We start from the raw sequence: 72089 nt of genomic DNA, 5'->3' as shown, positions 1-72089 counted from the left end.
CAGAATTGTTCAAGGTAAATCCTGAGTTAGTAGCATCTATCCTGGCCCCTCTATTTACATCGGTCTGGGAAAGGGAAAAAGTGCCAGATGAGTGGACCAATGGGATTATAGTGAAGATACCAAAGAAAGGAACTCTCAGTGATTGTAATAACCGGCATGGAATCACATTTTTATCTGTGCCAAGCCAAGTATTTGTGTAAGATCATAGTCCAGCGTATATCAGAGGCAGTTGATAGCATTCTCAGAAAAGAACAAGCCAGATTTCAGAAAGGGCATGGATGCACAGACCAGATCTTCACTCTATGAAACATAATAGAACAATGCTTAGAATGGCAACAGCAGCTCTACATAAACTTCACTTTAAGAAGGCTTTTGATAACATTCACAGGACCAGCCTATGGCGCACTCTGCAGGCATATAGAACCTCTCTCCGTATAATCAACATCATCTTAAGCTTTTATTTCAACTTTACATGCAGTGTTGATCACAGTGAGCTCAATTTTTAAATCAAAACAGAAGTACATCAAGTATGTCATGTCTGCAATCCTCTTCAACATTGTCTTTGACTGGGTAATGCAGTGTACAACAAAAGACATGCCAAGGGGCCATTTCTCGCTCTCCTATCACATATCCAACACAGTATACGAGTTAAAACAACTTGACTCAATGCATTCAGCCAGCAAATTGGACTGAAAATCAACCACAATAAGACAGATATCATGACCTTTAATATTGCCTCACCGTCACCAGTACGGATAGAGGATTATGTTCTCATCAATATAAAAACTTTCACATACTTGGATAGCACCATCAGCCAGGACAATGGAACAACCCAGGATATTTGGAACAAAATCAATAAAGCCAGGAACATCTTCAGGAGCTTAAATACATTCTGGAAATCACCAAAATACAACACCAAAACCAAACTCAAGATTTATCGGAGCTGCACACTTTCAACATTACTTTATAGTGCATAATGCTGGGGAATGAGAAAGTATGGCATGTCCAAACTGTCTTCATTCCATATAATCTGCCTCAGAAAAATCCTCCATATCTTTTGGCTCAGAACAATCTCAAACCAAGATCTATTGACACAGTGCAGCCAAGAAGATCTGAGCACCATCATTGCCAGAAGGCGATGGAGATGAATTGGCCATGTGCATTCCATCACCACAGTAGCATTAAGATGGACACTTGAAGGCAAGTGAAAATGGGGCTGCCTGAAAACAACATGGTGAAGACCTGTGGAAGCTGAGCTGAAAAACCTGGGGGCACAGCTGGGAAATCATTGACAGACTTGCCAGAAACAGAGAGGCGTCAAGGAGCTTTGTTGCTGCCCTAAATGCAAGAGGCATAAAGGGAACATGATGATGATGATGACTCTTCACTAAGTCAAGCCCCAAGCACAGTGAATGCTCCTCACACCTTGAAGTCTGGGTCTGCCTCCATGTTCCAGGGGAGCCTTGCCAAATTCCCGCACAGTGGGTACTGGTGGCTTCCAGGGCAGCAGTCAACTTCGTAGATGACTAAATGGCCCACGCCTTGGGTATTCCAGTAAAATCAAAGACAGTCCCTGACCTAGAGGAGACTGTAGGCTCATTCCAGTCATTGGGGCAAGTGACACAGGAGACGGTGCCTCTGGAAGTTGCTGTACAGGACCATTGGGAAGTCCTTTAGGTTGTGGGTGATCTGCTCACCACTCTTCCCCATAAACATGGGATACCAATGACTGCTCAGACTTTGGACCACATTCCGTCAGCCAAGTAATCAACCTAATGACCATGAGACTTCAGATACCCAGTGTTTCACATAGCCTTGTTAAAGCCTTATATTGACAACCCCTTTGCTCACCAGGCTCAACCACCATCCCGGCTGGTGTGGATCCAAGGACACGGTGAGTATGAGGTCCACAACATACTGGACTTGAAAGTCAAATGCAGCTCACTCTGGTACCTTGTAGACTGGGAGGGTTATGGCCCAGAAGAGCAATTTGGGGAGCTAGCATTCCCAGTCCATACCCCTGACCTTAAGCAGCTTCCATATGGCCCACACAGACAAACCCAGGCCAGCAGAGGGCATCCCTGGGGGCGGGTGAAATGTAAGGCCTACTGAGTCTCAAACTCAGGCCTGCAGAGCTTCCAGGCAGCAGACAGGTCATGTTGCTAGCCAGTGGCAGCTCTATCCAGCTTGTTCTCCACTACCCACAACCTGCTGTGGACAAAGACCATGCGAATTCCCACCTCAAAGGATCTGACAGGCAGCAGCCTCATGGCTCCTAATTGGTTCCCCACCCTACATAAACCCAAGGGGAGTTCCAGGAAGTACCCAGGCACCAGCACAGATGTCCTGTAGCTCCTATGGCCATTCCTACTCCCTGTTCTTGAATTCCTGGCACTGACCTTGGCTTAACTTGGACCTTGCCTCCTGACCCAGACACTGAAACCTCACTCAGACTCTGATCCTTGGTATCAACCCCAGCCTGGAACTCAACTATGAACTCCTCTGCTACTCTCAGCCTCGGGTTTGCCCCTGCATGGGCCTTTGGTCCCAACTGCCCTTATAAGGTTCCTGACATGTGTGCATTCTATATCTTTAAGACAAGACTGAAAATTTTTCATCCTCAAAAGGCAAGATACATAATAGAAATAGGATTTTCCATACCAGCTCATACTCAGAGAGGGAATGTCACTGTCATACTGTCAACCAAATCCCGCTGACACTAGCCAATTGCTGATGGTTAAAAGGATGACCAAACCCAAACAAAACCCACAATGTATTTAGCCAATTGTGCAGATATATGTGGGGGTGGGTGGTAATGGAGGAAGGGGAGGACTAGTAGGTCATTTGGAAAATTTATCTTTTTATTCATAAGTATGTATTAATTCTACCTTGAGAATTCCTTCAAGTACATTCGGGTCAGAAAAGAGACCCTACAAATGGCATCTTGGGGTTCCAAGTTTGTTTGGCTCTCACTGATTTACGTTGCAGGTAAAAAGCCATTTCTAACTGCCATCTTGACATATGCTGCCTGCTATCTGGGAGGATTTTGCATAGGCACGTCTGACTGGATTTTAGTACACAATTCTATTGCCAGTACACAAGTAGTTTCTTAGTTCTGTTGACTCTTCAGGACTAGCAGAAGTAAAAGGTACAGTAATAAAATACTTTTCTCTCTAACAAAAATCAGATAATCAGAGGGAGCAGATATGTTGAGTAAGGAAGTGTTATTTTTACTTAAACCACTTTGTAGTGAAAATTAATGAATTTGCTGCTGGAATGGTTCCATCCACAGAATTCTGGATTTAAATCTGCTTATTTTCAAGTTTTGGTCCAAAAGCAAAATCCACTGCGGGGGTCATTCTGGCCCAACCTTTGTTTGATGAACATTGAGGCTGACTTGGTTCCAGTTCCCGCAAGCTCCTTTCCCTCGTCCCATTAACATATTTAATTTTTCAATCTTTAGGGAAACATTTTGGGGCACACCAGTCTACAGTGAGACAGGCATGTAGGATTTCTTTTCTCTAACCATGGTGGTATGATATTTGGAATCACAATCTGCTTTGAACAGGAAGTGTTTATTAAAGAAAATTACTACAAGTCTGCTACAATACGGACATCTGCACAGCTTGAGTTCTGGCTTTGTCACCATTATTTACTAGGGACCACATCCTGTCTGGATTTCAATGAAGTACAGAAAGACATCTACCAGCTCACTAATCTACTGCAAGTAAATTTATTATACATTGGAATACTCAATAGCAGGAACAAATTGCCTGCCTGCTCACCCAGTCCACAACAGTCAGAGCAGGGCATGCATCTTTACTCTCACTGCCACCATTATTCAGAGCCTTTATGTTGCTCTGGGGCTGGAGTTGTTTCTACCATACTATATTGCAAGGGTAGTCCCTTCATGCACGGGAATACTAAGTCCCACACTAGCTCTCCAGAAATATAAAGCTCTGCTTAACAAACTGTTGCTGATGCGATCACAGGAACTGTGGCTGGGGCAATCCTAACAGAAATTAATGCATAGACTGGTGGTGGTGGTGTGTGCTCCCATGAGTTGTATTGACTCATGCTGTTCCCATTGTGATCAGTGTGGGTTATAGCATGAGGGCCTAGAAATATTTAAACAAATTCAGGCCCGGCCTGACCCTTATAATACTGGTCTGGTTGCCTATAGCGCCATAAAGAACAGGCCAAGGGAGAATTTCCTCAGCACAGGAGCAAAATGGGGTTCATGTAAGTGCCCTTACCCTGCACCTACATTGGCCCTGTTGAAGGGGACATGTCTGGGGAGGGGATGGGGCAGGAAGGGTATATTGGCAGTAGAAAGGGGTGTGCCCATACCACTCAATTCTGACTGTTGGTGTAGCCAATTGGTACCCAAGGGGAGGTTGCCATAAATTAGTGCAGACCATGTCTTGGAGCTGTCTTACCCTCCCTCCAGCATGCATTGTGGTTATACATTCTGCACCATACAGTAGATTGCTCCTCCTGGGATGCTGGCTCTGCTCCATCAGCTGGTCTCAGAGAGGGAATGTCACTGTCTTCTGTCAGCTCCCACCACTTCCGTCCTCTTTCAGGGTATTAGTTCACTGGGTGTGACCATTAATTGCTCACAGGGACTACTGTTACTCATGGGATCACCCCTGCTGAGACACCTATGCAGGGGCCAGTCACCTCCTGGCCCTAAGGAAGGAAAGGAATTATTTAGTGTAGTGAAAGGGAGGTATAATGAGGAGTAATGGGCAGGGGCGGCTCCAGGCACCAGCATGCCAAGCACGTGCCTGGGGCTGCAAGCCATGGGGGGCGCTCTGCCAGTCGCCGCGACAGCGGCAGGCAGGCTGCCTTTGGCAGCATGCCTGCGGAGGGTCCGCTGGTCCCATGGCTTCGGCGGACCTCCCGCAGGCATGCCACCGAATCCACGGGACCGGGGACGTCCCACAGGCAAGCCGCCAAAGGCAGCCTTCCTGCCGTGCTTAGGGCGGCAAAATACCTAAAGCTGCCCCTGGTAATGGGATGGCAGGAAGAAAAGAAAGGGAAAAAATCAGGCTACATATCAGGACAAATTCTGTAGAGTGAGATCTATTGAAATGTGGAAGTGTCCAAAGGCAGGTTATGGAAGCCCCATCCTTTGAGACAGGACTGGACAATAGAGAACAATACTGTGCTGGCAAGGGAAATAGACTAGCTGACTAGTACTAGGCCTTTTCCATCCCTGATGTCAATGATTCATAGCATTTCATATCCACATCCAAATTCAGGACTAACAATATAATCAAGTATGCTCTATGTGCAGCCCCATTAGTCATATCACGTAATCCAACAACATTATTATATTTTTCACACTGGGCTTTGCCTTTGGAATACATTGTCTCTACCCTCTCCTTTTTGATTAACTGCAGTAATAATGACAGCCAAGCTAGACTGGGTGGCTGAGTATTCAATTTGTTATGTGTTAGAAGCAATTAGTTATCTGATCCAGGGCTGGGAGAGTGCTTCCTGATATCACTGCAGTTAAGCTCATACAAACTCTTGCTATTTTGCACTAGTTTCATGCCTTTCCTCCAGGGATCTCAAAATGCTGTACAAATGCTTTATTTAATTAGGCCTTGCAATGCCAATCTATTTCAGAGAGATCGAATGAGCAACAGAGCCATTTGTGATTTGTTCAGGGTTACATTATAAATCAGTGGCAGATCTGGGAACAGAAATGGACTCCTGACTCCAAGGCCTCTCATTGTGTTCATGTCAATATTGGGGAATGACTGTTCTTTCTACAAACACTTGCGTTCACAAGAGTGTTCATATGTGTGAACAAGAGTATTAATGGACTATTGCCGACCATGCTCAACAATCATGATCAGGACCAAAAAAATGATGGGACTAGATTTAAAATTATGAGATTTCAATGAATATATTTTACGTTTTTACGCTTTTGCCTTTGGGATTTATCACCTTTGGTTACACTTAGGTCATGTTTTAAAGCTTCCCCCGACCCCCACCCCCGCAACCATCAGGGCTAGAAATTTACTTTTTTGTAAATGAAAGCGGAGACTCTCACAACTCCAGAAGTTGAGCCTTTAAGAAAAACACTAAATTGCACAAGACCTGAAATCAAAGAAACAGTGAAAGTTTGCAGAACCCTTCCTGGGTGAATGAATACTGCCAGTCACTATTTGCTTCAGAAGAACTTGCTTTTAGAAAATTGCAGTTATTCAGTCTGTCATGTAACGATAGCCCGGCATCCCAGAAAGAGTAATTACTTCTATAAGTCAACAAGGAACTCTATTAGAAAAAAGAAAATGAAACTCTGATTGCGTGCGTCTCTATCTCTGCTTGACTGTGGAGCTTCGGCCCAGAACCTCCTTCAGCCCCTATGGTGCCTGGTTCCTGCTACAAATTTAAAGAAAAAATGCACATATCCTCACACAAGCAACGAGCAGAAACAATACCTTGCAAGTTAAGTGAGCAGTAACCTGCCCACAAATAATCAGTAACAAATAGTTGATAACTTAGTGAAAGTAAGTATATTCACAAGCCACTGCAGGTTGAAATATGGTCACACAATATATGCATATGCATACTGAAAAGCAAAGAAAACAAAATCACACTAGACCCACCATTCCCCCACTTTGGAGATGGAGAGACAGAACCACATGTGACATGTTTTAGTCACATTGTTTAATGCACTACTGGAAGGTGCTCAGATACTTCAGTGATGCAGGCAGTACAATAACCTATATAGAATGGAATAGACAAAGTGCTATGAATAATACACTTGTAAAACTCTACAGGTTAGATTATTGAACCCTTTCCAGGAGTGAAAGTAATTTAAAGGACTTACTGGTACTCCGGAGTCTTGAGCAGGGGGCGTGGCCTCAACTGGAAGAGGTGGGGCCTTTAAATTCCCTGGGCCCTTTAAATCAAGATTTAAAGGCCCCAGGGCAGAGGCATCTGGGAGCCCTGGGGCTCAGGGGCGATTTAAAGGGCCTGGGGCTCCCGCCGCTACCACAGCAGAGGTCCGGGCCCTTTAAATCACCATGGGAGCCCTGGCAGCAGGGCTCGGGCGGCACTTTAAAGGGCCCAGGTCTCTGCCACTGCGGGGAGCCCAGGGCCCTTTAAAGTGCTGCCTGACTCCTGCTGCTGGAGCCCGGGGGCAGTGGCGGCAGGACTTGGGTGGGGATGTGAAGGGCCCAAGGCTCCCCGCAGAGGCTGGAGCCCTGGGCCCTTTAAATCACTGCCCCAGCCCTGCCACCACTACCCTGGGGCTCTGGCAGCACGACTCAGGAGACGATTTAAAGGGCCTGGGGCCCTGGCTGCTGCTGGGAGCCCCGGGCCCATTAAATCACCAGCCGGTCTGGTCTAGCACAGCATTCTGCCTCTTGCCAGTACACCATACCGGGCCATGTCGGCTTACTTTCACCTCTGACCGCTTACTTTCACCTCTGCACAGCATGAGTAAGTCCCCTCCTCATATGGGTACCAAACTACTAACAAGTTATAATGTCCGTGAAAGAGGAGACTTCCCCATTGACTGAAATGGAGTCTCTTAGATTAGATAGATGAGAGTAAAACATATTAAGGGCAGAAAGGACCAGTCTGACGATCTAATCTGACTTCTTACAAAATACAGACCATCTTGCTTCATAAAGCTTAGGCCCAGAGTCGTGCTACTTCCTCCTGGAATTTAAACATCCTCTTTGATTATGGATCTCAGATTCTATCTGGGAAGTCCTTTTTCATTAAAACTCATCAAATCTATATTTGTTGAAGCCAACTTTAATTTATTTTTCTCTAAGATGTAAAAACAAGCAAGCTATATATATATATATATATACACACACATATATACATAATTAATTTTGTATATATATTAATTCAAAGAATCGACAAAAGACATTTTTCATGCTTAAAAAATCATGTCCGTCGTTACTCTGTAGTATCCAATACAGCATTTAATCATGATGCCTTTGCTAATTCCTCTTCTTCCAGCTGTGTTTGCATTCATAAACTGATAAGAGCTAACATGTTAATTGTACGTGTGCTTTGGCATGTGTAGTTATGCTGGTAACAATCTACCAGTCACTTTGTATTGAGTAAAAAGCACAAATATTGCTCTTCAAAAAACACATTAAGATAAATATGATTAATATATAATTATTGTCAAACACAGCTATTAGAAATTAAAATCAGTGTTCTCCAAATATAGGGGGACATTATGACTGAAATACATTGTTTTGGATAGGGTGGGGTGGGGGGCCTAATCTTGGCCCCACTGAAGTCAGTGGGAAAACGCTTGTTGACTTTAGGGATGAAATCCTGGCTCCACTGAAGTACAGTATTTTATATACATGGTTTGCTTGGGTTTTAGGTTTTTTAATAGTGACTAAGAGCTTGATCCTGTACCTATTGAAGCTAATTGGAGAGATGACTTGATTTCAGTGGTGCAGAATCAGGTCCTAAATATTTTTGTGTCTAATTGAAGGAGGCATAAGATGAATGATAAATATTTTATACATCAGATAAGGAAAACATAATTGTAAAATTGTCCACATTCTCACTCTTCATTGCAACCCATACCCCTGGTTAACAATTAAAATTAGTGCTGAATGATTACAGCAAAAAGTCTCAGGACCCAGTCTATGAGGGCTGGATTAGGCTCTCACCTCCCAGCCCCAGTTGTGCAAAGAATTAAAAATGCTTAATTTTAAGAATGTGGTCAATCCCATTGACTTCACCCACTCCAGTGATTTACTGAATAGGGATGGACTTATTCACATGCTTAAAATTAAACATAGGTTTCAGTGACTTGAGGCCTTAATACAACAGTCTTTCAAATAAAAACCCAAATTCACTTTGCTGGTATTCATAACGCTCCTTATTTCATTTTGTAGGTGTGAGTTTTTGTTTATCCATTTGCAAGAATATCTGTGGAAAGTGAATGTAAATTCACAGGAGAACTTGTTCACATAGTTATTAAATCTCTGTGTACATCTGTGAGGTGAGGAATCATACAGTCGGTAGAAGAAACTATATCATGTGATTCATTTGGCCAATCTCACAGCATGGATAATATTCACACACATACTCAAAAAGAACAGTTGGCAACCAATCTCGGCCTGAAATTTGTTTGCACAAAAGATTAGCTGAAGAATTGAGAAGAGCAAACAAGTGGGCTTAGTAAAATTAGTCTGCACTCAATTGCCAATTTGCTAAACCAATCGTTTATTGAGGATTGTTTGCCAACCTCCCGTTGTGATTCTCTCCGAATTTGGATGGCTATCTTTATTTTTAGTAGTTTATTTGCATGGCTTTACAGAAATTGTATTTTTCCTCTACCAACAGTATAAGTCTTGGAAAAAACCAAAAACATTATTTATCCTTTTAGGTGTGGTACCACACACATTCTGCATGAATCCAGGGCTCTGCAATATATCACCTGATTAATTTATTTTCATGTAATTCAATGTTACTGATGCATGTGAATAAGTCAGCTAAATGCCATAAATTAATATGTTAATGGGGAAGAGGATTATGTATTTACAGTTTCTCCAGGGCACTGACTGAGGGGGTATGCCTGTACCAAGTATCCCTATGCTGGGAAAATTAATGCATGAGTTGGAGAGAAAATGGCCAGACTTGACAGAATACATAGTATTTATATTGGATACTCATGCTCCTTTATTTTAGTTGCTTTGGCTCCTATAAAATAAAAAGTAAATATACATCACAGTACTTTACAAATGTAGGGGCTTGGATCAGTGGGTTGAGGTCAAGAGTTATTTAGACCTATACAAGTAGGAGCTCACTTTATTGTAGCACCACAGAGGAATAGCATTCAGCAACAGGAAGATATCCTTACCTCCTGAAAAGACTTACACATGTGCTTAAACTTTACAGCCTGTGAGTATTGCCACTGAAGACAATATTCATGTTGTCAATATTGAAGTCAGTGGGACTACTCACAGTACATACAGTTAAGAATGGGCATAAATATCTTTGCAAGACCAGCATCAGGTTTGTTCTGGCTCCCTTGGGAACAAGGAACCAATACTGATCCAATAAGAATCAGGAACCTGCCCCAGAAACCTTCTTGTAGTTCCTCCTTTGGGAAGATGTTGGATTGCTAAGTACTTAAAGAAATGTAACCTTTATTTCCATGTTTATATACTTATGTTTTCAAGGTCAGAAGCAGAGTGAAAACTCAGATCATAAATAGCATAGCAGTTTCTCCATAAATATTCAACTGAGTTTTTAAGTGAACTTTGCTTCACTTGTATTCACACCTACAAATATTTCAATGAAGCAGTTTAATGGCTGCAACAGTCTTACAGAGCCAGTTTTAAGCAATTATTAGAGCATATTAGTGGCAAGCAAATGTTGGCCATGTAAATACATGACAGATACCTGGTTCTAAGGTTACATTTATATATGTCAGTGCTGTAATCTGAGATATGATTGAACTCAGATCAGCATATCTGTACTACTTTTACCCATGATAAAAATATCCGTGTAGATGCAGTGGCATGAGCTTCCGCCTGGGTTATACAAACACTTAAGATCCTCGGTACAGTCTCACATTGCTAGCCCATGCTGAAGCTTACACATGCATCTACACTGCTACTTTAACAATGCAGGTGTGGGTAAACCCAACCACAGATTGCAATGTATACATACCTCATGGAATCAGGTAACAGAAACACATTGTGTCACTGATGGGTCCTATTTAAACTACCCTACATGCTTGTAATTTCAAATGTCAAATACCACTACCAAGTTGCTCCCAGACAATTTACAGACCAAGAATTATTCACTGAAATTATTATAAAGTGAGTAAGTTAAAACATTTTTTTTATTTAAAAACTTGCTTGGGGAAAATTTACAGACAGAAAAAAAAGCTATTATTTGTCCTACATATTCTTAAGTGTACTATGCATATAAATCATCCTTGCCTACATCTACGGAGCTCCACCAATTCCTTACACTATGATGAAGAGTGTATTTCATTTTCTCTATCCACTCCATTGTTTCTAAGCTTCTTTGTCATCTCCCCCAAAATGACCTGCTTGAAATCTTGCTTCTGTTTCTGATTCGAAGCAGTTGTGATTTACACATAGCAACTTCTAATCTTATAGTAGTTGTTGGATCTTGTTGTGGTCACTAGAACATCCTGGCTCAATGATGCCTAATTTGATGCCTAATTTGTTCTGCATTAGTCACCATCTACCAGATGTAGCGTCATAAAATCATTTATGACAGGAAGCCATTTATCAGTACATTCATCACTTCTGTCTTCATTACACCATATTTTTCAATAAAGCTTTTTCTAAAAGGAGTACCAAGAAAGGAGAAATCACATCACTCATCTATATTTGCAGTAATGATGTCTGCATGTTTTGAGTGTAACTAAAGGGTGTTGAATAGTTCACAGCAAATGAATCCCTTTCTTTTTAGACATCATTCACCAACAGACTGAATTTTATAAATCTATTCACTCTTTGTAATTATCCAATGAAGAGTTTACATAAACAAATTCCAGCCTATAGGTTGTTCACAAGTTCAGTTATTCACTGTTAGTGGGGTGTGACTGATCGTCTAAGTCACATGACATTTTTCTACTTTGATGACTGAAACTTTTAAAACAAGAGAATAATGGGGAAAACATGCATGAATGTCCTTGTTCATATTAGAATATTGGTAATTTTATGAACAATGGTCATTCTCCAAACATTTGGGAGAACAAAAAACCTGTCTATGAAAATATTTGCAAATAGTGAACAAAGGACACAAACACAGTTGAAAAATATGCACCAAAAAGGTTCATGAATACAGTATCAGTCAACTTTAGTTATCACATAATTTAAAACATCTTGGATGAGATTCTCATTTACACATGGCCCCTGTAGACCTCTCTGGCAGTATAAAAAGGGCTGTAAAGTGTAAATGAGAATGAAGCCCTTTGTTTTTATTGCTTTGTAGGAGACCTATGTTCTTTAAGGATGAAGTTCACCCTGAGAGCCAGCATGAGATCTATACACAACTCAAGCACCACTTAGACCCTATTTTGTGGTGCTTATGTGGTACATCAGACTTGTGCTGATCCCTTTGCACAGGGGTGAACTTCAGTCTAACTCCCACAATTCACTTGCAAATCTGAGTTTTGTGATCCCAAATGTGATATCAACTCTTTTTATAAGGGTAGGTCTACATTGCAATTAGACACCTGTGAGTGGCCCATGCCAGTTGCGTTGGGCTCCTGGGGCTTGGGCTAAGGGGCTGTTTAATTCCCGAGTAGACATTCGGGCTCAGACTGCTGCCAGAGCTCTAGGGACCCTCCCATCTTGTAGGAGGGATACAACAAATCCATTCCATTTTTAAACAGTTACATTCAAATTATAAATATTTAGATTCAGTGACTCTTGATCCAAAAAGTAATAATGAACACTAGCCAATAAGAAAAATGTGTATGCTCTTTTAAAATACAGCAAACATAATGCATCAATTTATAAACGGACAGTTAAAACTTCAGTGTATACCCAAGCTGTCTAAACTTATTTAGGAATGTAAATGTATTTGGGGAAACAAGGTGAAGTAGCTAAACTTATGAAAATAATAATTTAAAGAAAGTTAAACTAAAACATCCTAACAATTGTTGCAAACACACACATATTATACACACATGCACACATAAGGCTGGTCTTCACTACTGGGGTAAGTTGACTTAAGTTACACTACTCCGGCTACGTGACTACATGGAGTCAACGTAGCTTAGGTTGACTTACCCTGGTGTCTTCACTGCACTGGTCAATGGGAGACAATCCCCTGTCGACTTACCTTACTCATCTCGGGGAGCTGGAGTACTGGAGAGCACTCTGTTGTTGATTTAGTGGGTCTAGTGAAGACCCGCTAAATCGACACCCACTGCATCGATTGCAACAGTGTTAATCTCCCCAGTAGTCAAGACAAGCCCATACTTAGCCAAACATATTACCTTTTTAAACAGTCTTTAAATGTAGTCATTTGGATGAAGTCCAAATCATTACTGTTACAATGAGATGCAATTGTGTTCATTTTATCTTCCTTGTTGATGAAAGCTTTTGGGTGGAATGGGGAGAGTGTAGGTGGGTTCCTAGAAGTTTTTTCCAATGAGACAGACATATGTGAGTCATCCAGCTCAAAAAAGAGACTGCCTAGAGACCAACAAGTGCATTGTAGAGTTCAAGATCAGAAGGAACCACTGTGATCAACTAGTCTGGCATTCTGCGGACTAAAGACCCTAGAATTTCACTCCATGGTTTCTGCATCAAGCTTGATGCCTTGTGGTTGGACTCAAGTATATCTTTTATAAATATGCAAACTGTGATCCCCTCCACTCCAATCTGTCATGAGTAGGATACAGTGAGTGTTTGTACCACCAAACTGGGTGCTGAGAGCAACTTATTCACTACTATGCTACCAGGTACTGTGACCAGTCACTGGTCAGGGAACCGGAAGTAGAAAAGTGGGAATCACAGCTCCTTTCATTACTCACTCTCTTCATCCCCTCTCCACCCACTTGCTTGCAGGCTGGAGTAGCAAGTCAGGTAGCCTTAGATCTCCTTCCCACAACAGGACTGAACAGGGGAGTAACATGGACCTGACTCCACTTCATTGTCTTCATGGCTGAGAAAGGGTTGCGACAATACACCCCAAAGTGATTTCCATGATCTGTTCTTTCCTAGTGCTGGCATTTCTTTCATTCCCATCTCAGATTGTGGTGGGGTGAGGATATGTGGAAACCTCTCCTTGAGAAGTCTTCTCAGTTGTGGTTTAGTTGTACTTGGGCTGGGACAGGGACTCTGGTCCTTAAGGCACCATCTGACTCCTCATGCTTCTTCATCCAGAGGCAGTGGAAAAGCCTGCAAAGTACAAAGGGGTCAGAATGTGCCAAATAATTGAGCTTTAAATTCTGCATCTTACCTTTATGTAAGCTAATTAAACATTGCCCAAGGCAAGAAGACATGTGCATTTCTTCCTTTCATCAGTACAATGGTAGAGTCATGTTGTGACCTCTACTTGGCAGATTGTGTATTCTCACACTCATCTTTGGATCAGACTTCTTTTTGTTTCTGAGCACTTTGAATAAAGTAGTTAGGTGTTTACTCCATGATGTATAACTAAACCCTGTTTTCTTAGCTGATAACTGGCTGAATCTTTGCTGCAGTCTGACATGCGGTTTGTTACTAGAAATTCCTTCTGTTTTCATCATCATTTGTCATCTGACAGCATCTGCAAACTGTACTTTTCATAGACATCATCTCTTTTGTGCAAGATTGCCTCCGTAATGAAAACACTTTCTGAAGTTGGGAAATTGAAACAGAACAGATTTTCCCTTCCAATTCTTTGATTTTATCCCTAACATCTCAGCAAACGAAAGCAAGCTCCTTACCAAAAGATACGCACATTTTTATTTCATGTGTGCCAGAGACACAGTAGTGAACTAACATAGACTGCTAGAAAAACTAAACACCCTGAAAGACTTAGGACAACATTTTCAAACATGATGGTCAAAGCTAGGCATAGAATCATAGGGTTAGAAGGGACTGCAAGGGTCAACTAGTCTCACCCCCTGCCAAGATGCAGGATTGTTGTTTCTAGGCCATCCAAGACAGATGGCTATCCAGCCTCCTTTTAAAACCTCCAGTGAAGGAGCTTCCACAGACTTCTGAGACAGTCTGTTCCATTGTCCTACTGTGCTTATAGTTAGGAAGTTTTTCCTGAGATTTAATCTAAATCTGCTATGCAGTAGTTTGAACCCATTAACTCTCGTCCTGTCCTTTGTGGTGAGAGAGAACAACTTTTCTCCATCTTTTTCATGGCAGCTTTTCAAGTATTTGAAGATTTAGACGCATCTAAGTTCTTATTTGGCCCCCTAAAAAGTGTCCGTATTTTTTACTCTTAGTCATTTCAAAGTGACATCAATGGCAGTGGGGGTGCTCAGCACCTCTAAAAACCAGGCCACTTATTTCATGCCTGAAGTTTGGCACCCACCTTACAAAATTATGGCCATAGTGGGTAATTCAGGGCAGTAAGAGACAAAGAAACAACCCTTGCACTCTTGGTTTCTTCCACTTTCCAAGCACAGCTAGAACATACAGAACACAGGCAGGGCTTGCAGTAACAGACACATTGTGGTACAGCAAAAATTGTGAGTACTTCTAAATACAAAGGCAAGTGAAATCATGGCTCCATTTAAGCAGGGGCGGGGCGTTGCCCCAGAGCGCGTGCGCTGCGCCGCCTTGCGCGCCGCTCGGGCCGCTCCGGCCCGGGAGCTCCCACGAGCGGTCCACCGGCGAGCGGGACGACGAGCGGCATGACTGCAGGCCCGACCGCGGCAGAGCCCAGGAACACGAACAGCCGGACCTCGGGCGCGGCGGGCGGCGCGCGGTGGCGCGGCGCGCGCGGCGCGCGCTGTCATGCCTGGGCGGCGGAGGCGGCCGAGCAGCCGGGCCGCCCCCTCCTCCGCGTGCCTGCGCGCCAGGTCCGTCGCCCGCGGCTCCGGTGGACCTCCACCTCTGGCGCGCATGTGCAGGTCCACCCCCCCAGCGCCCCTAGATTTTAGGGGCGCCTAGGGCAACAGCTTGGTTTGCTGGTGCCTAGAGCCGCCCCTGCATTTAAGTCAATGGGAGTTCGGTCATTGACATCAATGGCAACAGGATTTCATGCAATGACTCCGAGTAGCGATGGTATGATTCATTTCAACACACTGAACTTGAGTAAACCCTGTAAAAGTAGATGGGGTACACCTGATGAAAACCTATGACACTTGAAAAGCATTTTTGGCACTTTTTGTACAGACAGTGGTGCTTAACCCCAGAGCCTCGGGTGATTTTTCTGTGATGCGATCTCTTCCCTCCTGCTTTAGCTGAATACAATATTCTTCATGTCTTGGCCTTAAATTCTTGTGTTGCATTGCTAGGCACAAACAGCAGCTATGTTCCATGAGATGGCTGCGCTTCAGATATGGATTCAGTGATTCTTGTTTGCAGAAACTGTAAAGTTCTTTGGGATAAAAGATTATTGAAAGATTACAGAATAATGCCAAAAATATACAATTCCCACTGAACGGGTTATTGGCTGTTCTCAGCAAGAGCATAAACAAACTTTCATTGTATTTTCAGCCAAACTCCTCCTCTACAGTGATCATTTTTTCTGCCAATGGCATTCTTCTGCAATCTGAAACTAATGAAAATGGATCCTAACAAATAAATAAAGTATCAATTTTTCATTCATGTTATTCAAAGATAGGTTGCTGAAATGGAAAATATACCTGCTAAATCTGACTGAAAAGATTAAATAAAAAATTCTGAACATTCTTGTGAAAAATGTCGGTTTTTCATCTAAAGATTTTTAAATTTGATTTTCACCTGCTCTAGTCCCTACATTAAAAATAAATTTAAAATAACTCCTGATTAATCTAAATGAGGCTCAGTCCCCTTTGTATAAATGTCTGTAAAATAAGGTCCATTTTCATTTTATAAAGCAGAAAGAAACTGAAGCTACTCCAGGTGTTTGTAGGCTATGGATAGCTCAGGGGAGAGTAGGGCAACCCAGTGTAAGAATGTTTGCAAAAGAAGTAGCAACAGAGTGGGAGTGGATCAGTAAAGGATGCACTCACTGGGAACGGGAGCAAAAATAGTTTGTGGAGTCTGTTCAGGAGACAGATATCTGTGCTAGGAAGAATCAAATGAGAAGAATAATGATCTTATGTGCAAGGCATTAGACTGGGACTCAGAAGATCTGAGTTCAGTTTCAAGCTGTGTTGTGTATGGCCTGTGGCAGGTTACTTAGGCCTACATCGAAATCAACTGGAAGCTTGGCCCCTAAATACCTTTAAGGATCTGGACCTTAATCTTTATACCTCAATTCTGTAAAATGGGGACAATAATTTGTCTGTCTTGTCTAGTCAGACTCTAAGCTATTACTACAGATATATGAAATGCCTAGCACAATGGGCCCTTAACCTTGGTTGGGATCCTTTAATACTAATAAAACATAGTGAGTGAAGGTTGGATTAAGGTAGGACAGGGTTTTAATCATGATTAAAATCTGCAAGCAGAAAATCCTGCTTTAAATCTTTGATTTAATCTTATTTTGCATTTGTACTTTAGTTATTTTCCCAGAGAAAGCTTGATTCTTATTGGTTGCCAACAAGTAAAACATGTTACATTTAGTTACAAATCAACCTTTACACTAATTTATGTTTCTTTTTGCTTAACAAGGATACACAACATCTATACAAAATGTATGCAATTATATAGCTTAACATACATCTATTCATATTATTAATTTTTTACATATTCTTATGTTAGCAAATGGAATGATAGTTTTTTTTATTTACTAAATAATGATTATTTTTTTACTTGTGATTTGTATCAAGCTGCATTTGGATCAACATTGGAATTCAATTAAGTCACAAATACATCATTTCCAAATTGTTTTTATTAGTTAAATAAAACGACCTTAAATGTGCTGGATATATAATTAGATATTTATTAAGATATGTTTTGTATTTAAAGTGAACTGATTTATTAAACAAAGGAAATATTATCTGTAGTTAGTGAATTGAACTGATTGTTTTTGTACACCATAACCCTCAAGATTTCAGAACTAGTAGATCTCATCCTTTCACACATATTTTTATTCATAGATTGGAAGAGGAAAACAAGCTTTCCTGCTTTTTCAGCTCCCAATCAGTTTCTCAACTTTGAATGAAGTAGTCTTTCAACGGACCTAGTTAAATAAACTGAAATGAAGAAAATATTCATGTCAACAAACTCTGATTTCAGATATTTAGCCAGTGACTTCTACCTGTTCAGTGGTTTGATTTTCTTTAAAATTTCAGCAGCAAACATGTACTGTGATTCTTTTTTAAACATAGGCTGTCATAATTTCAATTTTAATTTTAAATATTTTATTTTTAAAAGTAAAAATAAATTTAATTTAAAAAAAATCTGATTTAAATAAAATATTTTTTAAATCATCATTTTTTATCCTTCCTGAGGTGGGGTAGAGGAGTATGTTCTCAATTTCATGAGGAAATTGCCAGTGTAAATGGGGAACCATAGCTATTAGCATAAACCTTCACACGAGTAACTAAAATTAACTTAAATTTTATTGTAAAAAAGAAAACCACAATGGACTTTTTATTTGTCCTGTGACTTCAAACTGACATTTGCTCAAAATATTACTCATTCTCTCCAAATGCCTTCCACAGGATGAAGCTAATGAGGTCAAATCCTGCTTGCTGGTCTTACACAAATAATCCTTTTGAGTCAGTAAGGTGAGTGGAATTTAGTCTATGCCATTTTGTACGCAAATTTGTTTATTCTTTGCCAGATATTTGTGCAGCCCTAAGTTAGCAATGCTTAAAAACAATCTGTTGTATTTTATTAGGGGTGAAACAAAGCATTTGATCAGGAATACTTTTTTATTGCTATATAATTAAAAAGGAATGGTTTCCCTTTCCTAGAATAGAGTGTGGGCTGAAAAAATAAACTTATTCCAGCGTCTACTTTACACAGCATGCCACATTTCGGTATGAACTGGCTTAAAAAATATGGTATTAAACTTCTAAAATCAGTATGGATAAATTACTATTACTATCCAAATACCAGCTGCTTTAGGGGATGGTGTAAGACACTTCACATTGGATACTTATGGAATAAGCTGCCCACAGGATAAATTTCTTCCTTATCCTAGGCAGTAAGAGGTTGGTTGATGTCTTGAAGCATGAGAGTGTATATGCTTTATACATTTGTTTAAGTTTTCACTGAGACTTCATTGTACTCCTCTGTGCTGTTGCAACTCTGTCTCTGATCTTCTACTCTCTCTGAATCTTCCAGGTAATCCTGCATTTAATTTAGTTACTCTGATATACAAACAACCCAAAGTGTCAAGTCATTGATATTAAACAAACCAAAGCAACAAACTAAACAAATCCAGTACACAGGCAACACTGAACACATGATTTCCTTGACAGCTCTGACTAAAGTCCAGCTTTACTTGGGATGCAGACTCTATGAGCAATGCTTATTTTATATATATGTTAAACACACATACACAATGAGTCAAGGAACACAGCATCACATTCACTTGGCTAATCAGTCTAGTATCTGATACATCCTCTCTCTGGGGACTAGCTCCCACCTTGCAAGGAGATGACTTGATGGTTTAAAAGTTTTTTTCAATCTCTACTATAATTCTTGGCAGATGTTAAATTAATATATAGGCCATAATAGTTACAGAGAGAGAGTGTAAAATAAAAATACCAGCTGGATATAATGGATACATTGGCTCTTTATTATCACAGCCTCTGAGCAATCAGGAAGTTTTGGCCTCAAGCAGTGAGTTATTTCCCCTTCTACTGGGAGCAACGTGTGGACACAGACACAGAATTGATAAGTTATCCCAATCTATTTTATTTATTTAGACAAGGAGGTTTTTTACACTAATTTATACCAGCCAGGAAAAGACTAGAGAGAGAAAGTAGGCCTATTAATTATCATGAGCTCCTCTGAAGAGGGACCATCCTTCTTGAATGTTTGGAAATGCCTAGCAAATAGCGGGTCCTACCATAAATAAATACACTTGAGATTTTCTTAGACATCCAATTCCCATTGAATTTCAATGGTATTTGGGGGCATGAGTCTCTTATACTCTTTTGAAATCCTATCTTAAATAGATAAATAAGAGTAGAGATGGTCAAAACATAGGAGGAACCCCCCATGCTACATAAATATTTTTTCAAATTTCTAAATTCTAAAGATTTTGGCCAGTTTTATTATTGGTCTAAAAATGATGGACATAATTCATCAAAAATCCTCAATATTTTCCCTCCAATGATTCTTCTGTCAATTTTTTAAAAAAATCAACAGTTTCAAGCCACTCTAGTAGTAAGGAAGGGGATAAAATGAGTGATGAATTAGGAATAGCTGAGTAAATTTAAATTAGGAATTAGGAATAGCTGAGTAAATTTAAAACTGATAACGCTTCCTAATGTATATGAGGGGTAAACCAGGCAGTCTCCAAACCAGGCAGTCTGGGGATTCAAAGCTGGGTCTCCCACATTCCTGGTGAGTGCCCTGGGGGACACACTCTCTCTTCTTGCCCATTGCTGCCTTTTGAGTGGGTTAGGCATGTTCAGAGCATGCCTCATGGATCAGGTCACACTGGGAAGGTAGGCAGCAGAACACCCAGTTTTAGAATCCCCTTGAGTGTACCAGCAGAAACGTAGGCTTCTACTGGGTTAGGTGGCAGCTTAGAGGTGGTTTTGAGAAAGTCAGAGATGCCTAAATGTTACACTTAAGCACCTATAGATGCAGTTGGGTAATTAAGTACCTTTGTCAATTTGGCCCTATGAGATTTATGATCCCAAGTCTCATTTTCAAGCACTTAGTAGCCTCCAAACTCACTTATGAAAATGGAACTTAGGCTTCTAAGTCACTTAGGTATTTTTGAAAAGTTAGCTCAAGGCCCTTATGACGACATTTTTTCCCACCTTTTGCAAAACTTAATGTCATCCCATGTTAAGTTCACTCCATTCACCCATTCCAAACTAATTTATTTAATGCTCTTTGACAGAACAATAAATGGTGAGGATAGATTCTGTGTGTTCAGTGAATCTGTAGACTGCTCCATGTTCTGGATTACAATTTATATACAAGGTTGAACAGAAAATCATTCACTTCTTCCTTAGGGCTACTTAAGTTATCAGTTCAAAAGGTCTTTAATGATTCAAGTAAAGTCTGAAATTTGTTTGGAGGAGAAACAAGAGTGATTCACTGTCTGAGTCATGGAGTCCCCACGCAGCCCCCATCCTCCTAATATGCTCCTTGTCTTTTGAAAATTAATGACAGAAAGGAACTAGCTATTTGGCTGCTCCCACTCAATCCCTCCCTTTATGTTAATATAGTCAATAAGATTTTTAGCTGCTCTTAGGAAGTCTGAGATGCATATGCATTAGTGAGCTGTGTTTGAAAGAGTTATTCTGCAGCTGCAATTTATATCCCTAGAAACACATGCAACTAATCTGGGGCTAGTTTATACCCTTATTTGGGCAAGCAGGGGCTTAATTCTGGCATTTCCTAACTGCCGAGTGCTTGACTTTGCAATCTTAATGTTTTTAATGTAGGTTTTTTTAGGTAACGTTGTATATAAAACCATGTCAAATTCTATTGACTTCAGAAGGGTGTGCATATAGATAGCTTTTCCACAAGGCCTAAGGAGAAAATGCCCATCTGTCAGGTAACTTTTAAGGGCTTTACTCACATTGGATAGTAGCTTACTTCTAAAAGGGGTCCCAGTGATTTCAGTGCTATCCAATGTGAATAAGGGAGGCCAATGTGGTCCTAAATAACAGGAGTGTGTGTGTGAAGGAGAGAAAGAGAGAGAGTAAAGGAGGATGAAATCATTTTTTTTAAACCGAAGCCTTACATTACTACGTACTTAATGTTTCTAGCTACATAGAGGGTCTGTTTCCTAACATCTTGATCCAAAGCTCATGGAAATCAATGAGTGTTCCTATGGATTTTGAATCGGCCCCTACTCATCTGCAATTATGGCTGTAAAATAAATCAAATCTAACCTGTATCCCACTAAATTTTCACAGCCTCTCAGAAGACAGTATTTGTCTTTTGTAATTTCCAGGAGCTTATTAAACCATCTGTTAAGTCTACACTCAGTTTTTTACAGGCTACATACAATACCCTGTACTTGTGAGTATTGGATATTGAATCCATATGAACCTGGCTCTTGAAGTGACCAACTGTATTCCTCTTTCGATATATGCAGGTAAGTTTAACTACAACATAGGATAGGTGAATAATTTACCATATGGCCCAAGGGTTCAACTGTGCTTACAAAAAAAAGTTACACCAGGCCAGATCCTGAGCTGGAGTAAATGGCTGTAGTGCCACTCAGATCAATACAGCTATGCTGATTTACACCAGCTAATGATCTGGCCCAATAGTTTTAATTTTCTCAAGTTTTTGTGACCTACCTACATTAAGTTTTGAATAAATGACTAATCTTAAGTTATAAATCTGTAGAAATATCAGAGACGTTTAGTAACAGAATTTACAACTGTGTAACTCCACTTAGCTGAATGGAGTTACACCTAGTTATATTAGGACTGAATTTAGTCCTGTCTGAACCACTTGCATCCCCAACCGTTCAAACAGGGGCAGTAGCAGCTAGATGACTACTTCCTTCCATTGGAGTGGGAAAGACAAGGAGCTGGGGGAGAAGAGGATCAGGGGGCCTTAAGGCCTGTGCCTTGACCCAGTGTCTGTATACAGGTACCAAGGGTGCTGTGGGAACTGGGGGCTAAGCCAGTACTGCTGTCCCAACAATCCAATTGAATTATCTGGGGAAAACTCACAGGGAAATCCAGTGGAGTTTTCCTTTTTCAGAGGACCCATGACAGGGGACATTCACCTCTCATGAGCACCTCCTGTGGGTTGGGTGAGAACTTGCACACTCTCTTGCTATGCTTCTGGCACCCCCTGATGGCTGTTAACCTCAATGGGTGGGTCTTTAGTGGCCCAGCCCCATCATCAGTATGGGAAAACCCCTGCTGGGGTAAAAGGTCCAACAGGGCCTATCACTGTGCCCTGGTTGGTATCTACAGCCCTGTCTCTGGGCTCAGTTCTCAGCCCCTTCTGGGCTAGCTTTAAGTCCATCCCTGCCCTCACATGGAGGAGTGCCCCAGAGTTTTCTCCCTGGAGACTCTTTTTCCTTATTAGTTCTTCTCAGCCAGTGCACCAGCCACGTTAATCCTTCAAGTTCAGTCCCCTTCCCGGGGTAACAAAGCTCAACAAATGTTTGGCCCTCTGCAGGGTGTTCAGCCCCATGCTAGAGCCCTTTAAATTCCAGCCCTCTGCTTGGGCTTCTACATGAAACTTCTCTCTTCTCAGGGTTTTGGCCACTCTGCCAGTGGCCAGACCTGGGCCTGCCCACTACTCTGTGTCCCAACGTAGGTACTCGACAAATAGCAGTCCCATGCTGCTTCCTTTAACTCCATTGCTGCTGCTATTCCCTAGGCCCCTTCCCACAGAGCCCCTTCCTCTTCAACCTTACCTCACTGTTCTCTTTCTGTTCCCTGCCTACACACAGTTTCTCCTAGGCCTTCTTGCCTGGAGAATTTCACAACCTTACACTCCTTTCTCCTGCTTCTGTTTCCAGCCAGCAACTGACCTACTCAGCCCCTGCAGTTCCTTTTAACTGAGCCTGATTCACTCTGATTGGCTGTTTCCCTGCAGCCTTTCTAGGCAGGCCTGGAGGACTCATCTTGACTGCTCCTTTTCCTGGGGTGGGGTGTGGCAAGACGGCAAGGCCTCCAGCAGGAGGCCTCAAAGCACCTGGTACACCCTGTCACAGGACCAAACCATGGCTTTTTTCTTTTAATGGAAGGGTGCAAACTTGGCCACTATCATTGTAAATTAGCAATATAGAAGATATTTTCATAGAAATAATTAATAAGTCATTAATATACACATAGTAACTACTATAGCAAGGTATTAAGTTATAGATTAGTTGTATTAATGCTACCTGGAAGTACTTAAAAATCAACTGAATTATCAAATTAAATTAAGCTTTTATATTAAATTGACCACCTGTATTCCACACAGTAACTATATAAAAAAATCACCATCTTGTTGCTCTAGTCTTTGGTAAGGGTTCCTAATTTCCTTTCTTTATTTTACAAGTGGTTTCTCAGGCCCCAGCTGATCTCTTATTTACCACGATCCCAGTGAATCTGAATGGGACTACACCTGCTGGTACAGAACTAAGCCGAGCTTATGATACTGTTGTTGCTGGTGGTAGAAATCCATACAGTATTATTGGCAACTCAGAAGAATTGACTCAAATCAAGGTTGGATTTGCTTTCCCTTCGATTGTTTAAATACATACCTGATTGGCATCTTTACTGCATGGTTAGATTTTGTGTTTGTGCTGATCTCATGTTTTGGGCAACCAAAATGTTTTCCATATTGCAAAAAGCTCAGTCTCAGCATAACAAAATAGAACAAATGAAAAGGGTTCTGAGCTCACTCCATAACACCGCTACACTAATACACCATGATGGAGGAGGATCATGAGAGGAGGGGCTGCTCTCCATGTTCACACAAGCCCCTAAACCTTCCACATTCTACCCCACAGTATACTAATACTTGCCTCTATGGAAATCGACTGTATTTTACCGTTAGTGAAGAACTACTTGAAAATTTTCTTAACTGCATGTACAGGGATGGCGACCTTAAAACAAATCAACTGGAAGAGGTCTAACTAACCAAGGGCTAGAAACTGGGAGCATAATTCTCATTTGTGCCTTTGAAAAAATCTCCCTCCAATTTATAAAGTTCACTTTGGGTTGATTGATTATATTAATGCCACTACATATTTTTAAATGCAACTGGTTCTGTTCTTTAAATTAATGTTTTTATGACTGTAACCCTGCCCAGTCTTTGAGATGCTGATTTAATACTTGAATTATTTAAGGGAAAGATGTTTCAGTTCTCAAAAAGAGGGTGCAAAAATCTAAGCCTTCTTATCTAAAAATGTCTTTGTTTTCTTTTCTTTACAGACAACAAAGTATTTAATTTTGAGGCTGACCCAAAAGGTCTGAGCTGATAATTGAATCAAGATTTATTGTCAACAAGGGAAGAAAGCATCTCTGAATCAATATTATCGATAGCCCTGAAAAGACAGTATGCTCTGACCCTCAGTTTTCTGCATGAAGAGATGAGACACACTGCTTTTTTCTTACCATACTCTTTTCCTTAGTAGTTTATGAAGTGTAACTGCCATACATTTCCTACAGGAAAAAGAGCTAATTGTGATGATGTGAATGCTTCCACTGGGACCAGAACTTAAAACCAATAACTCATTTCATATAGAAATAGATTAATTTCTGAACAGGTATATTGTTAATTTAGAGCACACCAGCCTCAGCTTGTTCATACAAACACATGGATTGACTCCACAATTTATTTTATTTATTATTATTAATTGTATTACCACAGCACACAAAGATGGTCCCTTCCCCAAGCTGCTTGCTATCTAAGTAAAAAATGCCCATTTGTCAGAGTGTTGGCATGCTGGGGTTCACTCACTTTTGATTGCGATAAACTACTCCAGTCACTGTACTTTATTCACTTTTTTGGGGTAGGGGGAGGTAGATTTAACTCTAGGATGACCTACAGGCTCAGATTTGGCTTACAGTTGAGGGAATGAGAATAAGACCCTCTGTCCATCCTTAATGTACACTTGAGATTATTAAAATAAGGGCTGGATTGACCTTGAGTAAGAACTCTTACCAAATCTTGAAAAAATGTTTGGGGTTGGTTAGAGTGAGAATCAAAGCTCAGTAACCTATTAAAACAACAATCAACTTTGTCATGTCACCTAGATTGCTCTCATCTGCATATAAGTATCCATGCCTTTAGTGTTGCATACACTGGTTCTATTTTACACCCTTAGAAAGAAAGGTTGTCTTCATTGTTGCTTCACAGCCTGTGCAGCCATTGATGAGAGCTAACCAGAATTCCAACCCATCTACAAAGCACTGGCCACAGATGAGGATGCAGTAAATCGTGACAGATTGACAGTACACAGCCTTATTTTTCTCTTTGCTTATAATATGCTACAGAAAGGGACCAAACTATTAAGCTGTAAGCAAACTATAAGGAAGACAAATTGCAGAGCATTATGGAAGCAGAGAGTAAACATGAGTTTCTAGCAAAGGTGAAATATACTTTAATATACTGTAGCGGGGTGGTTACCCGCTCCTGCCCTTCAGGGTGGAAAACAGCCCAGGAGAGGGCTGTGGCTGGGGCAAGAAGCCTGGGCTGATTAGGGAAGGTAGGCTCAGCTGTGGCCAGGTCCCAATCAGGCTCAGCTGGCCCCTATAAGAGGCAGTGAGCCAGGAGCCCAGTCAGTCTCCCTTTGCTTGTAGAGGGAGAAGGGCCTGGCTGCAGGGAGCTGGACACAGGGTACCTGAGTGGAGCAGGGCTGGGGAAAGGCAGAGGAGCTGGGGAGCTCCAGCCTGGAAAGCCCCAGGCTGCGGCCTAGCATAAGGCCAAGAGGTACTGGGGGTTGCAGAGGGCAGCCCAGGGGTAGGCAAAGGCAGCAGGTCCAAACCCAACCTTGCCAGTGATGAGTAGGCTGATACTGCAGTCTGCCCCAGGGCGTGGGGGCTAGACAATGACTGGCAGTAGCCTTATACTGAGGCGAGGTGGGAATAGTGGGTAGGGGTTCCCTGGGGATGGGAGACCCTGAGAGAAAGGGATTACTGCCAGGGGGCAGCACCCCAGCTAACAGGGCACCGGGTCCGTGAGGGACACGGGGGCCAAGCGGTAGCGGGACACCGGCCTGCAGAGGGTGCTCTGGAGGCTAGAGAGCTAATTCCCAGAACAGACCAGCAGGAGGCGCAGCAGGGGTGAGTCCGTACCCTTACAATACACATATATACACACACATATACACACACACGTGCATGGACATGTGTTGGTTGAGACTACTTTCTCTTCTATAGTGGCAATATCATAAATGACTGCAATGAGTGCATTACATTTCATGGGAGTGCAGGTTAAGGCGGTGGGTAGGTAAGAGAGAGAACCGTACACAGGACCGAAAACTTTTGTGACTTCTTTATCCAGGCTCTGTTTCAATAGGTTGCAGTGTTTAGCTTCATTGCCCCCAGGATTGGAAAAAGACACACCTGTGCCAAATGTGTCCAAAAAAAGAACACAATGTTTAAAATACTTTTAGTTTTTGGCACTCTTGTTCCTGGCACAATATGGTATTTCTACCATAATGTATTCTTGAAAAGGTTCAAGCAGCATTTGGGAATGTTTCCATTTAAAACAGTAAAGCAAATGAACGAAGCCGAGTAGATCTTGTTAGGAGTACAATACTGTACAGTAGAATGTAGCATTCCTGAAACCAGATACAACAATCCACATACTTCCTTACTGTGGTGATTAAGAGTTCAGCCACTTTAATCCCTTTGATTGTAGGACACTAGTGCAAATGATGTCTTCATTGTCTGTTTGGTTTCCTTATTCATGACTACTGAAGGCGGGATCTTTCTCAGGCTTTGTCTACACAGGCAATTGAATGACAAAACTTTGTTAAACACCCTCCCCCTTCCCCCCGAAAGACAAACATTTTGCGGTGACAAGTGCCAGTGTGAATGGTTTCACAAACGCTGATCATTGGGGGTGGAAGTTTTTTGTTGGCAGGAGAGCCGACAAACAGAGGCTACACTGCATGACTTTTAGCAGCACGGCTGTGGCGACACAGCCATGTCGCTAAAAGCTGTGTAGTGTAGACAAAGCCTCAGTGTGAATCCAGCAACTGGTATTGTTATCAGGACTTTGATGCAGGGTATCATGTAATGAAACAGCCAATGATTGAACTGAATTTTCCTTATTTAGAGACAAATCTGAAGATCCAGTTGAGGTGTGTTTGGTGCAGGACCTGATGGGAGGGATAAGAGCAGGGGAAAAGCTGGCTGTTATCTTTATGCTGACTGCCCATTGGTGCCTCTGCCCATTTCATAGATCAGAACTTTGTTAAGACCATCAAATTCCCATCCTCTGCAAGGATTTTCCTGTGCTTGTCGATGCTAGCAACAGATCACTCCTCTCTTCAGGCCCTAGAATGTATCAGACAGCTCTCCTGGCGGTCATTACTCTTGGCGGTCACTGAGAGATCTTGCAGTTCATCTGTGCTTTACATTCACTGTTCATCTTTAGTGTCCCCTTGCTCACTACTCATGACCTCTGAATCAGCTGGTGCTCATGATCTATACTCTTCTGTTCCTTGTGGTACTGACAAGCATGTCTTTCCATGATCAGATGCATCCTGCAATACACTCCAACCCCCAAAAGATCTAGAGTCACAAATCTAAGATTCATTATCAGTGCCCAGAATTCTGACCAAATACCTAGAATATGCCAAGGTGTTTGAGAAACATAAGGTGGACACTACCCTCCTCACTGCAGTTATGATTGCCCAATCAAGTTTCAGTCAGGAAAGGACGTCCCTTTTCATCTTATCTGGCATTTACACCTTATCTGAACCCGCACTGCATGCCCTCCAGGAGTACCTGGAGGAAAATCTGTGGAAGGGGTTCATCAGTCCCTTAACTTCCCCAGTAAGAGCACATATCTTCTTCCTGGGTAAGAAGGAGGGCTCCCTATAGCCTTATGTGGATTATCAATCCCTCAACAAGATCATAGTCCACAATCCATAGCCCCTTCCTCTCATAAATGAACTCCTGGAATAGCTCCATTTGCCTTTGGTCTTCACTAAGATGGACTTGCATGGAACATACAACCTGGTCAGAATCTAGCAGGGAGATGAATGGAAGATGACATTTCAAACCAGATACAGCCATTTTGAATACTTGGTCATCCCATTTAGTCTATGCTATGCCCCCACCCCCAATACCTTCCAGTATGTTATGAACCACATTTTCAGAGAAATCCTTGATCAATATGTGATCATCTACTTAGATGATATTCTCATTTTTTTCCAGAGATTCAAGAACTCCATGACCTCCATGTGTGCATAAATCTTCAGCTTGTCTAGTAAAATAGAAGTTCATACCAATCCAGTTGCAAATCTCAATGTCTTGGAGGAAAACACAACACAGCAGATCTTTCTCTCATCAATAAATAGGCCTCAATGTTTTCTGATGCCATCTCTTTGGATTCAGTTAACATGACTGTAAATAAAAGCAACATATTAAGATGCAAATAGAAACATCAACTATGCATTTTCAGTACGACAGACAGTGTTTTGTCTTGGACCAAGTAAATTTAATACTTTTCAATTTGTCTTTATAAAACAGATTAGGTGGTTTGCAAAAAAAAAAAGAAAAGCATTTAGGATATTGAGGTTCGTGTTTGGCTAGAAATTAAAGACCAAAAGAAGTCAATATTAATACTGAAACAGCTTTTCTTTATTAAAGTTTGGCCACTTTGCTGTTTCAGAAGTTGAGTACACCATATTCAAGACACTAATCTCCCTCATGAGAGTGAGACTATCCAGCACTGACTAATTCTGATACTATAATGTATTTGAAAAATAGCATTTCAGGTGGAGAGACTCCAAAAGCATATGTTTTATAAAACCTATGAGCCATATCACAACCCTTTTTGTGAAGTTAGGGTGGCTTTTTTATTCTTTATGCATCAAACGTGGGTGGCGAGCAGCATAGGCCAGGGAAGGCTGTGCCTCCCCAGACAGCCTGGTGTGGCTCTGCCTATGGTCCACCCCCAGACCCCTCCTGCCTGTTTCAGTTCCCTTCCGGCTCTTCTGTGGTGGAGAGGCTGGGGCAGGCAGGCTGGAGCCGGTGCACACAAGGCCCTGAGCTGGGGGTGCTGGGGCTGAGGCCACACTGAGCCACCCCGCCATCTGCCCGGTGCTGAGACTGCGTCACCCACCCAGCACCCTGGGGCTGGGGGCGCTCAGGCCAAGCCACCCACCTGGTGTTCCAGGGCTGGGACTGGGGGCACTTTGGCCATGCTGCCAGCCCAGCGTTGAGGCTAGGGGCGCTCCAGCTGTGTTGCCCGCCCAGCACTGGGCCTGGGGGCGTCCGGCCATGCCGCCCGCCCAGTGATGGGGCTGGGGGTACTCCGGCCACACCGCCCATCTGGCGCTCAGGGGCTGGGGGTACTCCGGCCACGCTGCCCACCCTGGCCACGCTGCCCACCCAGAGCTGGGGCTGCTTCAGTCGTGCCACTCACCTGCCCAGCACTGGGGCTGGGGGCGTCAGGGGGGGTAGCAGGCACAGGGGTTTGTACTGCAGGCTCTGGCAGGGGAGAGGCATGTAAGGGGAGGTGTGTGGTCTTGGGCAGAGGGGGAGGGGACAGGGGCTCGCCTCCCCCAGTGGTATGTTCACCCTGTGCCCATGGCATCAACTCTCACCTTTTGCGTTACTTGGGTCATCTCTTTCTCTTACTTGTTCATTTTCCTTGTAGTTTCTCCCCATTAATATCTTTATGGGTGTTTCACTTCCAAAGGTACCAGCGTCGACGCCAGATCTTTCAAAGCTTTCTTCACTTCTGCAGCACCAAGACCCCCATTCAGTGCTTTCCTGAACTGAGGCCTAGGACTCTGCTTCGGTAAGTAACGTAAGCAGCTACCTAACTTTAAACAGTGGGACTTTTTGAGTGCTTGAAATAAGGTAAATGCTAAAGAAGATCCAAGACACCGGTCCATCAAAGCACTTAATTATGTGCATAACTTTCTGTACAGGAGCAATCTCACTGATTTCACTAACACATTTGTGCTTTGCTGAATTGGGCACTGGAACAATTTGGATGGAACAATTTGGATGAAACGTCAAGATTCTTCAAACTGCTTTGCACTGGCAGACTGCTATATCCATATGGAGCAAGAACAGGACTTGCTACATAATCATTAATTAAACTCCCTTTTTCTAAACAAGCATTTACTGCTAAAATTTCCCCTGCCATCATACCCAGAGGTTTTAAACTAAATTATTGTTATATTCTTTCTTTGATTTTACCATCTAAAATATTCTCTGTGCAAACCACATGCTAAAATTGATTTTTTCCTAATTGAATTTTCATAGTGCACATCAAACCAGCATTTAAAATAAGAGGAAATCATAGGCCGCACTTCTCAGATATCTAGGACAGTTAAAATTACCACTGTTAAAATAGTAACAGAACATGATAATGTACTTCACTGGCATATTGTTAACTTTGAAAAAATCAGGCACCAGCAGTGTTGCTTTTCAGCTTTTGGACTTTGAAAAGCGCAAACTACCCCTTGCAGCTGGAGGCCGGAGAAAATGGAAATTCTCATACTGCCTTCTTACACTTTGTTAGATAATATGGATGACCCTCAGGTATGCATCATAGATTTTTTCTGCTGGCACAGGCAAGTCACTGTTGAATCTTTAGGTCTATACACTGGAAAAGCAATGGACTGGCTATAAATACAAATGTTAATGGGAATATGTATGTAACCAAACATGAAGAAAATCACATGGTACATGAGTTGTCATCCATCTCTGCACACTATGACAGTGATAAATATCCAAACGGTGGCCTCAAACTTCATAATTCACAGTCTGTGTGATATTCTGCCCATGTGTTCTTCAAATGTGATCATTCAACCTTGCCATTTATATATGTGCCCCTCGAGAGTAATTCACTCAAATAAAGCACAAGTAACTGAGCTCTATTTTGGTGGAGTACAATAGAGTTGGGGAGTCGAAATCTAACCCATGCAAAATGGAGCCAGACTACGGGGTGTTTGTATAGCCTCAACCTACCTTTCACTTTACAGCTACTGCTTTAGGCAATGAGCTGGAATAGTAGTTGCAGCTCCTTTGTGCTAGTTGGATGGAGTGTCAAGGCCACTGGATCTCTGTAAATATTGTTCTAGACTCTCTCCTGGTGTGGAGCCAACTTTCCATAGCAGACAACACGTGGCTAGCATGGAGACCTTTTCTATGGTGTGTAGGGGTTGGAAAGGTACCAGTGTGTTTATCTCCTCCTTATGCAGGGCTTAAATGGTGAAGAAGGCCTCTGCAACTGGGGTAAATTTAATTTTTTATGGTCACCTATAGACTAAAAGTGTCCTTTGCCACACAAGGAGAAGAATGCCTGTCTCGTTATCTGAAACTGGGTAGACTGCTAATCAGGGACACGTGTACCTGAATCACATCCAATGTTTGTCTGAAACATTAGGGACAAAATGGCCAATTAAGGACCAAATCTTGGGAGTTGCAAGGTGTATACTAGCCCTTTATTCCTGTGGTTCTCTCTTTTGTGTGGCCTTTTCGGTTCACAGACAAAAAGATACAGGAGTGCAGTTATGAAGAGATGTATTTTTGGGAAAGGCAGAACATCAGTAGATCAACAGTTTGTGCTTTTACTCTCTTAAACACAACTCTTTTACTTGGCTTGCAAGTGAAACTCAGAGGATAGAATTTCACTCTGATACTATAACTAAATCAAATCAGTGACATTTTTTGTAGAAGGATATGTAACTATTTTATAAAAAAATATCTTGACTCCTATTCAATTTTCCTTTTAAAGTTAAATGATTTTGCTTAATATCCTTTATTATTAATCACACTGAAGTCAATGGGTGTTTTGCCTGCAGTTTGTCTGAGTAAGAACTGTAGAGCTTCAAGACTGGACCTAGAGATTTAATGCATATTTTTATAAAAAGGAAATCAGTTATTTCCAGGAATTAAAACAGCAATTTATTGCCATTAGACAAACTTGTTTGCGATATTGGAATGCGTCCAATTTGTTATTCCTATTGTCCAGACATTTCTGTATCCGTTCTTGAATCATTTCCAATCTCTGCAGATGTTGACACAGTTCTGTCAAGAGATCCAGACCCTTCTGAAACTGTTGAAGTAAGTGGGTAAGATGCATCTAAGAATTGTTCTTTTCAATGGATGGAGCTTCACAGTGGGCCACCAGGTGCCTTGTCTTCATCCCATTCTCTATAGAAGGCTATAGATAAATGCGAGAGAAGCTGGGTCCTGGTGGAAATCAGGGGAAGCCTTTGTGAAGGTGATTAGCCTATTAGCCTAATCAAATGATATTTGAATGTGATAGTCTAAACTGGGTTCTTGAATAGGAATTTCATTTAAATACCAACATTATGGTATTCACTCGTCGCTATGGAACACAATAACATGCTTGCGTTGCATCAGATACATTGTTCCAAGAGAATGACCATTTTACTCTCATGTGGGCATGTTTTTTCACATACCTACAGGGATCTGCCATGTGCAGCTCACAGAAGGATTGTACCAGTAGAAACCCATACCAGAGCCGCACTTTGTTAATATAAACTAATCTTCTAAGCTGATACATTTCTTAACCTTTTGAAATAAACTTCACCAACTCTGGACAAATTAAAGATTTCCTCTGAAAATGTGTCTGATGGTTTGAGTTGCTAGCCTCTTCTTTTTCTCTTAACCTACCCAGCTCAGCATTGAATTGTGCTGCTCTCAAGGTTCTCTGATACTCATTCAGTTGTTACATTCCCATTCAGACAGATTCCCAGACAAATGGAAAAAAAATATAAAAGGCCATGTATTAAAAAACAAATAAACAAGAAAATACCAGAATCCATGACTCCTGTGGCAGCAATGATAAAAACACAGGGATATCCACAAGTTTGGAACATTACACAGGCTTCTTCCTTGTTAGTTTACTTCCAGAATTGTAGTCCCTCCCCCTCCGCCATATGTGAAGCCTTTCACAAAATGACACCATATTTGTCAAACTTCCTTGAAATATACTGGCTATCCCTTCCAGGTGTTCTGGCTTCCAAAGATCCAAGACCAGACAAAAGTGACCAAAATATTTTATATTATGAGCTACCATCTGAAACGCTGTGTTTTTCTGGCTTCACCAACTTTCTCTTTGAGGTTAAAGATTTTCTTTTTAATCACACCCACCATTCATCTGTATTATTTTGCCTGATTTTATAATAATGGTAACTTTGGATGGTCACATGTATAGATGCTTGATAAACATGTTTTGTTTTATTTTATGAGCTATTAAAAGCTAGTGAAAATCACTCATCCACTGAGCCTTATCCCCACCAAACCACACTACATGGAATGGGAATTCATCCTATCTTCATCAACTTAAAACCTCCTGGGTGTGGTGTTCAGTCCCATCTAGCAGCACCGAGACCACTTAGAGAGATAATAATGAGTTTGCTCTACAGCATTAGTTAACAGTCAGTTGGCTTTTAGTTCATGCCGTAGAGGCTCATGCACTAAGCTCCAGAGATCCCAGGTTCAATCCTGCCCACTGACGACCGGAGTCTGTCGGCCTTACACAGGCACCAAGAAGACAAGATTCGTGTGTGTGTGTGGTAACAATGGCTGCCTTCACAAACAACATGGTGAATCAACACATTCATGAACACCAAGGACCAGATTGTGCTGCTGTAATCCACCTGAAATCAATGAGGTTGAACCACTGTAAATGAAAACAGTACATAGCCTGAAATAAGGAGTATTATAAATACATAGGACACATCCCACCTATCCAAGTGTCTGCACAGAGTGAAATTTTCCCCATACCTCTTGACCTTCATGAATAGTAAATGAAATTTCCATGGAGGTTGAGCAGTAGCCAATTACCTTCCTAGCTCAGATGACCATGACAGCATGTGTAACAGCTAGATTTTGATTTTATTATGTCTAACTAATTGACGTGCAGAGTGGTCTCCTCCAAGCTGCCTCAGCTGGGAGCTGAAGGAACTCAGAATGTGCTGAGCATTGAACCCCAAGTACTAATATGTTTAAATTCTATCATTTGATTGTTCTTGTAGTTTTAACCTGCAGGTGATTGCAAATACAAAACTAGTGACAGAGTAAAAATGTGGCCTCATACATAATGTAATTACACCCCTCTGCTCTCCAGACAAGAAACCTTTTTATAGTTATCACTGGAGTGAAATAACACAAGTTTTCCCTACTGCATGTGACTTGCTGCACATAGCCAGGGCCACCCTAATTCTCTCATGTGGTGGAGATCTGGGGAACAGATTTTCTTCCACTGGCATTTAATTCCGAACAGTAGAGTGAACAAATAGGAAACAGATTTTCTCCTTATTAATAAAGCCAGGACTTCAGTGCTGTAAGACAATTTATACACCTAAAACGTATTATCAAAAATGAATGTAATCATATGAAAATGGCTTGGAAACCTACATCTGAGGATTTAACAGAATTCAGAAAATCTTTTTGACGTTTGGAAGTGGATGACTACACAGGCTTAGTTTACATGATCTGTTTTCATATGATTCATTTAGGCTTGCAGTATGTTCTGTCCAAAGAGTGCAGTTTAAAGAGGCACAGGGAAAAAAACATTCATGTACATTTTAACTATTGTGTTTTTCAGTTTACTGCATTGCTCTGCTAACACAACCACATACTTTTTATTGGATTCAGATAATGGTGTGATTTACAAAACCTCTGAACCAATTCTGGATTATGAAACAGATTGTAAAGTAAGACTACAAAGAGATCTGTAAAAAAATCCTCTAAATTTATGTGCAGAAAATGCTGATTCTAAGAAGATGATTTCTTTAGAAAGAAATACAAATTTGATATTGATTTTAAAGACATTTTGCTTAAAAATCTAGGGCATGATTAACACTATGAGCACAACAAAAGGTGGGAAAAGGGAAAAAGGATTAGAAGACAGTAGTGGTGAACCCTCAGAAGGAGTTTACCCCAGCAAATAATTTCTGTATAGTGTCCTTTCCAAATATGTAAATTACCTTGGCAGAGTGTCAAAATGGCTTTTAATAACTAAATCCTAAATTTAGCCTACCCTGTTCTCTTTCTAAACCAGTTCAAACTTATAAACATCCTATGCACATACACCCCTCAAAATTAAGGGTCGGATTTTCAAAGACCCCTAAGGAAGGGAGTCACCCAATGACCGTTGAAAGTCAATGAGGATCGGGCACCTAAACTTCCATAGGCACTTTTAAAAATCTAATCCTAAAACAAGAAGAGTTTGATTTAAATAGCCATTGAATCTACGTAAGACTTTCCATGGGCATTAACTATAACCCCAAGATATCAACCCTACCTTCAAACAAACAGGCCTTAGCTTCCTTAACCATCTCAACCTTCAAGTCAATGGTTTTTAGGCTCCCTAATGGTTAAAACTAAGTCACTCAGGTACTTTTGAAGATTTTACTGTGTAGTCTTACCTGAAAAAACAATATCTATTTAAGCACAATGGGGGTCACAAGACGTTGTAATTGATTCAGGTGCTCAGTGTTGTGGTACACCCGGGGACTCAGTAGCATGCCAGGTGTGTCATGACTCAGAAGAAAGTGCTGAAGAAGTTTCAGCTGCTAAATCTATTGGCACTAACCATGGGGGATTCTAATAAACACCCGCACACGGCTAAAGGAAAGGGATATTAATGAGGCTGACAGAAAGGAGAGGTTGCTGACACCTTAGGTACAGTGGCTTAAGCTGTTAGATTTCAAGTTGTGACATAGCATTTCCTGAATTTGCCCCTGCAGAGCACCCCATAGGACCTGAGCCCCGCTCCAGTCTATTCCTCTCCGAAAGCCAAATAGCTGATTTGCAAGCTTCTTGGCCGGGATCTGTCATAGTGTGTCTTGCTGGGGCCCCCTCTTCATTGTTTCCGTGATGCTGTAGCAGCACTTCCTGCACAGCTCCTATTAGTGAGCTGCTCTCTAGCAGTACAGGCAGCTAGACTAAAAGCTTTCCCATTGGTCCCGGAATGTATATAGTAGTCCTTTAAAAGGACAATAGGTTTTTTATTGGGTCTGATGGCTGGTCACAGACCACTGACCACACTAATCCCCAGGGGATACGGCACTCTGCAATAGCCTTTTTCATGACCCCGAGCTAGCCACTGGCTCTGTGTCCCAGAGAGGTGCCTTCAGGCCCCTCTCTGCTGCTTCATAGAATCATAGAACATTAGGGTTGGAAGAGACCTCAGGAGGTCATCCAGTCCAACCCCCTGCTCAAAGCAGGACCAACACCAACTAAATCATCCCAGCCAGGGCTTTCTCAAGCCAGGCCTTAAAAACCTCTAAGGATGGAGATGCCACCACCTTCCTAGGTAACCCATTTCAATGCTTCACCACCCTCCTAGTGAAATAGTGTTTCCTAATATCCAACCTAGACCTCCCCCACTGCAACTTGAAACCATTGCTTCTTCTTCTGTCATCTGCCACCACTGAGAACAGCTTGGCTCCATCCTCTTTGAAACCCCCCTTCAGGTAGTTGAAGGCTGCTATCAAATCCTCCCTCACTCTTCTCTTCTGCAGACTAAATAACCCCAGTTCCCTCAGCCTCTCCCTCATGTGCCCCAGACCCCTGATCATTTTTGTTGCCCTCCACTGGACTTTCTCCAATTTGTCCACATCCCTCCTGTAGTGGGGGGACCAAAACTGGACACAGGACTCCAGATATGGCCTCTCCAGTGCCGAATAGAGGGAAATAATCATTTCCCTTGATCTGCTGGTAATGCTCCTACTAATACAGCCCAATATGCCATTGGCCTTCTTGGCAACAAGGGCACACTGTTTACTCATATCCAGCTTCTCATCCACTGTAATCTCCAGGTCCTTTTCTGCAGAACTGCTGCTTAGCCAGTCAAGAACTGCACAGACCTTTAGCCACCTGCAACGTACAGCGCTCATACCCTGATGTACAGGTGGTGCCTTAGGTTTTGCTCCCTTTGCCAGCTTCCTGCTCTACCTGCAGCTCCTCTGCTTCTCTATAGCCTGCTTCACTGCTCTGCTCCCAGAGCACTGTACAACTTCTCTAGCCACAATTCAGTTTATCTGTTCTGCTCTCAGATAGCCATACCACGTGCCTAGCCCATCCTACTCTGGCCACTGGCTATTCAGAGATCATTTCCTGGGTGAAGTTCCTTCAAAGAGTTTCCATGCCTTCCCTGTATTGGCCAAGGCAGGGGGATGCACCTGTGTCTCAACCAGGATGGTCAGTGTGGAGGGGATTGATTAAATTAGTAGCTTGTGGCTCAGTCACAATGTGTTCATAAAACAGGAGTATGTGGAGATGGATTATGTAGGAATATACTACAAGGAATCACATATCTATACAACTTGTAGGATAGGATTTTGTACAATCCTGTAGAGCTATCTGTTGCCACACTTACACAGGAGGAGTAGTACTTCACTATACAAATAGTCCCATGGCTGGTCTAGTGAATAGTACAGTAGATTGGTATTTAGGCAACCTGGGTTCTAGTCTCAGGTCTGCTATTGTTTGTCCTGGGGCAAGTCTCTGTGCCTTGGTTTCCCCATCTGTAGAACAAGGATAATGCTGTTGGCCTCCTTTGCAGTCTAGGGATAAAGAGTGTACTATTATTCATGAATTAAGATGCTCTTCAACATAAAAAAGGGCGGGAGAAGTAAGCTCAACAAGATCCTGAGTAGCACTCACTCATGCATGTATTCCCATTGATACACTCAGACACTGTGGTGATGGGGACAGCACAAGAACAGATGTGAACTCAGTGGAGCAGCTGGCATGAGCAAGTCTACTGACACTGAGTAAGGTTATAGAATTAGGCTCATTGTTTCTAAGTACAAATCTCGCTTCTCTTACATACTTTACCATTTCCACATTGTTGTTGCTGCCAAAGACAGGGAAAAAATAACTCCCAGATCATGTGTTGGGACCAATTCCACGAACATCCAGAATGTAAACAATGAGGCCCCTGTCTTTGTGAGAGTATTTACTATGTCTTCCATTTGGGTATAAACAAATTCTGACCATGTAGCAAGTGTACTAATCTCACTGGCTATGCCCATGTTGGGTAATGACTGATTTTTTTTTCTTTATGATAGGACATTTTATAAGTCAGGAACATTTTTAAAAGTATAAACAAGAGTTAATAATAAAATAGTCACTAAAACCAGAAACATATTGGAGGTGACATTTCAAGGGCTGCTCACTCTTCTGAGGGCTTGTCTACAGTGTGAAGTTGTCAACAAAACTTTTGTCTTTCACGGGTACTTAAAAAAGCCCTCCCATGAAAGACAAAAGTTTTGCCGATGCAAGTGGCAGTGTGAACTCGACTTTGTCGGCAGGAGTGTTCTCCTGCCGAAAAAGCTAACGCCTCTCATGGGGCTGAAAGTATTTTGTTGACAAAAGTGCTGACAAAGTACCGACAAAGAGCATTTACACATGCTGACTTATCGACAAGGCTGTGTGACACAGCCTTGTCGCTAAAAGCTGTGTGGTATAGACAAGCCCTGAGAGAGAGAGAGAGAGAGACTGACTATTTTTCCTCTTAGCCTGAAGAACATTTCCTAGTAGATGAAACATAACTGCAACGGTTTTCAGTATTTCAGAAACATTTCTTTTCAGAGTATTTTGGGTTTGCCTTCAACACAGCATCTCTTTAGCTTCCTGCTCTGAGAACATGAGATTATATCTGGTTTCAAATGATTGCCTTTTAAAGTGTTTAGATTAATAAAATACTGAAATTATTTGCTTTTCTCTTTTGCTTAATTGAATAGGCCAGACTTTGATTTCAGTAATATTGATGTAAATCTGAGGCTACTTTCATTCCAGTCATGCAACTGAGATCAGAATCTGGCACAAAGTCTATTTTGGGGAAATACTGGACGAGATTGTGTTTGTGACCATTTGGAACAGAAACAGCTGTTCCTTTAGGAAGTGAAACTGATCTTTTATTTTTGTAACCTGCACTACACTTTTCAATCCAATGTCTCTTTAGGATCTACTGTCCTTATTTTTATTGACCAAAAGTAATATGCCAGGGTCTCCAAGGAACATTTTGGAAAATGTGCCTGTTGGGAGAATGGTGCTCAGATTGACTGCAGTTGATCGAGATGTAGGGGACAAAGTCGATTATGAATTTATGGACATTTACAGAGCATTTTCTATAAATGAAGGTAATAAGGAAGTGGGTGCTAAAACTGCTAAACTGGGGCTGTAATTTGGGAATTCAGGCCATGACCCTGCTTTCCTTGTGCACTCAAAACTCCCAGTGATTTCAGTGGGACAAGTAGATGTAAAAAAACTACACTATTAAGTCCTTTCTGCATATTAGACAAGTCCCTTGGCAACATGTGAAGATCCGAAGTACAATGCAATGTGTTTTATAAGTAAGCAGAATGCTATTGCACCTATAAAAATACAACAGATGATAAGTGACAAATAATATATTCTGTGAGACACCTTGAATGCGAAACCTTGAATGCATGAATTCAAGTGTAGTAGAATTTTAGATGCTCAGCCTTTTTCATAAGTAGTAGTGAGTGTGATCTCAAGAGGACTACTTGCATGAATAAGGGTTGGAGGATCAGGCCCTTAAGGCCAAATTCTGCTTTCATTTGCACTTGGTGCAACCTTGATGCACGTTAGCCAGAAAATGTCGCCCTGATTTTTGGAAACAATTAACAGATTTAAGTCCAGACAGGACCATTCGGATCATCTAGTCTGACCTCTGCATAACATTGGCCAAACAAGGTACCTGGAATAGAGATGGTGGGCCAGATTCTGATCTCTGCCACATAGCATGATTTTTTAGAAATGCTGAACACCTTCAGCTTCAAGTCAGCATGAACTGCAGGTGCTCAATACTTCTGAAAATCAGTACCTTGGCCTTCATGAAAAATTACTGTAGATTTGACTAATGGCTGGCCAATGTAATTAACCATTCATAGTTAACTGCAATATAAGGATTTCTTTTATCAAGCATACTTAAACATCATTTAACCTTGTTTACTTAAGAAGGCGCAGTCCTGGTTATTTTGGAAAAAACAGTTATGCCGCTTAGGCTGAAATTTAATTTTATTGGTTGAATGGTAATACATATACAGTATTTTATAGACATATAAAAGAAAGGTATTGTACAATTTGTTCTGAAGTTTGTAGTTTACACACAAGGGATTATGACAGAATCAAAGCATGTTTTTTTAATTTTACTGAAATGTTTCAGAGGATATATTTTACTGAGTGTCTGACAGCATATTACCCATAAGCCACATTGTAAAATGAGTTATATTATTAATATATTATTGAACAGCCTTCTAATACTAGATCTGGAAAATCAACATTCCCAAAGCGGTGATTCAGAACAAACATTGTAAGACTCAGAAGTCAGCAGAGTATCATACATTACCTGATGCTTTTATGATACAGATGCAAGAATCTTGGTTACACTGGACCAGATCTTCAGCTGGCATAAATTGATATAGCTTGATTGACTTTGATTTACACCAGCTGAGAATCTGGTCCACAATATTTTTGCAAGACAATTCCTTCCCCCCCCCCCCCGCCCCTCCAAAGAGGGAAGCTCAAGGCATGAGCAGATTCACTGATTCAAAATGTTCACCTTCTATGCCTATATGGATAGAAAACACTTTAACACAGATTTAAATTAATATTACATTAATTTACCTGCACTAAGCACAGCCCCTCCAAAATTCTCCACGAATAGCGTGAAGTGGACTTAGAACAGCTGGAGAATGCCAGCAGAGAAACACCTTTGTACAGGGGAAGTCCTCACTGGTGTAATGCTTACAGAGGCGACATAGTTGCCTCATGTATCAACCATGTCCCTTTTCTCTCTCTCCCTTCTGTCATAAGAAGGGAAGCTGCATGTCAGGAGTTTGAAGGGACAAGGAGGGATGTGACAGGGTGGAGCTGCACCATACCTGATCCTCCATTGGTATAAGATCCTTGATGGAGGACCTTATGCCAGTGGCATAAATTAGAGCTGCTCCTTTCAGCTCTAATGTACACTGGGACCAGGTGGCTCAGAGTCAGAGAGATGCAACTGGCAGCCCATTCTCTTGCTGTGAGAATCTAACTCTCATTCCCAAAATGAGTTCATTACCAAAATGCACACACTTTTGAATATTAAGGAAACTATCCTTGAAGTAACAATAGCACACTGAATTAAGTGTTGATTACTAAACATGATAGAGTTGTCAGTAGCAAGTTTCATTTCAGTTATTCATTACATTACTGAAATAGTAAGGAAGTTACCTCAAATTAAAAATAGTATTGGTTATTTTTATTAATAATGCTATCATAAGAACATAAGAATGGCCATACTGGGTCAGACCAAAGATACATCTAGCCCAGTATCCTGTCTTCCGACAGTGGCCAATGCCAGGTGCCCCAGAGGGAATGAACAGAACAGAAAATCATCAAGTGATCCATTCCCTGTCACTCATTCCTAGCTTCTGGCAAACAGAGGCTAAGCACATCATCCCTGCCCATCCTGGCTAATAGCCAATGATGTACCTATCCTTCATGAATGTATCTAGTTATTTTTGAAGCCTGTTATAGTCTTGGCCTTCACAACATCCTCTGGCGAGGAGTTCCAGAGGTTGACTGTGAGTTGTGTGTAGAAATACTTGCTTTTGTTTGTTTTAAACCTGCTGCCTATTAATTTCATTTGGTGACCCTTAGTTTTTGTGTTATGAGAAGGAGTAAATAACAGTTCCTTATTTACTTTCTCCACACCAGTCATGATTTTATATACCTCAATCATATTCCCCCTTAGTCATCTCTTTTCCATGCTGAAAAGTCCCAGTCTTATTAATCTCTCCTCATACGGAAGCCATTCCATACCCCTAATCAGATGTTAATTTACTCTTATCAAGCACTGTTCACCTGAAAGGGTCCCAAATAGTAAATATGCACCATGAAGCAAATACACCTGCCTCTAGAATTGAGGATGCCTGTGGCAGCTAACCAGTACCCTGCAAAACAGACTCTGTGTGGGGATTTTAGCTAAGGGTACCAAGGCTAGTTGTGTTCTTGCAGAAAGTCGCATGGGATCATTAGTAGCCATATGAATCACACAGGACTTCAGGTTTTTACATTTCACTCAAGGAACACAACACAGACGCTACCCAGTAAAAAAGACTCTCATTGACTTCAATTGACTTTGGAACAGGATATGATGCTTATACTTAAATGACTCTTCCCTTCAAACGAGTATTTATAGCAATTCCTCCACCTCTGCCCCCACAGTCCTTCAGATTCTGCATTTCTTAACGGCTCTGTTTCAGTTGCCTCGACATGCCTTGTAAAATCAGCACTGTCATGTTTTTTCATGTTTGGCCTGCTAGATACCAGTGAGACTGCAATTTCCTACCCTCTGGACTATGAAGACTCTGCTGTTCCTCACAGGTGGGTATTGGAAATCATAGCTTGTGACAGTGACAGAATGCATTCTTCTACAGTAGCAGTACCTCTCATTTTACAGGATGTAAATGATAACCCTCCTCAGTGGGCTCAGGACCTTTAAGTGTAACCAAATCCAAAATAGCTTTGGGAATGTTAGTCTCACATTAGCATTGCACTGAATGTAACTTTTTTTGTATACAATGGAAAATTAACATGACTAAATCACTTAGAGGATTGCTATCAAAATATATGGAGCCTTTCATATGTACTACATATGCACTCAGATCTGAGGCAAGCTAATATTGTCCACAATTCTCTACTACTATTTCAGTGTCTTTCACTGTGTGAAATAAATTGATTGTTTCAGCCCAATTCCTAGTTGGCTATTGTCCATACAGTTCCTAAATCGGCATCACCATTGATAAGCATGTCAAGGACTGAGTGGACACAGAGAATTATCTCCCCTCTAAGTCCTCGAGTTCTTCCAGATCAGGGTTGATATACAATAATAGGAAATCTTGCACCAGTGCTGGCTATGGTGTAGACACATACAAGACTACATGCTTCATTCTGGTCAATGCAGGATTTTTCATAAGCACAAGAATTAACTTCAAAATAAATCATTCAAAGGCACAAAGGGCAGAAAGACACTCAGTTGTGATTGAAAAGTCAGTGGGAGTTGGGTGCCTAATGCCTACGTGTTTCTAAAACCTCATCTGTAATGGACACATTCTATCTAAATATGTTTTGAGAGGGCAGCCCGGCAAGGCACGAGGTTATTCTGTGCAGAGCTGAATCCTCTCAATCCCAACTAATTTCACTGGGAATTGAGGATGCTTCTGCAACTTGCAGGAGAGCTCAGCACCTTGCAGGACTCAGTCCCTGATACAGCCATCACTCTGGTTTCTGGGCACCATATACAAAATGTAAAGGTAACAGTTCAGCCTTCCTCTTATCTTAAGCCAAGGACTCAAATAAAAGCCTTCTTAGCTGTTTTCCAGGGGGAAATTGCCAGATAAATATGTTACTATATCTTACTGCATATATAAATATGTTAACATGATGCACCAATTTGAACTGCCACCTCTGATTCTCCTCATGTCCTTGTCACATGTGACACTGAACTTCCTGAAAGAGTTCCCCTTGGAGCCCTTCTGGTGTGACCCTAACCTGTGGAAATAGAGACAGAACAGGCCCTGATAACATTTTAACCTATGATTTAATGCTCAATGAGTTTTCCAGTGAAACATTTACTCTAACTACTAATGAAATTTAAAGCAAGTCTTTCTGTCAGATCACTGGATTTATGATGACATTTAGTCACAGATAAATAAAGCGTGTACTATTTATCTTTTGCTTGTGAGAACACTTGTGGTTCTATTTGGGTTGGTGTGTAAGGGGCTGAGGAGGAGGAAGGATTGGCAAGGACGTAGATATTCTATACCTAGAGTATTGGCTTGGTAGAGTAGGAGCATCCTGAGTATTACCTTTCCCCTACAGCATCTGCTAAGGTTCAGGGGCCAGCAGTGGGGAATGAACCTGCTTCATACTTTAAAAGAACATGGTCATTCCTTGGCATGCTGCTCCAATAACCATGCAGGAATTCTCCCTGCCTGTCTCCCTGCAGACAGAATGCCTCCACCTGTACCTGGGTGGTGCTCCTGTGAACAACTCCTCCCAAATACCACAATCACCTTTGACTTTATCCAAGTCTACAATGATCAGCAATGCATTTTGTACTAATTCTGGTATTTAGGGTAAGCAGCTTCCTTGCTCTGTGGCAGTGCAGGAGAAAATGCGCAGCCCCAAGCAGCGCAGCGCGCCGCGCGCCGCTCCGCTCGGTCCGGGTCCCGCGGCTTCTTCTTGCGGCCCGCCGCTGCTGCGGCGATGGTGGCGCCGCCCGGTCCCGGCGGACCGGCCGCGGGCGCACCTGCGCTCGCCGCGAGCCGGGAGCGCGGGCGGGACCCGCGCGGCGCCGCCGTCATGCCCGCCGCGGCGTCGCGCGGGCTCGTTCCGGGACCCCCCGCAGGCATGCGGCGGGGCTCAACACCGGGCAAGCGCGCCCCCGAAGCGGCGCGCGCCGCGCGCCTGGCGGCGCTGCTGGTCTAGAGCCGCCCCTGGGCAGTGGTTATAATTCTTCTAAAAAATAACAATATATGAAAGTAGTGTATTCAGTGGAAATGAGAACTTGTATAAAATTCATTGTTCATCATGAATTCCTCTATTCACTTAGCTATCACACTTACTTCTATAGGAGTTCTATGTGTAGTTTGACATTGTACAAATATCAGCTGTTGAGCCATTTGGGACAAACCCAACATTCCTTATGTATTTTAAAACTCCCTTTGTAGTCGATTGCTTTCCACGGGTGTATATACCATAATTAGTTTCCAACCATACTGTTACTTTAGAATGGTCATAGATCACTCTGAACAAGCAAACGTACAGGACAATAATTGCTCAGTCTATGTTGCTTTCAGCATTGGGCAAGCACCATGGTCTAGTCTGTCCCTGCAAACGACAGTAAATGCAATGTTTTTAAGGAACTACAAAGTCATTTGCTTGCGTGTGTGAGGGGAGCATCAAAAACTGGACAAACGTTCTTTTAACCCTTTCCTACTCAAAGGAAACATAAGAGGATAATCTAATTCCAATTCAATTTCATAGGGAAGAAAAATTCACTCCTACGCAGGAAACTCATATTCCAGCTTTCAGCCTAAAGCAAAATGTCATGGCCAAGTTATAAAATACTTTAAAAAATGGGGTTTATATAATGAAAGTGCTGACAGACCTTTAATTATATCCATGAGTGTGGCTATACAGCACATACATTTTGATTTCCACTTTGATTCTTGAGGTCTGAAGCAATTTTAATTTACTGTGAAGTGAAATCTTCCAGAATATAAGAGTGGGACACTTTATTTCAATATTTAAAATACTGAATTACATGCTACTTCTTTTCTAAATATCCATAACATCTGCACTGATTCCAAATGAATCCATTAAAGAAAATGCCTTCTTACGGTTGTGGAACACAAGTGTAATATACTAATGCACTCCTTGAAGACTATTATTTTTTGCAGAATTTATTTCTTTTACTTTTATAGGCCTGAGCAATAACTATGGTTTAAGTTGCCTCATGATTTTATTGATTATAGAAGCAGCAAAGAATCCTGTGGCACCTTATAGACTAACAGACGTTTTGCAGCATGAGCTTTCGTGCGTGAATACCCACTTCTTCGGATGCAAGTCCGAAAATTATTGATTATAATTTCTCCAAACTTTCACTGTTCAAGCTGAAATTTTCAAAGTTAGGTGTCTGCCTCAGGCTGAATATTTTTGAAAAGTTACAGCAAATGTGGTTCAATTATTTCTAAAAATGTGGGCATAACACTTTGCTAATGTCAAAAACAAATCTTCCCATTATTTGGTTGACAGACTAGCACAGGGATCGGCAATCTTTGGCACATGGTCCGTCAGGGAAAGCCCCTGGCAGGCCGGGACGGTTTATTTACCTGCTGCGTCCGCAGGTTCGGCTGATCGCGGCTCCCACTGGCCACGGTTCACCATGCCAGGCCAATGTGGGCTGTGGTAAGGGCGGCCAGCACATTCCTCAGCCCTCACCGCTTCCCGCAGCCCCCATTAGGTCCCATTGGATCTATTAGAAATTGAGGACACTCAATCCCAGGTCCTCAAAGGATCCATTGGAAGTTAGACACCTGAATATCTTTTGAGGATCTAGAGATTATTGTAGTCATTGGCACTGTAAACTTTCTGTTTTAATAAAACAAAAATGTCACTAGACAAGAACTGTGGCCTATATCCTCCAGTCCAGCTGAACTGTGCTGAGCGCAGACAGGAAGGAGAGGGAATAAAAATGGCTGTTTAGTCATTTTGTGCTCCCTGACTCCGGTGTAGCCCCTTCAGTGTAAACTAGAGCAGCCTCATGACTGCTTTAATTTACACCTGGCTGCAAATAGCCTCAAGGGGTTGGTCCAGCAGCCAGTAATTTCCAGGGAATAAAGATACCCTGGTCATTCCTCCATACTTAAGGAAAAGCATATATTAGTTGCACATGCATATCTACAGTACATTCGTTCAGTTATAAAGAGCACAATCCCACAAGTGTCCTAAATGCATTTGACAAGTAATGCTTTGAATTCCTTCAAGTTCAGATTACACATTAACATGCTGGTTTTAGATGCATGCTCAAATATGAACAAAGTTCCTTTACTTCCACAGATTGGGCCTAAACATTTGAACGATGACTCTGGTACTTTTGCTCAGATACAGATTAAGTATACGCTGATGGTTCAAGTATCTGATAGAAGCACACTATTGCAAACAAGTAATGGCCACTTGCAGTCATCAGGAATAACCAGAGGAGACAGGAAATACTGTTCAGCAACTCAAATATCTGTTCTCTGTATGTCTAAATATCTTCTGTCTGTATGTTCCATTCTATGCATCTGAAGAAGTGAGCTGTAGCCCACGAAAGCTTATGCTGAAATAAATTTGTTTGTCTCTAAGGTGCCACAAGTACTCCTGTTCTTTTTGCGGATATAGACTAACACGGTTGCTACTCTGAAACCTGTCAAATATCTGTATGATCAAAATGATTAAAGAAGCAATTACACAGAGTTTTTCTAATGTGAACAATAATATTGAGTATGCAAATATCTCAGAACCTCACTGTTCAGTTTGTTTAAAAAAGTGTCCTTTTCTTTTGGAGGCTGTTAACAGAACGGAAATTTCATCTCCTCCTAAATGGGGCCACTCCCATAGAGTTACCTAGTCAAAGATTATTTGTATCCTTAAGATGTAGGGCCAGATTCTCAGCTGGTATAAATGGATGTAGCTCTGTTGACTTCAATGTGACAAGGTGGATTCACAACTGGATTCAAAGCCTACTGAAGCCAAAGGGAATGTTTCCATTAACTTTAGTGGAGCAATGTTGATTTACACAAGCTCAGGATCTGGTCCATAATGTCAGTACATAAAAAAAGAGCAGCTGAAAATAGTTGTTTCTTAGCTTGATCAATACAAAAGGCTGTGCATATGGATGGCAGAGAGAGAGGCAGTGAGATAAAACCTAGGTGATAATTGAATTGTGCACTTATGACCCGATCAAAAACCCATTGTAATCAATGGAAGCATTTCCCTTGGCTTCAGTAGGCTTTGGGTCTGGTCACTAATCCACCTTCTCTCATTCTATCTCTGAGGCACCTGTCCAAGAACAACTCTAATTCACAAGAGAACTTAGATATCAGGGAAATAATTCCCCTTGTAAAACTGGGATATAACTGTCAACTTAAATAGGAAATGTCAGATCTCAGTAACTGAGGGCCTGACAGAAGGCCACAGACTCTGGCTCTGCAAGAGCCAGACAGACACGGGAGCCAGGAAAAAATAATTCTAGATTTTTCCAGCTGAATCAGAGAAGAACGGTTCCTTGACTCCAAGTGGAAATAGCCTCTGCTGAGATCAGCTAACTCTCCTCATCATGTGATGAACTCAGCCCTCAGAGACACTATTCTATCTAAGTTAGCTCAAACTCTGACATCTACCATCAACAGCAGCCTGAAGAAGTTTGTGAACAAAGTAAAATAATTCACAAACATCTTTGGAGCACTCCCACCAAAAGCTCTGTTCAATCACTACTGGTTCCTGGACACAGTTCAAACTCAAAACAAAGCTAATGATGACAAGTCTTATTGCAATTCAGGCCTAACAATTTATACAAATGGATTAAAACTACATTTTACTTACCTCTATTTCCTAGCACAGTAGTTTCAGCTGAGTAGAGTATTCTTCTTTGCTGTGGCCATATGCTATTAAACAGTTGCTGTCTTTTAACACAGAGCTGGGTGCTGTTTAGCAATGGGAAAGTACTTTTGTGTAGGGTGGGATCTTCACTGGTTTAATTCAGCATAGCTCCAAATTACTCAATGGAACTACTCTGATTTACACCAGCTGATGTCTGGCAACAGTACAATCATTAGAGTTTTTACAGCACTTTAGGGTCCTTTGGGATGAGGGGGACCATATGTAAGGTTAGATTATTAACATAATAGCTCTTGAAACTGCAGTAACATTAGACTCATTAAAATACAATGGCACAGAAGGAACTGTACTTAACCTTTTATTGAGGTTGACCAGGCTCTCGAGCTGTCAAGCAGAATCTCTCCCAAGAGAGAGAGAAACAGGCTCATGCTGCATTAGAGGGTACTGTAAACAAATGTCAGTACAGGATATGTGATGTGTGTGGAGGAATACACAAAAGTACACATGGGAGCAAAGCAGCTGCAACTGAACAACTGTTCTACTTTCAGAGCTGTGAAGAAGCTGCAAGGGGAACATTCCCTCAGTGATCTGCGCTGTGATCTTTTCTAAAATATAAATTGCTGTCCCTGCCTTCCTTCTTCTTCCACAGGCACCATCACAAGTGTAAAAGTGACTCATGTTAACGAGGGGACTCCAAGTGCTAGCAGAAATATATTTAGTGTGCTTGAAAATAGCAAAATTGATACTCTGGTTGGGAGAGTCATATTTACAGATGGGGACTGGACATTCAACAATTTGAAGTACACCATTGCTGAAGACAATTTGGGAATCCCTGCCATGTTTCATATAGAGCCAGATTCAGGTACTACCCAAGCTTATAAAGGCATGTAATGTAATTAAGTCGAGCTAATGGAACTTGAAACATTTTTAGTTTTGCTTTTACATCCTTAACACGTTTGCTTTCAGAGTAGATGGTCATAATGATTCTTGCTGGTCTTATCATCTATGAATCTATGAAAGAAATATATTCAAAGGTGGATATCCCAGATAATGTCAGTTAGACACTGAGTTCCCTACTTCATAGCTAAGGCCCTACTTTGCAATATTGTGGAAATTGCAGCTCTCACAATATTAGGCTTCCAATGCAGTTTTGATAGCAGGAACCCAGCCATGCCCCAGACGGCCAACAGTGGGAGCTCTGGGCCATAGGTGCTGGAACCAGGAGTGATGGGGGTGCTGCTGCACTCCCTGACTTGAAGTGATTTTCATCATATCAGGGTTCACAGTTTGGTTCTATGGCTCTCAGCACCCCAACTATAGACATTGTTCCAGCACCCCAGCCCCAGGCTGCTGACAGTGGGTTCCCACGATCAGCTTTTCCACATTACCGCAAATAATGATTTTCCACGATTTTCCATGTTCTGTCCACAACTCAGCCACAATTGTTAAACAATCATCTCGCTATTTAAGTATCTGTGATTAATTAACTTAAAGTGGAGATTTATGTTGGAAAGAATATGTATTTACTTTCTGCTCAGAGACTTTTTTGTGTCTCTCTGCCAGGTCTCATAAAGGTTTTCAATACACTAAGCAGTGAAACAAAGTCCCAGTATTTTATCATAGAAAAAGCAATGAACAATGACATTGAAGCAGATCCCATCAGGGAGGAAAAACCTTTGCTGTAGTCACAGTCAATGTTTGGGTCAATAAGATGATTTATATGTCCCTGTCCCACACACAGCCCCCCCACCCCAAAATGATGGGGTGTCGGAACAAATGAAGTTGGGGACTGATTCTGATGTCAGATACTTGGTGTAAATTAATCATGTACTTGGTGTAAATTCATAGAAGTCAGATGTGTTACACAAATGTAAAACTGATGTTTGCGGTATGAGAGTCAAACCCCATGTACCTTCATATTATTTGTTGAAAACTCTATATTTCCATGTTTTTTTAACGAAGGACAGAACCACCTAAGTAGCTGTGGATAAGTGAAAAGTTTAGTAAGGTCAGTGAATCAAAATTTTTATTCACCTAAAAAGATGCCTTATATGTCACTGGCTAGTTTATTCTGTAAAACATAATAAATACAATACTGTGAGCAATTATTGCCTTTGCAAATAATAGATTCATAGATTCAAAGAATATATTATTTGCAACGGATGTGGAAAATTGCAGTAATGAGATGAGATTGCATGAGTATGCGTATGAGATTGCATAATAAACCAAACAAGATATTGTGCAGGGCATGTAACTAGCACTATATTTCTCTCTCTCTTTCCTAGATATATGAGATAATTTTATATCTATTCATGTAGCATCTACACATACGCACACTCTCTCTCATATACACATTTATGACTAAAACAACAGTACTAGATACAACAGTTACAAATTAATGTACATAATTATGTTTGCAAACTATAATAGTAAATTAATGTTTTAAAGATGTACACAGCACCATAATGGTATAACAAATGTGACAATGCACCATAGAAAATTCCAGTCTAAGCATACATTTCATGGCATTATGCATCTATTCTTTAGCATCTTTGAATCAATTATGTCAAGCTAGTCCATAAAATAAACATTATAAATAGATTTTGTACCGCAGAATCATTCTGGACACAAGTGAAATAATCAGCATGTATCATATCATTGACTAAAAGTTCCAGATTTTCTGTTGGCGCAAATCAAACTATCTAAGGATATTCCAGTGATTGAAAATGGCAAAATATATTTCTGTTCCAACATAAAAACTACACACCCCATAATAAAATTTGGATTTTGGATTGTTTATAGTTATAATAAGATAGTTCAAGAATTAGTCATAAAAAACCCACCCTGAGAGGCCAGGCACGAATAACATTTTATTTGGTATGCAAGAAATGAAGTTACATTTTTACTATAAATATTGACTATCCTTGCCTGCTCTTTTTTATTATTGTTTGTGAATTTATGCATTATTTTCAGGCTGTAACATGCTATTTCTTGCTCATTTGTACCATTTCCGTGAAATATAAATTAAGAAAACTCCTTGACTTTGTAGTAAATGCCACACAGATATTCTCTAACTTTTCTTTCCTCTCTCATTTAGTAAATACACTTTGTCAAATTGCCAGGTTAGGAAAACAAAAGGCATTTTTTCATGAAGATTAGAAATATGTATCTTTTGGTATATTCAATTTATGGGCACATTTCATGTCTCAGATACTATCTAAAGTCCAGTGGAGTCAATCTTTCCTTTGACTCCAATGGGCTTCAAGGCAATTCCTGTATGTGTAACTACTACACATTGCTGGGCCCTTGATGTCTGAACTAGTAGTCACTTAAGTCAGGGGAGCCCAGATCCTCAAAGATATTTAGGTGCGTAGCTCACATTGAAATCAGAGGGAGTTAGTTGCTTAAACACCTTTGAGGGTCTGCATCTGGGTGTCTTTCCATTGACTTGACTGGATATTGATCAGGCCCTTGTACTCTGTACATGCACAGAGACACAGATGATTCTGACAAACCCCTTCCTCTTTCTCACTTTTCCTTTCCCTTTCTTAACAGGACTTTAAAATGTTTTGTATAAAGTAGTTGGGCTACACATGCAAAATTCCTATTAGGCATGATTCTCTCCTTCACTCGCATGCATTGGTGTGAACCAGGAATTTGCAGTTACACCACTGTAAAACTGGAAGTAGAAGAGAATTAGGTCCGCTGACTTCAAAATCTTTACTTAGATTTAAGTGCCACATTTTTGTGCCCTCTTCTGCAGCCCTTACCCACAGGCAGAAGTGTGTTTGCCTTAGGTGTAAGGTTATATAAACTTTTACCTAAAGTCCTGAGCATGCAAAGGCCATGGCTATATACACCAGAGCTATGTCTTTCTCACATTTTAAAAAAAAAATTATATTGGTGTATATTAGGGGCTCTGCTGTTCATCATCAGAACTGCTTGGTATTGGGACACAGGATGTAACTTCACCAGTGGAAAGTCCTAAAAGGCAGCCGCCCAAAATTTTCAGACCTTCAGAAGTCACCACCCACAATAATGTCTCTAACGTTATGGTCTGTTGAATTTTGTTTTTACTTATCGCATTAAATTAATAATATTCATAGCATTGGGGTTATACAATGGCTTTTGCAGATCACCCACAAATGCTGTTTATTGCCTTGTATAATCCCCCACCAGGAACATTATTTCCTAACTAGATTCAGTCCTCATGTTGACTCAAAGCATCAGTAGAAATGATGGTGCCAGTGTCCCAGGCACAGACTGGATATGTCTGCAAAATACAACAAGCAAGGCCAGAAAGAAGCAGCGGAAAGGAATTTAATTGACTGGGAAAATAACTTAGCAATAGGCCTGGTGTATTTTTATAGAAATCACTCAGGTTATGTCTTCACTGCAGAGTTAACACGGGCTCTTACCCAAGTTTTAGCCCACACAACAAAATCTTTTACTTGGTTTGGAAGTGCTTTAAGCCCAGGAAAGCTGACCTGGCTATGACTCTGAGTTAGAGCCTGGGATCCATTTACCCTTAGGGCATAAACCTGCCCACTTTGCAATGACAACACAGGCTAAATCACTTGAGTGTTGGTAGTCCTCCAATGCCTTCCCACAATCCCCGCAAAAGGACAGGCAAGTTCTTCACCCATTGACACAATTGACTGGGTTAGAATCTATTTCCTGAGTATCTCGGCACAAAGACCCATGCACCTACATGCACATGGGTGAGTGCAAAAACAGTGAGGACATAGTAATGTGGGTATGGCTTTGCTGTGGGGATGCCCACATCCAGAATAGGCTAATCCAGGTGCTCAGAACTGGGTGCTAATCACCTGGGCTAACTCTGCAGTGAAGACCTACCCTAAGTGGCCACAGTTAGACAAGTTCTTAATGGAATAGCTAATGTTTATATTTCCCTAACTCACTGCTCTTGTTTGAAGTCCAAATAGCTCTTTAAAATAACTAAGTCGAGAGGGTGGAGACCTGGATTTTGCTTCACACTCCCCTGTGCCTGTTGTGCTATATGAGTTACCCTCAGAAATGCTACTTGGTTTAACTTAGAGAATGTGAATGTTCACCTGTATCTGCTCTGCTGCACACATTGACACAGCAAAATGAAGACTATTATGTAGGGCTTCCTTTGTACATCTGGGCATTTAATTATTGTGAATATTTGGTAACACTTTATATTAAGATTTGGTTTATAAAGGATAATACATGATTAATCAGGTTTTATCAAATCCGAGACATCCATAGGTTGCTGATAACTGGAGCTGAGTGGGAACCATTTTTCCTATTGCATGGAAAGTTTTTTCCCATTGCACAAAAAGGCAGAGAGAGAGAGAGAGAGAGAAAGAGAGTGCACCAACCTTTTATAATGGCCAGAAAACCACATGTCCCTTTAATGACCATTAACAAGTTTCAGTGTAGTTTGCCAATCAGTTTTTAAGCCTACAAAGCACTTTGTGATCCCTCAATAAGAAAGGCAGTGTTATAAATGTGATTTGTTACTAATGCTTTACCTGAATCAGTTTGCCATCTTCACTTAAAATACAGCAATTCAGAAAGCTACAATTATAGAGGAGTAATTTTCTTAATATATGAGTAAAATTCAAATATGAAAATACAATTATAGGAAGGGAAAATTACCATGATCTGCCCACCCACTGTTAAGTAGCCTTTTAACCTTGAAGTGTTTAAAGTCTCATCTCAATCCATCACAGTCCAGCAATCTGTAGCTGGAGCCAAGGCACGTTTTAAGCTTAAAGCTGATATAAAAGAAGCCTGCCAGGAGTCCTTTGAGACATCTGAAATATAGTAGACTTACAAGAAGGCAAGTCCATGTATAATTTAAAATAAAGAAAGCCAAAAGCAAACTTTCCATTCAGTAACACAAAGGCCTTTGGGAGAATGATGGGCTATTTAGAATGTCGTGCAGCATATTCAAATATACAACCATAGAGCTTTCATTCTTGGACAGGGCCAAAACATTTCCCCCTGTTTACATTACAGATGCAGCTGCTGTCATAATGAGTTCTTTTAATAGGATAGGTGGACATCAGTGAAAGACCCACTGGTTGTGAAATCGCTATATTTAGATCATAGAATCATAGAATATTAGGGTTGGAAGAGACCTCAGGAGGTCATCTAGTCAAATCTCTTGCTCAAAGCAGGACCAACACCAACTAAATAATTCCAGCCAGGGCTGTGTCAAGCCTGGCCTTAAAAACCTCTAAGGATGGAGATTCCACCACCTCCCAAGGTAACCCATTCCAGTGCTTCACCACCCTCCTAGTGAAATAGTGTTTCCTAATATCCAACCCAGACTGCAACTTGAGATCATTGTTTCTTATTCTGTCATCTGCCACCACTGAGAACAGCTGAGTTCCATCCTTTTTGGAAAACCCCTTCAGGTAGTTGAAGGCTGCTATCAAATCTCCCCTCACTCTTCTCTTCTGCAGACTAAATAACCCCAGTTCCCTCAGCCTCTCCTCATAAGTAATGTGCCCCCAGCCCCCTAATCATTTTTGTTGCCCTCCTCTGGACTCTCTCCAATTTGTCCACATCCCTTTTGTAGTGTGGGGGGACCCCCAAAACTGGACACAATACTCAAGGTGTTGCCTCACCACTGCCAAATAGAGGGGAATAATCACTTCCCTTGATCCGTTGGCAATACTCCTACTAATACAGCCCAATATGTTGTTCGCCTTCTTGGCAACAAGGGCACCCTGTTTACTCATATCCAGCTTCTCATCCACTATAATCCCCAGGTCCTTTTCTGCAGAACTGCTGCTTAGAAATTTGGTCCCCAGCCTGTAGCGGTGTGTGGGATTCTTCCTTCCTAAGTGCAGGACTCTGGACTTGTCCTTGTTGAACCTCATCAGATTACTTTTGGCCCAATCTTCCAATTTCTCTAGGTCACTCCTTATCCCTCCTTTCCCCTCTAGTGTATCTACCTCTCCCCCTAATTAGTGTCATCTGTGAACTTGCTGAGGGTGCAATTCATAGAATCATAGAATATCAGGGTTGGAAGGGACCTCAGGAGGTCATCTAGTCCAACCCCCTGCTCAAAGCAGGACCAATCCCCAGACAGATTTTTATCCCAGTTCCTTAAACGGCCCCCATAAGCAGGGCCGGCTCCAGACCCCAGCGCGCCAAGCGTGCGCTTGGGGCGGCGTGCCGCGGGAGGGCGGCAGGCGGCTCCGGTGGACCTCCCTCAGGCGTCCCTGCGGAGGGTCCGCTGGTCCCTCCGCAGGCACGTCTGCAGGAGGTCCACCGGAGCCGCGGGACTGGCGACCGCCAGAGCGCCCCCCGCGGCATGCCGCCCTGCTTGGGGCGGTGCAATTCCTAGAGCCGCCCCTGCCAATAAGGATTGAACTCACAACCCTGGGTTTAGCAAGCCAATACTCAAACTATTGAGCTATCCCTCTCCCTCAATCCCATCATCCAGATCATTAATAAAGATGTTGAACAAAACCGGTGCCAGGACTGACCCCTGAGTCACTCCACTTGATACCAGCTGCCAACTAGACATTGAGACATTGATCACTACCTGTTGAGCCTGACAATCTAGCCAGCTTTCTATCCACCTTATAGTCCATTCATCCAATCCATACTTCTTTAACTTGCTGGCAAGAATACTGTGGGAGACCATATCAAAAGCTTTGCTAAAGTAAAGATATATCACATCCACCGCTTTCCCCATATCCATAGAGCCAGTTATCTCATCATAGAAGGCAGTCAGGTTGGTCAGGCATGACTTGCCCTTGGTGAATCCATGTTGACTGTTCCTGGTCACCTTCTTCTCCTCCAAGTGCTTCAAAATAGATTCCTTGAGGACCTGCTCCATTACTTTGCCAGGGACTGAAGTGAGGCTGACTGGTCTGTAGTTCCCTGGGTTCTCTTTCTTTCCTTTTTAAAATATGAACACTATATTTGCCTTTTTCTAATCATTTGGGACCTTCCCCAATCACCATGATTTTTCAAAGATAATGGCCAGTGGCTCTGCAATCTCATCAACCAACTCCCTCAGCACCCTTGGATGCATTAGATCTGGACCCATGGACTTGTGCATGTCTAGCTTTTCTAAATAGTCCTTAACCTGTTCTTTCACCACTGAGGGCTGCTCTCTTCCTCTACATACTGTGTTGCCCAGTGCAACAATCTGGGAGCTGACCTTGTCTGTGAAGACCGAGGCAAAAAAAGCATTGAGTACTTCAGCTTTTTCCACATCATCTGTCACTAGGTTGCCTCCCCCATTCAGTAAGGGTCCCACATTTTCCCTGACCTTCTTCTTGTTGCTAACATACCTATAGAAACCCTTCTTGTTACCCTTCACATCCCTTGCTAGAGGCAACTCCAATTGTGCCTTGGCCTTCCAGATTACACCCCTGCATGCTCTAGCAATATTTTTATATTCCTCCCTAGTCATTTGTCCAAATTTTCACTTCTTGTAAGCTTCCTTTTTGAGTTTAAACTCACCAAAGATTTCACTGTAAAGCCAAGCTGGTCGCCTGCCACATTTCCTATTCTTTCTGCACATCGGGGTGGTTTGTTCCTGTGCCCTCAATAAGGCTTCTTTAAAATACAGCCAGATCTCCTGGACTCCTTTCCCCCTCATATTAGCCTCCCAGGGGATCCTGCCCCTCAATTCCCTAAGGGAGTCTAAGTCTGCTTAGACGAGGGTCTGTATTTTGCTACTCTCCTTTCTTCCTTTTGTCAGAATCCTGAACTCAACCATCTCATGGTCACTGCTGCATAGGTTGCCACCCACTTCTACTTCCCCTACCAATTCTTCCCTGTTTGTAAGCAGCAGGTCAAGAGGAGCACAGCCCCATGTCAGTTCCTCCAGCACTTGTACTAGGAAGTTGTCCCCAACGTTCTCCAAAAATTTCCTGGATTGTCTGTGCATTTCTATATTGCTCTCACAGTAGATGTCAGGGTGATTGAAGTCACCCATTAGAACTAGGGCCTGTGATCTGGAAACTTCAGTTAGTTGTCTGAAGAAATCCTTGTCTACCTCATCCTTCTGATCCGGTGGTCTATAGCACACACCTGCCATGGCATCACCCTTGAAGCTCTCGCCTCTAAACTTAACCCAAACTCTCTACAGGCTTTTCTCCAGTTTCATATGGGAGCTCTGAGCAATCATACCACTCTCTTACATACAATGCAACTCCTCCACCTTTCCTCCCATGCCTATCCTTCCTGAACAGTTTATACCCATCCATGACAGTGCTTCAGTCATGTGAACTGCCCCACAAAGTTTCTGTTATTCCAGTCACATCATAGTTCCTTGATTGTGCCAGGACTTCTAATTCTTCCTGCTTGTTTCCTAGGCTTCTTGCATTCGTGTACGTGCACCTAAGATAACTAGACGATTGCCCTATTTTCTCAGTATGAATCAGGAGGCTTCCTGTGTTGTACCCTCCTTGTGTTTCCTCCCAGAATCCCACTTCCTCACTTACCTCTGGGCTTAGGTCACCATTGCCCAGTGAACCTAGTTTAAAGCCCTCCTCAATAGGTTAGCAAGCCTGCCTGCGAAGATCCTCTTCCATCTCTTCGTTAGGTGGATCCCATCTCTTCCTAGCAATCCTTCTTCCCAGAACAACATCCCATGGTCAAAGAATCCAAACCCTCTCTCCGACACCATCTGCATAACCACACATTCACCTCCACAATTTGACGGTCTCTATCTGGGCCTTTTCGTTCAACAGGGAGGATGAACGAGAATATTACTTGTGCCTCAAACTCCTTTATCCTTCTTCCCAGAGCCACATAGTCTGCAGTGATCCACCCAAGGTCATTCTTGGCAGTATCATTGGTGCCCACATGGAGAAGTAGGAATGGGTAGCAGTCCGAGGTCTTGATCAGTTTTGGAAGACTCTCCAACACTCCTGGATTCTAGTGCCAGGCAAGCAGCACACTTCTCAAATCTCCCAGTCTGGTCGGCAGATGGATGACTCCGTCCCCCTTAGGAGGGAGTCCCCAACCATCATCACCCATCTCCTTCTCTTGGGAGTGGTGGTCATGGAACCCCCATCACTAGGATAATGCATCCCCCTTCTGCACTGCACACTCTGATCCTTCAGCAAGTTGTGCTTCCAGCACCAAACACTGACTTCTATCCAGAAAATCTTCATATTCTCTGATGCAACACAGGGTTGATACTTGGTTCTCTAGTCCTTTAACCTTCTCTTCCAATATGCAGACCAGCTTGCACTTCGTACAGACGAAGTTGCTTCTGTTCTCTGGGAGAAAGACAAACATGGCACATTCTGAGCAGGTCACAACAGCTGATCGCTCACTATCCATGTCTTCCTTCTAAGAGGCTCCTCAGATGTTGTATGTACTACTCACAGGAGCCTGAAAGGCAAAAACACTCTCTCTGTTTGCCTGTCTTCTGTTCGCTGCTTACTCAGTTCGCAGCTGGCTGCCTTTTTATAAGGCTGCTGGCTTGAAGCAGGTGGCCTGACTCAAAGCCTTCCCTCCAATCAACCACTCAAGGTCTACCTGTGACAAAGCACTCCCAATTCACACTTTTCAATCCAATATCCACATGGTCAAACAGTCACACTGTGATGTTGCACCCCATAATACGTTATAGAAATATGCTTATGAGTGTACATATGACATAACTGGAATATGTTTTATGCTAGGTATGCCATGTAACATATCTTTGCAAAGGTTCTGATCTACTGAATATATTCATCCTATTTGTATGTATGTATCATTTTTATATCTGTGTTGGCTCTATGCTTGTATTTAAAGTGTTTGCTGTAGGAAGCACATAAGACAGATTTGTTCAACATAGTGTGAAAGGGTTATTCAAGTAATTGGGAGTACTTAACTAACAATGGACTTTGGGAGACGCCAATTCACATCTGAGCTTTCCTGAGAACGTTAAAACTAACATGTGAACAATGGTGACGGCCTGCAAAAAGCTGAATCATTCATAGACATGTGACTTGCCCAGGTGGCTAGAGATACCATCTTGTGGCTGTGATGTTGCACAAGAGAGAGAATATATAAGGCCCTGGAAACTCCTCCATTTTGTCTTCAGCTGGCTCAAAGTCATATTTTGAGTGCAGAGTAGAACGGAAGAATTACTTCTCGTGTCTTGCTTACAACACTCCTGCTAATACATCCCAGAATGATGTTCGCTTTTTTTCAAACTGTGTTATACTGTTGACTCATATTAAGCTTGTGATCCACTGTGACCCCCAGATCCCTTTCCTCAGTACTCCTTCCTAGGCAGCCATTTCCCATTTTGTATGTGTGCAACTGATTGCTCCTTCCTAAATCTTGTTAGCTAATTGGTTCTGCTATAGCTAATAGGGCTTCATGGCACATCCACTGTTCTTTATTTTCTCACATCATTATTTTAAGGTATATTAATCCACTATTTAAGTATGAATTGACTCTTATGTTTTGTTCCTAAAAAGTAAAGCAAAATCTCACAGGGAAGAGTAGGCAGCTTTATTTACCTTAGTAAATCATTTAATGGTGAATTTAATAAGATAAACATTCAAAATGACTTTCCTGTTTACATCATTAGGGGGAACGGCTGGCTGAGTGGTCCTGATTTGACTCATTTCTCTTTAATTGAGAACAGATTATAAAGCCAGACAGATTTCCAGGCAAACTGACTGACAGCTCTTTTCTGCAACCTGCACTGTTCTATGCGTACCATGAGCCATCTGCAGAGCATTATAACTCTGCTGTTGATAGCACATCTTTTGAAAGGAAAGACAAAGTGCTACATAACAACAGGTAAACAGTAGTTCATCACTTAACAAATCAGTGGATTATTTCAGATTTTTATATGTGCTGTGTTTTAGTTTTCAGCTAGTACAAATAGTTAATTAAAGAAAGGTTTATTTTTTCCTGGTAGTCTTTGCAAAGATGAACTTCCAGACACACATTGTTAAGGTATATTTCCAGTCATTTGGACTATTCCCTAGGTATACTGAGAGACTTTAGTGAATTATTCTACCTGGTAATAGGAAATTCAATGGACCATGCCAGTCATGGGTCTATGCCAAGTCTCACTTGGCTCAGAGCCCTGGGATATTATGTACAAACCCAGGCAACAGGAAGAACATTGTAGAAGGAAAGAATTGATAATTCAAAGTCAGCAGGTTCATCTTGTTGTGACTGTTGATGTGGAACAATTTTTGTTCTATGCAATGAGAGAAATAGACACAGGAGAATATAAGGCTTAATTTTGCACTCAGTTTTCCTAATCCACGTGTTAGAGCAAACACCCACCATAGAACTCTGTCCCATGCATGCCAGCTATTCTGGAGACCCCTTAGGAGGCTATAGAGTCATAAGCCAGATTTTACTTCTTCATGAAATTCAAGCTACTTATTACTATCAACAAAACCCGCACTGAGCCAGGTCTCAGTTATCTCAGGCACCATTTCTGTCTTGCCCATCAAGTCATCTCTGTGCATCCTGAATATTTTGGCTATTTTTTTTCCATAGCTGGAGTGTGAAGAAGCTGAGAACATGGTGCCTTGATATCAGGCCCTCACCTTTGAAACTCTTTCCCACTAGAAATATATTTCAGCCAGACCGTAGCCACATTTAGTTCCTATTGTAAGAAGGATTTCTTTGTGCAGACTTTCCCCTAACTCTAGGTTCTGGAAACATTATCAGTTGGTCTAATGGGGCAGCATTTTCTGTCTGTTTTTAAAATTGATTTTAGTTGAACTGGTATAAGAGAAATAAGGTGCCACAGGATTATTTGCTGCTTTTAGAGAAATTACTGTGCATTCACTGTCATAAGAAAGGTAGGCAATTAATATCCTGGACAGCACTGGTGTTATTTCTGTAACTGTAGCTGCCTAATTAGGAAGAAATAATTATCTCAAACCAGTAAATGATGATTGGCAAATTACAGAATTCTTGTATTAGGAAATTAGGATACAGAAGGCATAAAGTTGTAATGATGTATCAGAGGATATGACCAATGGACTGGTATTATGTGGTGACTCTTCAGTTATCCCGGATGCAATTTATCAACACTTATTCATGGACACTGTGAAGTGTTATCTGAGATACCAGAGGGACAGAATCTTATACTCTTGCTCATACTGACCAATTCTATACTTCACAAGTAAACCCAGTGAAATTAAGGGACTGTTTGTGAAGTAAGGTATTACTCCCCAGGATCAAGGAGTGCACAATCTGGTCCAGAGTTACTTCCTATTGTATTCACAGGTATTGTTCTGATTCTAAGGATAGTTCCTCTTCCCTCTGTAACTGCATACTGAATTTTAATGGTGACTGCTGTAATTCTGATAGTCCACCATTTGTGCATGGGAGAATGAATGTATGCTTATGCGTGTCTTTGTTCAGGGACGTTATAGGGTGATGGGGAGAAGTGGAAGAAGGAGGGAGTGTAATAATTCTGCTAACAATAATTTCTTATTGTTCCTGTTTTACAGAATGTGAACTATGAAGCTCCTGTCCTCCACCATATTATGACACAATTGTGTATTTCACAATTAAGAACCCCTTTCTTCAGCTGAACTGTTTGGATAAAGATTCACCAGCTATTCATCTCAGCTATTCTATTGTGGGAGCCAAGAATGACACAAATTTGATATCTTTGTTTTAATACAGTCTACTGGGAATCTAGAATGCTTGTGAAAGCAAACCAAAAAGTCACTGCTGGTGGTATGTTTGACACAGAATCCCAACATATTTTAACTAGCAGAATAGCTAGGTACAGTATGAGGTCAATCTTGCTTTCTAATTCTATAGCCTCATTATTTCTAGGCAGAACTAATAATTGCTTCACACTCCAGAGACAAACTATTGGCCCTCCTTCTTTGGTGACCACTCAGAATTTCCAGTATGATGTGTTTTAAGGAACTCAGAGTCCAACCATCTTTCAACTACTGACTGAAGTAGCTGATGAATTTGGTGGAAACAAAGCTAGTCAGTTGACCACCACAGCAACTGTAATAATATATGCAATTCCTAGGACTGTAATCAAGCTGAGTAGCAGAACAAAAACAACTATCACAACAGTAAGTATGTAGCATTCCATTACTTTTCAAAAGTTCATGCAAATCATAAAGGCCCAGATTTTAAAGGAATTCAGGTGTTGCTGCACTCAGCATTGCAGTGACTAAAGGATTTAGTAGCCCAAATCTCATTTTCAAAAGGAATTTATGTATTTGGGATTCTAAATCCCATCAACTGTTGATGGGATTTAGAATCCTAAGTGCCTAGATCCCTGTTGAAAATGAGATTTAGGCCCCTAAATCAGTTTGGTATTGCAAGGCCTAAATACCTGTAAAAATTTGGGCCTTAAGTGTCTGGGAATTCCAACAGATCTCTCAAGCCCAGTGGGCCTCAACCCACAGCCTGCTTGCAGCCTAATCAGCATACAGCTGTGGCTCATGTGACATCCTCAGGGCCATAACTAGTTCAGGGCAGGAGTGGTACATGCTCTGGGTGAAGATCTGGGGTGTGTGTGTGCAAAAATGGGGCGGCACAAGATGGAGCCCAGAATCAGGGCCCCCCAGCAGGATCAGGTTCAGAAGTATCGGCAACCAGGCCAGGTTAACTAGTGCCCCTGACCTCACAGGATTGCAGGTCCAGTCACCCCAGCTGGAGCAGGCTCCCTGGCACTAGAACCGCAGCAGCAGGTAGATAGGACGGTCTGTGCGGCTGAGTTACGTGCAGCCTAGGTAGGAGATCAGCAGGCCTGGAGAAGGGGTTGCAGGGGGCTAGGGCTGCGGGGACAGGGGTGCAGCTGGTGCATGGGGGCAGAGTCTAGATGGGGGAGACTGGTGGCTGTGGGTAGCCCCTGGATGGGGGGATACATACTGTAGCAGCTGTGTGCTGCTGGGTTGCAGTCCCTGGATAGGGGGCTGGGTGCATGGAGGGCAGTCCCTGGGTGGGGTACTGGCTGCTGGAGGAGGCATTCCCTGGGGGCGGGTGCTGTTCTGCCTTGGACAGGGCATCCCGTCTCTGCAGGGCAGCACCATGTGCCAGCCCAGTGTTGGAGGGTCTGGATGCTGGGGGGACAGTCCCATAGGGTTGGGTGATGGTGGGCATTCCCTGGTTGGAGGGCAGTCTGGAGAAGGGCTGAGAGGCAGTCCCTGGGTGCAGGGCCTGGGTGATGGGGGACAGTCCTTGGCTGGGTACATGAGGCAGTCCCTGGCTGTGGGGGCAGGGCTCCCCATCTTTGCAGGCAGGGTCTGCAGCCGCATTTTCTCTGGGTGCTCAACCCAGCCGTGCTGCCAGCATCAGCACGGAAATGAGGGTGGTAATATACCATGCCCTGCCACCCTTACAGTACATTAATTCATTTTCACAGTTAATGTTTTGACTTATTTTGCTACTTTAAAATGCTCTTGGTAGACATTTGCCAGTGTTGAAATGAAGGGTACTATATCGATCTGAACTGTAGTGCTGTCAGACAACAAATACCCTTATTTTTTGTAGCTGTACAGGTAGTATATTTATTGTGTGGATGCGGCTCACATAACACATAGAGAGCTGCATATGCGGACCACAGTGGTAAATAGGTTGACTGCTTTAGGCATAGCTATCTTGACAGTATAAGAGGAAAAATACATCTATCTTCTCAATTTCCTTATTGCAATATAAGGCCAGGTTCTGACATGTTTACTTACGTTGTGTAGCACCTTACTCCACGAGTGGTCCCCTTGGCTTCAAGTACAATTCCACATAGTTAAGAACATCAGAAACTGGCTGAAAATGAATAATTATTTTAGTTATTAGTCATATGAACATACATGGCTAACGTAAGATGGCTTAAATCAAGATCTGATTTTCTTTCTAAAAGATAAGCTCTAGCTCAACCTCAAGTTATGGGCTTAATGCAGGAACTAATGGGTGAAATTCTAGGCCGGGGTGGCCAACCTGAGCCTGAGAAGGAACCAGAATTTACCAATGTACATTGCGAAAGAGCCACAGTAATACATCAGCAGCCCCCCATGGCGCCCCCGCTCCCAGCGCCTCCCACCCACTGGCAGCCCCACCAATCAGCGCCTGCCCCTCCCTCCCCGCACCTCCTGATCAGCTGTTTCATGGCATGCAGGAGGCTCGGGGAGGGGGAGGAAAGAGAGGGGGAGGAGCAAGGGCATGGCAGGCTCGGGAGTGTGTGGGAAGGGGTGGAGTGGGGGGCAGGGCCTGTGGCAGAGCAGGGGTTGAGCAGTGAGCACCCCCCGGCACATTGGAAAGTTGGCATTGTAGCTCCAGCCCCAGAGTTGGTGCCTATACAAGGAGCCACATATTAACTTTGGAAGAACCACATGTGGCTCCAGAGCCACAGGTTGGCCACCCCTGTTCTAGGCCTTGTGTTATGAAAGAAGTCAGACTAGATGATAATAATGATCCCTTCTGGACTTAAAACCTAGGAATCTCTTCAGAGCTCATAAACCTATCAGGATTGGGCCTGATCAGTACTTAGACAGGAGATCATTCAGGGCACACTATGGTACTGTAGGAAGTGCTGTTGGTGATTCACTAAGTGACACTCTTCTTCCTGAGTCTGACATCAAGCCCATGGTCCAGCATGGTGACACTAAGGGCTTGTCTACACTTACCAGGGGATCGACGTGCGGCGACTGATGCATTGGCGGTCGATTTAGTGGGTCTAGTGAAGACCTGCTAAATTGACCGCTGATCACTCTCCCATCGACTCCTGTACTGCACCTGAATGAGAAGCATAAGATGCTCTCCCATCAACATCACATAGTGTGGACCCTGCGGTAAGTAGATCTAAGAACGTCGACTTCAGCTACGTTACTCATGTAACTGAAGTTGCATACCTTAGCTCAATTTCCCCCGGTAGCATAGACAAGGCCTGAGGCACTGTTCTCCTGGATGTTGCTATCTCTTGGGTGAGATGTAAAACAGAAATCCTTTTTAGTTCATTAAGGATACTTTTTGTAGGAGTCTGGAGCTTAACCCTGGTGTTCTAACCAAATTCCTATTTGAATGACCACATTGTGCCTATCTGTATTTCACCTGAATTTCATTTAGCCATCCTGTACTTCTCTATTCCTCTCCTAAACTGCTATGTAGTATAATATTGCTGGATAATGTGATTCTCATATGTAGATTTAAAGTGCTCTGGAATCCTCCCCTTTGGATAAAGGGGTCCCACTGCCACCCGAGAACCCAGGAATGGGGACGGATCATTTTAAGACTGTGAAACATTTCAGTGAAACATCCCACATAGATTGCTGAGCCCAACTCTATGTATTAATTATTTTACTGTCACTGCATAATTCACTGTCTCCTGTCCTTTCACTGTGTTTGTTGCTATTCTCCAAACTCTAGTCAGTTTGTCTACATGTTTCAGGGAATCAGGGATAAAAGCCATGACTACTGAAGTTAACAGCAAAATGACCATTGACTCCAACAGAGCCAGGGTTTCACCCTACTACCTAGAAGGAAAGCTAGTATTTCAGGTGCTAACTTGCCTGTGTACTACATTGGCAGTATTGCTTGCCTGCTGAGATCCATAGAATATGTCCAACTCCATATGATTTATTCTGCTGCCACATCATCACTAAGAACCTGGTCCCACATCCACTGAAATGAATGGAAAGACTCCATTGAACTCACTGGAGCTGGACTAGGCCCAGAATCCCTTACAGAATTACTGTTTTTTGGGTTTCTATCCCTTTCTGCTCCTCACCATATCCGTTTCTGACTATTTCCCCCAGATGCATTATCCTCTAGCTGATTCTCATTTTGTTATATCCTGTCCCTATTTCTAAAAATAAAACAATCCTACAGTTAGATAGCCAGCCAAGTAATTAAGACACCAAGCCAGGAAATCAAATTAACTGGCCACAGCCCTAAGGAACTCTGAATGTCAGGCCACTGAGAGACTGCACAGAACAGATGGTAACTGTCTAAATCCTTCAATTTCATTGTTTGGTGACATAATATTGAAATAACTGTCTGACACACACAGTGTTCAAATACACTGTTAATTCAACACTTTGTCCATCATCAGCCAATTATTTCAATACTCAGCAGCACTGACTGACAGGCCACTTGATCAGTCTGAATAGCCCCTTCACATTCTTCTGTCTGAAATTTCTGTGCAGGATACCAAGATAGAAAGAAAAACGGGTGTTGTCAATGAAATGAAACATTTCAGAAATAAAGAAAAATAGAATTTACAGGCCTTAAACATTCAAGTCTTCTCCTAAAGACTCATCTCTTCCACAGTGCCAATGAGCATGCTCTAATCTGGGCTTCCTAGTGTGTCTTGTCATCTCAGTTTTGGGGCTTATTAAGAGTGGACAAAAATTTTCTGTCAAGAGTTTTTTTGAAATTTGGTATTTACTAGGGCAGGCAGAAAATTTTCTAGACACATAGGAGCACAGAGGAGTTGGAGAAGGAGTGTGGTTCATTCCATTTAGGTAAGGTTCAACACCAGGTTATGAAAATGAGGGAACAACCTGCCTTACATAAGCTGTTTTTCTTTCTGACGGAAGACAGAAGAGATTTCTGGTGCATGCAGTACAAGGTGGTGGCCATGCTGGAGAAGATATGTGGTCTGGAAATACAGATTACAGAACTATGTAGCATCTGAAAAATTGAAGACCCATTGGACAACCAGCTTCAGAAATCATTGCCACAGATGATACAAGGGGAAGCATTGACACTAAGGGAACTGGAGTTCAGCCAATTGATGATTTATGACCAAGAGGGGAGAGAGGGTCAGGAGGCATTCAACCTGGCTACCAATATTGAATTGTTATCTAATACTCCGCAAGTCAACAAACAAAGGGTCCTGTTTGGAGAAATGGAACAGAAAACTACAGGGGACATACCTGATTACCACTGTTGCAGTGTGAAGCAAGCAGCTACCAAGAGAGGTTCTTCAACCATCCTAAGAAGAGAAGCAGTTATTATGGCAGATTTCTATTAGGAAGAGAGGACATAGAATTCATCAAAGGACACAAAGATAACAGGAAAATATGCTGTCTGCCTGCAGTGGGATAGGTGGGATTATGAAGTCATCTGTCAAATCTCCACTGGGAATGATACATATTGGAACAAATGACATGATATTATGTGGAACTACATGTATTACAGAAGACCTCAGGTATCTTGGAAGAGAACTGAAAAATTAGGAAAATCTAAGTCGTCTTCTTGAAGATCCTTTAAATCCCATGAGCGAGAGAAAGCAGAAGGCAGAAAATACTGGAGGTGTGTGGCAGCTGGTGTGAAGCTGAAAATTTTGGGGAACATTCAGCCACATTCTAGTGGGAGACATATGCTGGATATTTGGGAGACATATGCTGGAGCTCTCATGCCACCAGTAGTAAAATGTCACTAAAGTGTTTAAAAATTATAGATGATAATTTTGTAATACAAAAGGTAATGCCCCAACATAGGTAACTGTTTGGGACCTCATTATGATGGATAAAGACAAATTAATCACTGGACTGGAAGCTGGTCGTTTTCTAGCGACCAGTGGTTATAACTTGATTACATTCAATACGAGCAAACAGAGGACAGCCCAACCAGTAATATATGTACTAGTAATATGTATAGTGTTCCAAAAGGGCTAATTTCCCAAAGCTAAGGGAAATTATGAGTGAACTTTACTGGTAAGAAATATTTAGACAGAAAAAAGTGAATGAAAATTGGAAGTACTTTAAGAAGAGTTTATTAGATGGCCAAAAACCCAAGGATTCTACAATGAAGAAAGAAGACAACTTTGGTTAAAAGCTTATGCTGAAGTGAAGGCAGTAATTAGAAGTAAAAAAGCAATATATAACAAATGAAAAAAAAGGAAATAGATAGCAATTGATATAACTTAAAAATTATGCTGTTTAAAAAATTGATAAGGGAAGCTAAACAAAAAAATCTGTGACTGGCGAGGCTAAGGACAACAAGGAGGAGATTTTTAAGTATTTAAGAGCAACATAAATCATAGCAATGGTTTAGGGCCATTATTACATAGCAGTTGTAAAATTGTTAATGTTGCAGGAAAGACAGTATTCAATAAATACTTCAAAGAAGTAGGATGATGTACTCCTATCTCATGAGGGTGATGAAGTATTTTCCAGTCCATTAGTAAATGACTACTACATTAGATAACATCTACTAGGAATAAATACTTTTAATCATTAGGCCCAGATAACTTGTACACTAGAATAATTTTCTGAGGCGATCTTTGGCCTGTTAATGTTCATTTTTAATAAACCTTGGAACACCAGGAAAATTCCAGAAGACTGGAAGGGTGTTAATGTTTGCATATATTCAAAAAGGGCAACAAGCAGAATGACCTGGGTAACTATAGTAATATCAGTCCTGGGAAAAATAATGGAAAAGCTGATACAGGACTCAGTTAATGAAGAATTAAGGGATAGAAATATAATTGATACCCATCACCATAATTTTATGCAAAATAGGTCTTGTCAAACAAACCTGATTTTATTCTTTGACGAGGTTATAGGTTTGGTTAATAAAGGTAATTGCAGAAATGTAAAACAATTAGACTTTTGTAAGGCATTTTACTAAGCATCGCATGACATTCTGATTAAAAAATTAGCACTTTAAAATACCAATAATGCATGTGTGAAGTGGATTAAGAACAAGCTAAATGACATAGCTCAAAAAGTAGTCATCAATGGAGAATCATCATGGAATGGGGTGTTTCTAGTGGGGTGCCACAAAGATCAGTGCTTGGCCCAATGCTTTTCATTTTCATCTAGAAGTAAGTATAAAATCACTACTGCTAAAATTTGTGAATGACTCCAAGATTGGCCTAATGGTAAATAATGAAAAAGACAGGAAAGTCATATGGCATGATCTGGATCTCTTTGTAACATGGGCCTGTTTAAACCAAATGCATTTTATACAGCCAAATGCAAAGTTATATATCTAGGATCAAGGAATGCAGGCCATACCTACAGAATGGAGAACTGTCTTTTGGGAAGGTGATAGTGGAAAAGCATCTTAACATGAGCTCCCCTGTGATGCTGTGGCTGAATGGACTAATGTGATTCTTGGATATAGAAAAAAGGGAGTAATGAGTTAAGATAAGGAGATCATTTTGCCTCTGTATGTCACAATGGTGAAATTGATAGTGGAACACTGCACACAGTTCTGGCGTCCACATTTTTAAAATGATGTTGAAAAATTAGAGATGTTGCCAAAATGAAGGCTGGAGAAAATGTTTCATGGTGAGAGACTTAAAGAGGCCAATCTGTTTAGCTGAAAAGAAAATTGACAGGTGACTTGATTGCACTGTATCAGTACCTTCACGGAGAGAAAATATCAAATACTAAAGGGCTCTTTAATTTAGTGGAGAAAGGCATAGCAAGAATCAATGGCTGGAAGTTGAAGCCAGACAACTTCTAATTAGAATCAAGTCATATATTTTTAACAGTGAGGGTTTTAAAACAATGGAACAAATGACCAAGGGAAGTCGTGGATTCTCCATCCCTTGACGTCTTCAGATCAAAGCTAGGTGCCTTTCTGGAACATGCTTTAGCCAAACACAAGTTATGGGGCTCAATATAGGGCTAATGGGGTGAAACTGAATGGCTTGTTATATACAGGATGTTTAGATGAGCTAATGCCTTTCTGGCTTTAAACTCTATGTATCTATGAAATGACTATCATGATGAAAAATTATGCATTTGTGACACCAACAGTAGAGGATCCAGGATCTGCTTTCATGAACTGATATATATTAGCCCAATAAATGGCCTTGAATTGTGTATTCTGTTCTTTTTTAGTCAGATTCTTGCACTCCAGTCCCCACTGAATCTGAATGCTTCCAGAAGTACATTACATAAAGTTACTAGGATCTGTGATGTGTGGTTCTCTCACTCTTTCTTCCTTCCTTTCCATGGGGGTAAAGTTGTGTGTAATTCTTTTTTTTAAGTGTATCATTGTCTCAACCAATGCCCTTCAATATCTTAAACATTGTTTTGCTCTCTTCTATCAATAAGCTAAGTATTCCGCATCTGTTTTCTATCATTTACTATAATAGCGGATGCAATATTTAAACTTCACATTAAAACCAACCAATAAAATAAAATAAGCATATAACATTTTTAAACTTGAAATTGCAAATTTTTAAATTATTTCCTTCTTATTTTCAGCCTTATAACTTACATATTTCTCCAGCAAGTTAATTGAAAGATAAACTTCATAATTGGATATAATTTGCAACAAATGCTTTGTTATGTGCTGCACTGCCATCTGCTGGAGGAGAGGTGGAATTGTTATATTACAATTAAAAAGCTTACCGTATTTTCAGTACTGTCTCTGTATTTAGAGGCAAAATCCTGATGCTTACACTGGTAAAATACCCCCCAAGGTCAATGAGAAATTTGTATGAATAAGGAAAGAGTAAGGATGGTAGGATTTGGTCCTGTGTGTTTATACAGTGCTGCCTTTCTGAAGGGGTCTTTCATACACACTTCCCTTTCTAATATAAAGCTCCAGTGCTCCAGCTCCCCATATACTTAAGGCTTATTTTAATTTTCTCTTTATATCATACAAACCATTTACCCCAGGAATGCAATTTTGAAGAAAGGGATTCCCATTTTATCATTGATGGTGCAGCACTTATGTATCATTACAGTCAAGCCTGAAAGGCAAAGTTCACACCTGAAACCACACTTTGCAAGTTTTTAAATCCAAGCTTTTGCTTTGGTCCATTACACAGATCAACCTAGGGGTGAAGAGCAGATCGAAGGAACTGGAATCTGAACGGTTTGGTTCAAACAGAGTTTGTTGAGACGATAGATGTCTTTGGATAGGACAAAGGGTGGTTACAACTCTACAACTCAAATGGGAACATGCTTCTTTTGAAACTAACTGAAATCAATGGGGGCAGGATATCATGTTCAAAGTATTGACAAACTGACTCAATCCCATGCTTTGGGTGTCCCTAAATGTCTGACTGCCAGAAACTGGGACTGTATGACAGGGGATGGATCACTTGATAACTGCTGTATTTGGTTCATTCCCACCAAAGCATATGGCACCGGCCACTGATGGAGGACAGGATACTGGGCTAGATGGACTTAATGATAAAACTTTCATTCATGGGCATGTCTAATTCATCCCTTCTGCTATGAACAATTAAATGGAAAAGTCTGTGCTTGTTGGTGTAATACTGTTAATCCATACTGGTTGCTCATTAGTAAACCTTAAGAATGTGGCTATAAAAAGATCAATCCTTAACGCTCAAATTGCTGTTTTACTGCTGTCCATCCGCTTGGCTGTAGTATTGCTCTCGTATTTCCTGCACAGCCAAAAGATTAAGTACTCTGTAGGCTACCCTGACAGATTTCCAATAGCACCATGTTTGCTGTCATTTTGATCATTTGAAACACTGGTATCAATAATACTTTGTTCTAAGATGGTTCGTATTTTTAACAGTGAGGGTGACTAACCATTGGACCAAACTATGATGGATTTGGAACTGCTCTGTAATAATTTCTGAACACTGTACATTGAGCTGGTTATTCAGATGTCTACTGTATGAATA

General features: G+C 41.7%; 1 long non-coding RNA gene across 1 annotated transcript; it reads right to left on the bottom strand.

The window, feature by feature from the left end:
• Window positions 1-28660: 28660 nt before the first annotated feature.
• LOC120394397 lies at window positions 28661-65254 on the bottom strand. The gene is made up of 3 exons (XR_005592276.1): window positions 65152-65254; window positions 64216-64294; window positions 28661-28780 (listed from the first exon to the last, which is right to left on the bottom strand). It is a non-coding gene; the product is annotated as an uncharacterized LOC120394397 (long non-coding RNA).
• Window positions 65255-72089: the final 6835 nt, after the last annotated feature.

The sequence above is a fragment of the Mauremys reevesii genome, linkage group 1, assembly GCF_016161935.1.
Source record: "Mauremys reevesii isolate NIE-2019 linkage group 1, ASM1616193v1, whole genome shotgun sequence".
Lineage (NCBI taxonomy): Eukaryota > Metazoa > Chordata > Testudines > Geoemydidae > Mauremys > Mauremys reevesii.
The sequence above is the reverse complement of the archived record's forward strand: the minus strand, read 5'-3'. Positions and strand labels throughout refer to the sequence as shown.